This window comes from Piliocolobus tephrosceles, chromosome 1 (genome assembly GCF_002776525.5).
Source record: "Piliocolobus tephrosceles isolate RC106 chromosome 1, ASM277652v3, whole genome shotgun sequence".
NCBI lineage: Eukaryota > Metazoa > Chordata > Mammalia > Primates > Cercopithecidae > Piliocolobus > Piliocolobus tephrosceles.
In genome coordinates this window covers 3,443,174-3,510,158 of record NC_045434.1, presented here as the reverse complement: position 1 = coordinate 3,510,158, position 66,985 = coordinate 3,443,174, and the positions used below count along the sequence as shown (strand labels likewise).

The window sequence follows — 66,985 nt, the reverse complement described above, 5'->3', positions numbered from 1 at the left end:
TTACGGCCACACGAACACCTGCACACGGATGCTCACAGCAGCTTCATTCATAATTGGCAAAACTTGGAAGCAACCAGATGTCCTTTAGTAGGTGAATGAATAAATCAGCTGTGGTACATCCAGACAATGGAAAATTATTCAGCACTAAAATGAGTCATCAAGCCATGAAAATACATGGAAGAAACCTTTTTTATTTCTTTTTTGAGACAGGGTCTCACTCTGTCACCTAGGCTGGAGTGCCAGTTCTCCCACCTCAGCTTTCCAAGTAGCTGGGGTTACAGGCACATGCCATGCCCAGCTAATTTTTTAAATTTTTGTAGAGATGGGCTTTTGCCATGTTGCCAAGCTGATCTCAAACTCCTGGCCTCAAGTGAGCCTCCCATCTTGGCCTCCCAAAGCACTGGGATTACAAGCATGAGCCCCCACAGCTGGCCTCAGAGGAGTTTGAGGGCAGTGAAACTCCTTTGTGTGATACCATCATGGTGGAGACTTGTTGTTATGCATTTGTCCAAACCCATTGAATGTACAACACCAAGAGTGATATGGTTTGAATATTTGCCCCTGCCCAAATCTCATGTTAAAATGTAATCCTCAGTGTCAGAGATGGGACCTGGTGGGAGGTGTTTGAATCACGGGCGAAGATCCCTCATGTATGGCTTGGGTCATCCCCTTGGTGATAAATGACTTCACATAAGCTCTGAGTTCACACAAGCTCTGGTCATTTAAAACTGCGTGGCTCCTCCCTCCGCACTCTCTCTCTCGCTCCTGTTCTGGCCTTGTGATGTGCCTGTTGTCCCTTCACCTTCCACCGTGACTGGAAGCTTCCTGAGGCCTCCCAAGAAACCAAGCAGATGCCAGCACCATGCTTCCTGTACAGCCTGCACAACTGTGAGCCAATTAAACCTCTTTTCTTTATAAATTACCCAGTTTCAAGTGTTCATAGCAATACAAGAATAGCCTAATACAAAGAATGAAGCCTAATGTAAACTATGAACTTTGGGTAATAAAGAGATATCAATGTAGTTTTATTTATTTATTTATTTTTGAGACAGAATCTCACTCTGTTGCCCAGGCTGGAGTGTAGTGGCGTGATCTTGGTTCACTGCAACCTCTGCCTCCCAGGTTCAAATGTTCCTCCTGTCTCAGCCTCCCGAGTAGCTGGGATTACAGGCATGCACAACCACACCCAGCTAATTTTTGTACTTTTAGTAGAGATGTGGTTTCACCATGTTGGCCAGGCTGGTCTCAAACTGCTGGCCTCAGGTAATCTGACCACCTCGGCCTCCCAAAGTGCTGGGATTACAGGCCTGAGCTACTGCACCTGGCCAGCTTCATTAATTTTTAACATATATGCCACTGTGGTGGGGATGCTGATTGTAGGGGAGGCTGGGCATGGGGAGAGCAACCCAGGGGAGGGGGTGTGGTATGTGGGAACTGTCTGGACATTCTACTCAATTTTCCTGTGAACCTAAAACTGCTCTTACCAATCTCAAGTTTGTTAATTAAAAAAAAAGACTAATGGCTTGATAAGATGTTCACAGTGTGTTAAGTAAAAAAAATAAAATAAATAAATAAAAAGAGGCTAGAATTCTATTTCTTGCTAAAAAATATATATACGTTATATATAATACATACACAAATATAATATGTGGATATAGCATTGTATTAATAAACATAAAACTAAAACACAGCTCTCCAGCACTGTATATACAGAAGGGATCTATACATGACAGGATCAAATCCCAGAGTGATTTGTATTCTTTGTGCTCTTCTGTGTTTTTCACTGTTCCACAAAGAACATGTATTATTATTATCTCTGTAACAAGAACAAGAAGAAAAGAAAACTGCATTGTATCATTCAAAAAGTTGTCTAGTGGTCACAAAGACACTATTGAAGATGCATGTGGAAAGTTTGAATGAAGTTGGTTTTTGCAATGTAAAAATAAAGAGCGATATTTTTAAATTAACGTTGTTACATACGTGATCTTAAATATGTCTGTGGACGTGTAAAGTTTATATATTTAACTTGACCAAAACTCCTTTAGGGGATTTTCTCATTAAGGAAAGGAGGCTCACTTTTTTTCATCACTATATTCAGATATTTACTGTGTTAACCACTGCTCCTTTGCTTAAATTAATTGCAACCCAGAATAAAGCTTTTCCTCCAATTATATCGCAACACAGCTTTCCATCATTGTTTTTGGTCTGAGTGGGGTTGAAGAGTACATTAGTGAGGTGACTGTTCCAACACCTGCTGCCTTATCAAATACAAAAAAACTCTACTTGGCGTGGGGAGCGTCACTCACAGTTCAGTAGAGAAACTGGAGCTGAAGAGGATGAAACAATTAGTGTAGCTGGCGCCCCTGAAGCCCCACCCTCAGAGGATTCAAACAGGGAAATTAATGGCCTGACAGGCACTGATGCAACCTTTCCCCGTCTCTTCAAATTGGAGAAACTCTCAGTTGGAAGGGACCTTACTAAGTACCGGATTTAGCCACCTGTTGATTCTTAGAATCTCTGATGATTCATCTATTTTTAACACTTGCACTGAAATAGGCAAGGAATTTATAACCCAGAAGGCGCGTGTAGTCTCATGGTTGCACAACAGCCTCTGGAATCTTTAGAATAAATAATTTTTCCAAAGTAAGTGGCTTTAAAATTTTTTCTTTGTAAATACAACATTTTTGGTAAATGCCAATTTTTGTGATTTTATTTTATTCAAGGTAAAGAAATATTTCCTAAATTGTGTTTATGTTTTGGTTTTGAAACATAGTTTATGTCAAAATTTGTATATATACTATTTAGAGCCTAATGTGAACTATCTCATGGTTTTTATATTTTTTACTACAAATAGTTTTTAAAAATTCGCATGTATATCTCATTTGGTGACCTAGAGCTAGTTGAACTGTAGATGCTTTATAAACCATCTTAACTACTGACATTATCTTGTTTTTTGTGAAGCATGAAATAGTTCAGTTTATTGACTGATTGTTGTGTCACTGGGGAAAAATGAATTTTCACGGTGTGTTTTATTATATTGTGCCTATTCAGTGGGTTCAGCATTAAAATAAATAATGCTGTTCTGAGAAAAGAGATGGCCTGATGATTTCTTGATGGAAATGGAAGAACTCCAGGCTGTGATCCCATCAAAACACCTGACTGACTCTGACGCCCTCAGATAGGCACTTAACCTCTCCGTGCCTGTATTTCCTCAAATCCAAAATGGATTAAGAAAATTGATTTAGACCAAAGTAGAGTGAGAAGCACAGTATTTGCCACATGCTTTGAGGCTGAGATAAATGTTCATACTATTAAAAAGTCCCCCCATATTTATTGAGATTGCTCCATACTGGGGAAGAGGGAGCGGAGAGACGGCGGCGTGCCCGAAGGCACTGTGTTAGCCTCCAGCATTTGGGCCCCTTTGTGTGGCAATGAAGGCAGTATATTTTCTTCAGGTCACCTACTCCACCTTAGTTCTTTGGAGAGGAGAAGCCAGGTGTATCAGGGCCTTGGTTTTCCAGGTGAGCATCTGCTGGCACACTATGAAGATGAATTCCCTGCACATGGTACTTTTAGCAGGCTACACTTGAGGGGTCTTCCGGCGGAGACATTTTTCCTTTACATTCATAAATGCTGCCTGGGTTACTTTTAAATTACTGCTCCACATTGGCCCTTCTCTTAGAAGAAACAAACTAGATTTAACTTACTTTGTCTCATTCATGTTTGCAGTAACAGGATGGATGTATTTTGTGAGTTTCTTCTGTCTTTTGAAGGGAGGGATGTGGAGTTTGGTGGATATTTGTTACTCTCGCCTTTTTTTCAGTCCAAAGAGGCCATGTGGGGAAACAGCAGAGGTGGAAGCATCACTGCTAACCCACATACCCTGTCCTCTAGACATGGGATGAGGCAACAAGGGGTGAGGGAGAAGGTATTAAATGTGCCTAGCAATTCCATACATTATCATATTGAATTGCCACATTCCATGTGGCGTTTTACGGATAGGTGACAGAGGCAAACGTCTGTATAAACAGGTGGGTCTACATGGTGGGTCAGTGAGGATGTGCCTGAAATTTCAGCACCGGTGATTGAGTCTTTTAGGAAAAAGTGTCATTACATGTCATAGAACCAGAAGTGTGTACACTGCTGGTAGAAATCATCATCATCATCGATCATCATCATCGACTCTCACAGTTCACAGAGCACCTTCGTATCTCATGGAACATCATCATCATCATCGACTCTCAGTTCACAAAGCACCTTCATATCTCATGGAGCATCATCATCATCATCGACTCTCACAGTTCACAAAGCACCTTCATATCTCATGGAACATTGTCATCATCGTCATCATCATCTACTCTCACAGTTCACAAAGCACCTTTGTATCTCATGGAACCTTCACAACCATCCTGTAGGTTACTGTTCCCCCTGTATTAGACATGAGCATGCTGAAGCTAGAGGATGAATTTTAATAACATTCTTAACTATTATTGGTTTAACATGGGGAATATATTGTGATTTTTCTCTATAAGAAAGGTAATGTCTTTTTAAATTATTTATCTATATATTTGCTTTTCATACCTAGTCCTGTAGAATCTATTTTTTAAAAAAGATTCTGACCAATACAGAAAGAAGTCAAGTGAATTTTCCCAACACGACTTTGATTTAAGTGAAGAAATGCAATGACTTTGTAGTCTTTTCATACATGTCTGATATAATATACGGAATCTTTCTTGAATTCATTTCAGTATAATTGAGTTTTCTCCTGGAGAAAATAGGTTCAGATTGCACCATTTTTTTCTGCACTTCTGCATCAACTCTGTGAGATACAGTTTTTTTTTTTTTTCTTGAGACAGAATTTTGCTCTGAAGTGGAGTCGTGTGATCTAGGCTCACTGCACCCTCCATCTCCTGGGTTCAAGAGATCCTCCTGCCTTAGCCTCCTGAGTAGCGGGGACCACAGGTGTGCACCACCATGCCCAGCTAATTTTTGTGTTTTTAGTATAGATGGGATTTTGCCATGTTGGCCAGGATGGTCTCAAACTCCTGACCTCAGGAGATCCACCCACCTTGGCTTCCCGAAGTGCTGGGATTACAGGTGTGAAATACAGTTCTGAATTCTCAGTATCTACTCTGCTTGATGATAGTGATTCAAACTTGATCAGACTTCTGCTTGATGATAGTGATTCAAAGTCTTTGGATAAAAATATATCATATATATTTAGAATATATGTTAGTTATAATGTTTGCCAGAGCCGCTTTGATAGTGTACCACACAGAGTGGCTTAAACAATAGAAATGTATTGTCTCACAGTTCTCAAGGCTGAAAGTTTAAGATCAAGGTATCAGCATGATTAAACATCTACCCTATACTTCTTGTTCTTTTTTATGACATTGGAATATACCATATTTGAAAAATGCAGTTTAGAAAAACTAATGGAATCCAAAAAAGTTTGGAGTTTAGTGACTAATAATAAATTAATACTGATTCATTAGTTATGACAAGTGTGCCATAATGTAAGAGTTAATGATAGATGAATTATATCACAAATGAAATTACAAATTATGTTACAAAGCAATAGTAGTCAAAACAGTGTGGTACTGGCATAAAAACAGTCATATAGACTGTTGGAACAGAATAGAAAGCCTATAAATGAAGCCATGCATAAATGGTCAGCTAATCCTCAGCAAGAGTGCCAAGAATACACCATAGGGAAAGGATAATGTCTTCAGTAAATGGTGATAGGAAAACTGTTATTTACATGAAGAAGAATGAAATTGGATCCTTATCTCACACCATACACAAAAATCAACTCAAGCTGTATCAAAGATTTAAATGTAAGACTTGGAGCCATAAAACTAGAAGAAAACATAGGGAAAATGCTCTTTGACATTGGTCTGGGCAATGATTTTTTGGATATGATACCAAAAGCACAGGCAACAAAAGCAAAAATAAACAAGTGGGACTACGTCAAACTAAAAAGTTCCTGCATGCAAAAGAAACAAGCAGCAAAATGTAAAGGCAACCTATGGAATGGGAGAAAATATTGCAAACCATACATTTGATAAGGGGTTAATATTCCAACACATATAAGGAACTCAGACAACTCAGTTGCAAAAACAAAAACGACCTAATTTTTAAAAAAAATGGAAAAAAGGACCTGACATTTTTTCAAAGGAGACATACAAATGTCCAACAGGTATATGAACATCATTGTTCATCAAGGAAATGCAAACCAAAATCACAATGAGATATCACCTCGCACCTGTTATAATGGCTACTGTCAAAAAGACAAAAGTGTTGATGAGGGTGTGGAGAAAAAGGAACCTCTTGGTGGGAATGTAAATTGGCACAGACACTATGGAAAACACTATGGAGGTTTCTCAAGAAACTAAAAATAGAATTACCATATCATCCAACAATCCCACTTCTGGGTATAAATCCCAAAAGAAATAAAATCAGAATCTCTAAGAGCTAGCTGTATTGCCATGTTTATTGCAGCATTATTCACAGTAACTAAGATATGGAAACAACATATCTGTAGACAAATGAGTGGATAAACAAAAGGTGTGTATATATGTACATATGTAACGGAATATTATTCAGCCTTAAAAAAGGAGGTCCTGCTATTTGCAACAACATGGATAAACTTGGAGGACATTATGCTAAGTGAAATAAGCTAGACACAGAAAGACAAATACTGCATGATCTCTGTTACATTTTCAAAAGTCAAGCTCATGGAAACAGAATAGATGGATAGTTAACCAGACGTGAGGGTAGGGGAGATGGGAAAATGTTGGTCAAAGGGTACAAGCTTTCAGTGATAAGAAAAACAATTTCTGATGTACAGCGTGGTGACTGTGGTTAATAATTATTCTATACTTGAAATTTACTAAGAGAGTAGATCGCAAGTGTTCTCCCCACACATACAAAAAAGGTAACTAGTGAGTCGATGGATATGTTAATAAGCCTGTGTGGTAATCATTTCACAAAGTGTATGTATGTCAAAACGTCGTGTGGTACACCTTCAATATATGCAATTTTTATTTGTCCATCATACCTCAATAAGACTGGAAAAAAAATAGAGGAAACTGAGTGACAGGTATATGGGAACTCTGTATTGTATTTGGAACTTTTCTGTATATCTAAAGCTATTCTAAAATCAAAAGATTATTCAAATATAAACATCCTTTTATAATATAAAATAGTGTCTATATTAAACATTCCATGAATGCTGTACTTGGAATTATTATGTAATTATATTGTTTTTAATGCCATTGCTTATACATGTTTTTGTGCTGAAGAACAAATTGGATATGGCCTCTAGAGGACAGTGTTGGGTCATAGAAAGATGTTAATTTCTGCCCAAGTTGAAGATGGTCATAACCATTTTTCTTCTTATTTTCTAACCACAAGGCCTGTTTATTCATTGTCCCTCTTTAAAAACAACAATAACAAAGAACATTTATGACTTGTCTGCTATTCTGACTAGTTGGCTGTTTTGTTTTAACTTATTTTCGTGTAATTTTGGTTCCACAAAGATCTATTAGGCAAGAAAGAATCTGCGGAGTTTGCACCATAATGTTCACATCCCTGAGGGTTTGTGAAAGTCGTGAGGGAACCTGGGGAAGCGATATGAGGCATGTATTATGTGTCATTTGTGAGTTCTTCCCTGATGGAGATGGAATTATAGAGTTGAACTTCCTTTGGAACAACAAACAACAGTTTGTAGCTTGATCAGGGTGCATGTAAGCTAAAAAGGGGTTTTGATCTTTTGAAGGTTAAGACCGCTGCTCTACAGTGGTTTGTTGGTGGTGGGAGGAAATGAAGAAAACCATTGCTCTCGCTTCTGGAGCACATTTCTGGAGTAACCAGAATAGCAGCTCAACATTTTAATTTTAAAATTCCCCTTTGGAGATAACCTCATGAGATTGGCATTGTATTTGTCTGCGGCTCCTGAGTAGGGAGTTGCAGAGTGCTACTCAAGCGCATCAGAGCCATGTGAACGTTAATTTGCAAAATGCTCGCCTTGGACCTAGAGGCAACTGATGACAATTGTTCATGAATAGATGGACTCAGAAATCCTGAAACACACAATTCTGTCACTGAATGCATTGCATTTTCTGTTGAGAGTGGAGTCTGATGGTTCCACCATGCTAGGTGTGAATCTAGTATAAACATGAAAAAATAGGAGTCATTTGGATGATGATGTGTTCCACTGAGCAGGAACCTATAGTTTTTCGTTTGCTTGTTTGTTTTTGCTCAAAGAATAAATCTGTCCTAAGCTCATCTGCTGAATTGGGATCTATGAGCCTTTTAATAGGATTTTTGAAAGGGAGTGGAAAATTTACAGCTCCTTATAGATAGCCTGACATCAAAGTTAAGGTCAATGGTGTTTTGTTCAGCCACTCCATCTAAGTTGAACCCACGGGCAGGGATCTGTTTCGTTCTCATTTAATAGTGCTAAGTGCCAAACATTCTCTTTCTCAGGTATAGTCTTCTAACCTCGTGGTGGTGTGACAAAGTTCTATTTACCATGTAGGTACTTAATACATATGATGATGATTTAAGATGTAGTTGGTCCTTGAGATGGTGATTGGTCCCCTAACCTGGTGCCTCATTCAGGGTTCCTTATCTCAGGGAAAAGCATGACCTTATCTCAGTGGTATAAGTCAGAATCTTGGGAGTCATCCTTGAATCCTCTGTTTTTTCCATCCTTATTCATAATGAATGCAGGACCAGGTCCTATCAATTTCACTTCTTAAAATATTTTTTGAAGCCATCCATTTCCTTCTCGATGGCCGTCACTCCAATCTACGCCTTTGTCATATCTGCTTGAACTACCAAAGAAGCTGCCTCACCCTCAACCAGTGTCTTCTTTCAAAACCTGCATCTATGAGACCGTCACTGATTTCCCATTGTTCTTAGGCTAGCAACCTTATCACTGTCATGGACAAGAAGGCCCTGCCGTCTTGCCCCTGTCTCTCTTCCTAGCCTTGTCTTGAAGCCTTCTCCCTGCCCCTTGTACTCCAGCCTCCTAGCCTCCAATGTGTCGGCGCGGAGTCTCAGCATATTCAGTTTCCTCTAGGTGACTGTCTCTCCCCTGCTGTCTCTGTCTCATCACCTTCTACTCATCCTTTCTAAGTCAGCTGGAGTGTTATTTCCTCATGGATGACTTCCCTGGTCTCCTGGTCTAAGAAGTGTCCTTCCCTCCCTCCCTCCCTCCCTCCCTTCCTTTCTTTATTTTTTGAGATGGAGTCTCGCTCTGTTGCCCAGACTGGAGTACAGTGGTGCGATCTCGGCTCACTGCAACCTCCACCTCCCGTGTTCAAGTGGTTTTCCTGCCTCAGCCTCCCGTGTAGCTGGGATTACAGGTGTGCACCACTACGTCCATATAATTTGTGTATTTTTAGAAGAGATGGGGTTTCACCATGTTGGCCAGGATGGTCTCGAACTCCTGACCTCAAGTGATCCACCTGCCTTGGCCTCCCCAAGTGCTGGAGTTACAGGCGTGAGCCACAACGCCCGGCCAAGTGTTCTTTATTGACTATTCTTACAGACCCATGCTCCTTCCCCTCATTGTGCTTACATCAGTTCACAGTGGATTTGTGTTGCGTTTCTTGATTAATGTCTGTCTCCCTTATCAGAGTATCAGCTGTGTTCAAGTTGAATGATGAAGAGAAATCTTAAAGAACTAAAGTACCAGCTCTGTGAGCAGGGGTCATGCCCAGCGTGCTCACCATCCAGGGTCTCCAGCACTTGTTACAGTGCTTGGAAAAAGTGGTTGCTGAATACATTTGTTGAATGAATAAATGGCTGTTTACTTATTGAATGTTTAGGTAGAAGAAGAAGAACCCACTGGATACATTCGATTTGAAAAATTTCTTCCGGTGATGACGGAAATACTACTAGAAAGGAGGTAAGTAAGTAAATGCGATTGTTAAGGCAAAGTAATGATCTGAATTATGAATCCATTCATTTCAGGACGCTTGACTTTTTCACTTTGTATATTACACTCAACCGGTGTATCTTAAGGTGGCCTCCCTCTAACCTTTCAAGATACTTCTGAACTGCCAGTTGGTACATGCTTAGAAATATCAACCACATTAGTGTTATCCTAAGCAAAGCATAATTAGAGGGTAAATAAGCTACAAAAATCGTAAATCAACATTCTTATTATATTCTGTTTTGAATTATCAGTGATAAATAAGAATCCTAATATTTTGCTAGCAAAAATATAGCATTAGCTTATGATAGTTCATTCATCGTAGAAGTCTTATGCCCAGATAAATTGATTTCCAAAAAGCGAATAGATAACTTCAAACATGTCAGTGATTTGGCCCTAAGTATTTCCTGTGGGGCTGAGGTATTTCAACTTTCATATCCAGAAATCCAAAAAGATTTCAGTGAGGCGAGTATTCTCATCCCAATATATCAGCAGCTTTTATTTTATTTTATTTTTTTGAGAGAGAGTTTCACTCTTGTCACCCAGGCTGGAGTGCAGTGGCACCATCTTGGCTCACTGCAACCTCTGCCTCCTGGGTTCAAGCGATTCTCCTGCCTCAGCCTCCCGAGTAGCTGAGATTACAGGCGCATGTACGCCACCACGCCTGGCTAATTTTTGTATTTTTAGTAGGGACAGGGTTTCATTATGTTGGCCAGTCTGGTCTCGAACTCCTGACCTCAGGTGATCTGCCCACCTTGGCCTCCCAAAGTGCTGGGATTACAGGCGTGAGCCACTGCGCCCAGCCCTGTTTTGTTTTATGTGGTCATTTATTACAGGGGTCCCCAACCACCAGGCCAGGGACTGGTTGCACGCTTCTTAAGAGAATCTAATGCCTGATGATCTGAGATGGAGCAGTTTCATCCACAACCCATCCCTCCCCCTCCCTGGTCTGTGGAAGAATTGTCTTTGGTGAAACTGGTCCCTGGTGCCAAAAAGGTTGGAGACTGCTGATTTATTATATAGAGACTGCAGTAAATACTGTGGCATTTACTCATTTTATTGCATAATTATAGATACAGACCAATTCCAGAAGATGTCCTTCTTCGAGCTTTTGAGGTATGTAAACTCCAGCTTATATACATATACATATATAAATACATATATTTATATACACGTGTATATGAAAAATTCATCATGTAGAACTTAATTCACCAAATGAAAAAATATGTATCTATCTTTTCTTTTCCCCTAGGTTTTAGATTCAGCTAAACGTGGGTTTCTTACTAAGGACGAACTGATCAAGTATATGACTGAAGAAGGTAAGCATGATTCATGACTTATCACAATGACTTATGTGAGGAATTAATAATTTGTTAACAGTTATGCGAAAGTTATAGGGGATACTTTAAAATCAGTTGTTCTGGTTAAAAAGTTATTTACTGTTCCTACTATTTTGGCTTGGGGATGGTTTCTGTTCTGTGGGGGTTAAGAAGACAAAGAGTAGGGAAAGGGGAGATCGGTTGTTGTCTCGTAGGATTTTGTGAAGCATAGTGATTACTTCTATCATTTCAGGCATAATTTCAGAGCATTTCCAGAATAAAAGATATGCCATCTGGAAAACATGAACTATCAATCACTGTAAATGAAGGCCTCCTCCTAGATTGAAGATTTGAATAGAAGTATATAAAAATTCCCTGTTTTTTTTTTTTGAGACAGAGTCTCACTCTCTTGCCTAGGCTGGAGTGCAGTGGCGCGATCTCAGCTCATTGCAACCTCTGCCTCCTGGGTTCAAGTGATTCTCCTGCCTCAGCCTCCTGAGTAGCTGGGATTACAAGCACGGGCCACCATGCCCAGCTAATTACAAGCACGGGCCACCATGCCCATGCTCTACTAATAACCCAGTAGACATGGGTTTCACCATGTTGGCCATGCTGGTCTCGAACTCCTGACCTCAGGTGATCCATCCATCTTGGCCTCCCACAGTGCTGGTAAAATTTCCTTTTTAAAGAGCTTTTCTGTCGGTGAAGTTACAGCTAATGTAACCTCAACTGAATACTGAGGTCATTTTTTAACACTAAACATTTCCTTTTTTAATGTTAATTGAACCATATATATTTGTTTCGATCATGGCCCATCATACATATATGCATACGCACACACGTAAAACCTGCACACTCACATATATGCCAACGTATTTCCTTTAGGAATTCTCTCTGCTAGGCTGATGTGTAACGTTGTTTACCCTGAAGGTCAGTAGCCTGATGGACAGTCTCCTGAAGCCAGCCTCATATTGGTCACCTTGCCTTCTCCCATACAGAGCTAGAGCTCCCTGGTTCACACATTGAGTCCTGAATGACTCAGTTGCTAATCACTTGTGACAGAATCAAAAGTGCAAGTAATTTGGAGTAGGGAAGACTAAGACTGCATCTACACGCATGACTGGTTTGACCATCCCAACTTGATCCACCTTTAGACGGAGTACAGGGAGTGAGGGTAAGAATGCCACGACCATCAGAGCTGCCACCCAAGAACTCTTATGCTGTTGTTAAAATTATCTTAGGGATTAATTGTGATGGGGATGTTACAACTTTCAAAGCAGCAGCTTCTTAATCCTAAGGATTAGTTTAAAGAAAGTAAATCCTAGGTTATGTATTAGGCAACATGAGTTTAGTCAAAATGGCCCAAACAGTTAGCTTTTCCTACTGTTGTGTGCCTACTGTACGTTTAGGATTTAGTCAGTGTAGTAAGGTATAATGATACTGAAATCTACTTCCTCTCTCAAGGATATTACAATCTTATTGGGGAGATAAAACTAACATAAAATAATTCACAATACAAGACAACAGAAAAATCAATATCAGAAGATCAACCAGGGCCGGACCAGCCTGGAAAGCTTGGTCTGGGAAGACTTAAAGAAAAAATAGTTTTTTTGAGAGGGTAGAATGTATATGGTTAAGTTGAGGGCAGAGGTAAACTCTGGTGCGTTTTAATTCCCTCACACACGGTAGATCTCAACAAATGTTTGTTGAATGAATGAGTGAATGAGTAGATGATAAAGACCAGGTGAAGGGGCTAATGTATGTAAAACAGTCTGAACAAAAATTGGGAGGTAGGAATGAACATGCTATTTCAGAGAGAAAATAAGCCTAGCTGGCCCAGAGGGTAATGTTGGCAAACAGCAGGAAATTAACTTCAGTAGATTTACTGGGACTAAATTGTGGAGTCCCAGGCTCAGGAGTTTGGAATTCACCTGTGGGCACTGGAGAAGTATTATAGGCTTTTAAGCAGATGAGTCACATGGTGTATGAGTGATTGTGAGAAGGTTTTTCTGGTGCTGGTTGGTTTGTTAGATGCATGAGAAAGAGGTTGGACTAGGGAGGCCAGTTAAAAGGTTATTTCGGCATTCTGAAGGCACCCAAATAAAGGCCTGACCTGGCAGCAGAAATGGCAATGGGGAGAAGGGATTGGTACAGTAGGACTGTCTACGGCAGGATCCAGGGGTCACGGTGAGTAACAGAGTGTAGGTGACAAGGATGAGAGCCGAATCAAAAGTAACATCAAGGCTCTGCCCTCAATGACAAGTATTATGGTAACACTACTGACTAAAACAGAAAAATCAGAACAGACTGCAGTGTAGACAGAGATGGTGCAATCACGTGGTTTACTTGGAGGTACTGTGTGATAATTTCAAAAATGATATGTTTACAGAGAGTTCATGGTACTTAAAGATCAACTATTGAGTATCTCAGTGGACCAAGCATAGGACAGGTATTTGCAAGTAAGAATATATATGGTTTCAATTATTCATTCAAAAAGTGTTATTACAAACCTTCTACATATATGAACCAATATGTTTGGAAGTAATATGTAAGATGTAAATTACTATACAAATCTAAGTTATGATTTAATATAACGGACCTATCAGCTAAGTGTAATAGCAGTTGACTAGTTTGGTAAAATAGGTGCTTAAGAATTGCTACTTTGAGAGTCTCAGAATTCTACAAATTGTTTTTAAGTAAATTTGTGCTACATAGCAATATAGATTCAAGTTACTTGCACGCTCTTCACAATATCCACAAAGTATCAGCTAGTTTGAGAATATGCATTCTTACAGCCCAGGATGTCATATGATAAACAAAATAAATCACATTGAATCAAGTTCCTACAAGATAGAAGTCCCTAAGTGTCCAGGAATGTGTATTGCATCAGACAGTGTTTAGCAGGAGGGAAGAGCTCAGAACAGTTTTTTAAACAAACACTTACATGTTGCTGCTCATATGCCAGGTACTGTTGTACATCCCATTCAAATCATAACCCATTTCATCCTCATGACATCCCTGTGATAGGTAGTGTCATTATCACCTCCATTTTATAGACAGGTAAACTAAGGTGTGGGGCAGTTAAGTGACTTGCTCAAGACCTTAGAGCGAGTAAGAGGCAGCCAGCATGTGAATCCAAACTTGTGCTTTAACCATCGGCTATTTTCCTTCCATCTTTCATCAAATACTGGGGCGTCAAGTTGATCCTCTGGTAATTTCAAAAGTTTTCATCTAAATAAATAACCTTGTTCGTGATATCTGTGTGTCTTCCTACTGTTTTGCCTGAAATGACGCGTTCTGGAGGTTGCTTGATCTATGACGTCTGCAGGCTAAAAGAAGTCCAGAATCTGCCAGGGTGTACAATAGCCTTCTCTTTGAACCTCTGGACTGTCGTGATATCCTGGCTCTGCAGCTCCAGGGAGCGTAACTAGTGACATTGTGGGAGTTTGTGGGGCTCCATGGCTGTTAAGCTGACTAGTGGAAAGAGAAAGGAAAAAATCAGATGATCATAAATGATAAATTTTCCTTTTTGTCTCTCTGAGGTGAGCCTTTTTCTCAAGAGGAAATGGAAGAAATGTTGTCTGCTGCAATTGATCCAGAATCAAATTCAATTCATTACAAGGACTATATAACAATGATGGTGATAGATGAAAATTAAATGTTCTAAAGATAATTTCTAGTTGAAAGGACAATTTTAGAAATTGTTTCTCCTTGTTAATTTCACATCTAAGATAAGAGAATCTAAGGAATCTTAGGATTCCTGTATGTGATATTTAATACCTTGTGACATAACTATTTTAAGATACTTTGTTTTTAAAGATGATCATAACACTTTAAAACAAATTTAGTATATCTAGCCTTACAGAATGATAAATTACTATTTATTTAAAAACTATTCTTAAAACATTTTAACATTAGAATTGCTATTTTATGTAATAAAACTCAAGTAACCTTCAAATTAATTAAGCTGACAAAATGAAAATGACTGTAATGACCCAAGGTTTGGCATATAAAGATCTTAAGAGGGGGCAGAATGACCAACGATTGACAGTGAGTAGCAATATAATGAAGGCTTCCTTTTTCAACAATAACAAACGCTTCATCAATCTGAGTGTGGAAGGAGATTTATCAAAATAAATATTAATTGATTTTTTATGAGTGCCAATTACGAACGTTATTTGGGATTGTAATAACTGAGTGTAAACATTTATATTTGCTGAGCCAGCATGTCACCATTTATGGAGTAGCTAAAGGAGTTGAGATCATTGAAACTAAAGAAAAGAAGGCTGAGTGGAAATTGATAGTGTAAGGTAGTGGCAGTTCTCTCTGTCTTTAGAATTGTCACCTACTCGATGTATCTGTCATGGGAATATTGTCCTGAATACTGAGTAAGAATGCTGAGAAGTGTTACGGTGTGCAGATGTGCAGCTCCTGAAAGAGCAGAACGGAGTGACAGGGACGCCTCTGAGCACAAGCAGCCACAAAGAAAAAATGGTCACTATATGGCAACTTACAAGCAAAGGGGAAGATAAGGTAAAGGAGAATGAACAATTTTCCCAACTTAGATATTGTTTTATAACAACACACACACACACACACACAGATCTCTATTAAAGATGGCTTTACCACTGTATGTGTGTATCTACATAGATGTAAACACTTCAAGCTGCTGGGAGCCTTCCCCAGGCATGCTGTCTTGCCCCCGAAAGACGTGGCCACTACCAAGAGACTGTCCCTGTTCGTTCATTCATGACACATTGAATGAGTATCATGAGATGATGTGCTAGGAACCAGAGTCCCTACTGAGTCCAGGCCACAGTTCAGTGCAGGAAGCCTGCAAGTCCATCGGCAGCCACCTTTCAGACAGGCGCACGTTCAGGGTACCGTGTGGAAGCACAGAAGAGGGGCAGCTACTCGGCCTTGCAGGGAGGCAGCTTTCTGGGAGATGAAAGGTGCTAGTGAGCAGAGAAGGCTCTCCAGGACAGGAAGCACCTGAGTTTAAAATGAGAAGTTAGTAAGTGGGCGGCGGGGCACAGGGCATTTCAGCAGGTGAGCGGCAAGTCCAAAAACCCTAGAGGTGTCATGAAACATGGAACCACCTGGGAATTGAAAGCAGCTCAGTAGGTTTGGAAGGTAGGAGATTTGGGGGGTCACGATGAGAGGTGAAACTGGAGCGGTAACCAGGAGCTGTGTCATTAAGAATATCGGGTTAGGTGCTGAGTTAAGGTTTCAGGGTGAGAGTTTGGACTGTATTCTGAAGATCACAGAGAAAGATCATTTGTAAGCAGCAGGGAAAATAGATTTGATAGCTCAAGACTAGAAGTGAGAGCAGTTTGTAGGCTATTTGGTTGGTGGGAGGGGATAGACTGAGAAAAGTCAAGGATGAATCCCAGGTTTCTGGCTCAGACGATGGGTAAAAGTGCCATTCATTCAGATAAGAAATCCAAGGAGCAAGTGGGGCATTGGTGGGCAAAATGGTGAGGCTGGGTACAGACACCTTTGGAGCTCAGCATGTAAGTAGCTTGAAAGGAAAAGAAGAGAGTCCAGAACAAAACCATGGGGAACATCAGCTTGTCCGGGAAGGCAGAGGAAGAGGAGCCGACGAGAGACTGGGGAGGAGAAGCCTGAGGAGAGGGAAAGCTGGAAAGAAGCATCTTGGATGCCGAGATCAGAGAGAATCGCAAGGAGGAGGCAGTGGCCATGCCAGATGTAGTGGAGAGGAGAGGGAAATTAAAGACAGAAAAAACGTCCATTGGTGTTAGCCATGAAGAGTTCACTGAGGGCCTCTCCCAGAGCAGATGTGGGGAAGCAACAGGGTATGGAGTTGAGTGGACTGAGGAAGGAATGGATGTGAGAAGGTTGCAGCCTGGAGGACAAGCTACTCGGCAGTGAAGAGAAGGAAACAGCAGGCTGGGGGAGTGATTTTTGGAAGATGGGCAGATGTAGCAAGTTCATTTCTAGTCCGAGGGCTGAGAGCCCGCAGACGGGGTGAAGGGAGGGGCCGGCTTCCAGAGCAATACAGAGATTTAGGAACAATGAACCAACGCTTGTGGTCCCTACCTCGTGGCCTCTACTGCCTTTTGGAGAGGAAGGTAGTAGGTTATAGAGCTTGAAGAGAATGGTGTAACTTTAGAGTATCTCTTGTGGGAAATGGGAAAAAGAGTTGAGACAGCCCATGTAAGGATTTTCAAGAAACCCTGGAAGATTTTGTGCTCAGGAGCAAAAAAGAAAAGAAAACAGGTAGATTGTTGTACCAGGGTTAAGGCTTTGTCACGTGGGTGAGGTGGAAGGAGCCAAAGGGCGAGGAATCTGCAAGAAAGCAGTTCCGAGGGTGCCCGTGGCTACCATTAGGGAAGGACCCAGGTAGGAGGACTGGCTAACAGATGGGAGGGGTTAGAGGGCTCGGGGCTCTAAAAGGGCAAGTGGCTGGTGTTGGTAGCACGGGGTGGTCTTTCCTACCATTGCTGAGTGATAATACGTTTCCTTTGAAATTTGACTTCACTGCGTTCTTAGCGTGTTTCTTTTCTTCTCCTGTGTTATTATATGAATAAATAGTAAGAGTGGCTGACGTTTGTTGACTGTTCTCTGTGTTGCAGGCACTGTCCTAAGTGCTTGACTTACATGAACTCATTTCATCCTCACATCTACCCACTGGTGTAGGTGCTATTAAGTCATCCCCATTTTGCAGAGGTGGCAATCAAGAAGTTACACAGCGGTAAGGGGCTGTATCAGCTTTTTCTAGGTTATGTTGTGATAACAAAACTCCCAAAGTCAGAGGTTTACAAGAATAAAACTTATTTCTGTTTATGTTCTTTTGTCAGCTGGGGTCGTCTGGGACTCTGCCCTACATGTCTTTGTTCTCCTCATGGCCTGGAGAAGTAGGATGTCCTGCTGGACGTCTGCCCTGCTTTGCCTGGGGTAGTCTCAGACTAACCCATCCCAGTGTCATTATTAACAGGTCTCCTTTGTACTCTTAGAAATGTTCCAGTTTAGATGATTAATATGTGGTCATCCCATTCAAAAAATAGCGAGTGAAAACGATGGCGAGGAATCGTCACTTCTGGAAGGCTTTCTGACAAATAATTCCAGCAGTGGTAACAGTGGAAGACATTTCTTCCTTCTCTAGTTTGCCAAGATCATTTCCCCCCCACCCAGGATTACCTGAGATTTTCCCAAGGTAAAATCCAGATGAGAACTGACGTGCCACTGGCTTGACCGCGCATGTCAGAATCCCCAGCCAGAGATGAGGACGAGCCACATGCCTTCAGGACAGGGCGGGGATGGAGGAGGAGAGGTGTGTGGTGACCCTCAGAACATCAACAGACAGGCTGTTTATGATAGGAACACGCTGCAGCTGGGAAGGTGGGTGGCCGAGATATGAAATACCCTTCAAGGTGGACGCATACCCAGGGGCATATCATTCGGTGGCAGGGGCCGGCACGGACATGCAGCATTGAAGCGAGTGCGAGAGCCTAATGCGCCAACCCAGGCACAGACTTGTTTGGAGCACACAGAACAGCTCTGAGTTAAGTCCTGTAAGCCATTAAAGAAGTACAGCCTGGTGAATGAACCCTAATCTCTTGATGATCCAGTGATGACATCATATTCTCTCTCCGAGGAGACGCTGTCGTGTGCAGAAGGCAGTAGAGGAAGGTTGCATCGAGATTGCTGCCTCCCCAGGCCCCATCTTCGAGGATTCTTTCAGAAGTTCTGACTGATGTTCAGTTTCACATCTTGTCTCAAGGGAATCTTCTCTGTTTAGTGTCATAGAGTTGGCTTTATGGAATGTAATTCATTTTTATCTTTAGCACAAATTTGTCGGTTTCTTTTAAGGCCACCAGAAAGCGCAACATAGACTCCCCACAGAAATCTCATTTTATCTCCTAAGTTGCAGAATAAACGTACCTTGTTTGCAAAGGGAACATTTTTCTTTACACTGAAATCACTTCAATGTGTATTTTGCCTCTTCAGCTCACCGACCTTGCCCTCAGCATCTGATGTAAATCGCCATGCCATTTCCTGACTAGGAGAGTGCTTAGCCTCTTGTGTGGGAAGTTTGCTTACCCTCATGATTCCTGGCTTCTGCAGAGCCTGTCATACCCCACAGCTTCGCCGGGCCCTGTGGAAAGCCATTCTGTTCTCACACTGCTGGGGAAGGTGCGTGACTCAGGGCCCGACACACAGGCCTGAGAGTCTGGCAATCTTGCGCTCTGCTCCCAGTTCCATGTGTGACTCACTCTGCTGCAGGCGCTTCCGCTCCTGTGCACCTCTGTCTGTAAAATAGAGAGCTCAGCTCTATCCTTCTCCCTCCTGAGAAGAAGCGCAGAGATTGGGTCCCCTTGGCGGTCACCCAGTGTCTAAGTGCCAGATGCCTAAAAGACACAACAAAGAGAGTCTAAGATAGCAGACTAGTTGGGATGACGACTGTTCGGTAAGGGCAGGAGTATTTTCTGTGGGATGGAATGTGTTTAGATCTTTCTCTCCTACCTTCCCATCTTCCTTCCTTTCCATTTTCTAAATCCTTCCATATAAGAAAGTACCATGTTTATACAGGCAGTTCCTTGAAGATCAAGGGTTACTACCTTACCCTCCTGGGCTGCTTAAATGAACAGAGAGCCTCATGGTGACGCATGGTCCCCTCGTGCCAGGCATGGTGGCTGCCTCCTAGGCCCGCGTATTTCTGAAAGCGTGGTTGCCAGTCATCTGCTTCAGGAGCATCCGGAAGGAGGGTGTTAGAACTCGGGGGTGTGCCCCATTCCAGACCCCTAAAACAGAATCTCTGGAGATAGGGTCCAAGAAACTTTAACGTTCTCAGGGGACCTTATGCACGCTTGTGTGTAGAAAGCACTACCTGGGGCTCTGATATTGAATGAAAGTGTGGGATTTGGAGTTAGGCTCTGCTCCTTACTGATTACGTGATTGGCCCAGACATTTAACATCGCTGAGCTTCCCTGGAAGTCGAGACTGTGGTGAGCCACGATTGCGCCACTGCACTCAGCCTGGGTGACAGAGAGAGACCTTGTCTCAAAAAAATCAAAAAATAGTGCTGAGTTTCTTCATCTTAATTTGTATAGTGGAAAAATCACTTTTCGGGGCTGGTGTGAAGATTAAATGAAATAATAAAGGTGAAAATGTTTAAAAAGCTGTAGGCTATGACACAAATTATTATTTACAGAAAGCCAGCTAGGCAGAGAGGGAGAGAGAAAAAGAGAGAGGTAGGGGCAGGGATGGAGATCTGCTGCCTGGGTATGGACAGAAAGGTGGGGAAGTAGGTAGATAATAGAAAACTAATTGGAGAGAATGTGAGAATGTGCGCATACCTGGGCTGCTGGTGGGGCGATACCCGACGTGTGCTTTCATGGTGCTATTAATTATAAGGCGTTAGGTTTCTTTCTAGAATGTGAAAATAGGAGGCTTTAAGAGGTTTCTTTTTTTCTTCTGCTTTTAAAAATGTGCTATCTGTCATGGTACTTTTAGAGCAGCAGGAATTATTTACCTCATCTAGTGGAGAAAACACTCCTAATCATTTGAAGAAACTGCTATTTTTCTTAAAAAAGAAAAATCAGACCAAGCACAGTAGCTCATGCCTGTAATCTCAGCACTTTGGGAGGCCGAGGCGGGATCATGAGGTCAGGAGATGGAGACCATCCTGGCTAACACGGGGAAACCCCGTCTCTACTAAAAATACAAAAAATTAGCCAGGCATGGTGGTGGGCACCTGTAGTCCCAGCTGCTTGGGAGGCTGAGGCAGGAGAATGGTGTGAACCCGGGAGGCGGAGCTTGCAGTGAGCCGAGATCGTGCCACTGCACTCCAGCCTGGGCGACAGAGCGAGACTCTGTCTCAAAAAAAAAAAAAAAAGAAATCTCAGAAGAGGCTTCTAAGCATTTATCACCTAACTCAGGAAATGTCCTGAAGTATGGTTGAGTATTGCATGACTTTAAATATGGCTTTTAAGCATGTCAAGATGTGTTTCCATGCTCTAAATGCCTAGTTTAAAATGTCTCGCTGGCTGGTAACATTCCTGGTTACCAACTCAAGGCATGACCCGTACTTAGGCAGAGCTCGTTGTTAATGGGAACAGAGGTAAGTCTACTTTCCAACTAGTCTTGATAATGTTTAGTTTTTTGGTTCTTCTTCATCAAACCTGATAAGCCTGTCTTTGTTCGTACACAACACGATGCAGAGCCTATCCTGGTGGAATTGTTGCCCCCGCCATTCTCAGGAAACCCCCCTGTGTTGGGATTATCTTTAATTCAAGGTTACTTTTTAGGAAACTTTTTAAGTCTCTTATCAATTTTTGAGGGCTGATGTCATTACAACCAAATCACATCTGTAAATCCCCCACTCAGCTGGCCGCCTGTATGGTTAGTGATTGCACGGAAATAAACAAGATGGAATCAGTGCACGAGCGAAGGTTCCCCGAGCTTCCTTCACGACGGCCGCCTGCCTTCCTGATACGTGCATGCCTGCCGTGTGGACCCAGGGAGGATGTCAGTGAGGTTTAACCAACACAGAACCTAAATGTAAATTAAATCCTGGTTTTCTTCCTGCCGCCTAAGGAGTCATCTTGCATTCCCTGCAGGGGCACCTCACTCTGAGATGGCTACTTTAGAAAATCTTCCCAGAAAAGACCCTTTGGGAAAAACGATGTAAGGTATAAAATACTCTAACAATTACTAGAGTGGCTCCCAAGCAATAGATATTAAAGAGAAATTAGAAAATGCCAGTGAACAAAAAAGAAGAGGAAAACACCTTAATTCCACAAAAGTTACCCACCATTACTAGTGCTTTGCTTCATCTCTTCTGAAAGCTTTTTCCAGGGATGTGTCTCTCTGTAGAACTTCTTTAAAATACCACCGTGGAACCTATCAGTTAGGGTCCTTGACCATGAGGACAGAAAGCAGGACTCACTGGAAGGCAGCTGGGCTGAGGAAGGGGTGCTTACAGAGCCTACTGGAGACTGGGGCACCAGGCTCAGGCTTACAGGAGCCAAGGGGGCATCTGAGGGCAAAGAAGCATGGTGTAAGAGGATAGCAAACATCACATAACCGGAACAGCCCGTCCAGGGCCTCTGCTGCAGGGGATGGCTTTGCACTGCTTCAGGTTCAAGGCCTGCAAGACACAGCCCGCTGAGCTGAGCTCAGTCTGGCCTGGGCAGGTAAGGACGGACCTTGCTTCTAGGCAGCCATGTGGAAGGCAGGAATCCTCCAACCACCAGCTACACCTCACTGGAGGGAGAAAATACTCTGGTAAGAAATCGGGGTACTATTGGGAAAGAGAAATAAATAAATAACAAACATGACAATACTACAGGAACAGACCATATATGCTATTATGTAATCTGCTATTTTAAGTGAATACATAATGAACACTCTTTCCATGATAATGTATATTCACCTAAAACATAACTTTGAGTGACTGGATAGTATCTAATTGTTTGGCTATACCTTAATTAATTAATTAATTCATTTAGAGACAGGTCTCGCCGTGTCACCCCAGCTGGAGTGCAGAGGCATGGTCATAGCTCACTCCAGCCTCGAACTCCTGGCCTCAAGCAATCCTCCCACCTTGGCCTCCCAAAGAGCTGGGATTAGAGCCACCACATCTGGCCTATTAGTTCCTCATTCTTAGTAATTTAAATAATTTTCAATTTTCACTATTGTAATAAATTAAGATCAACATCCTGCTAGTTAAGTCTTAATTGTTTGCTTAGAATACATTCCAAAAAGCAGAACTGTTGGGCCACCTTTAAAGTAATGGGGGATCTATTTTTAAGTCTTTTGCGAACGTGTTTTCAATCTGTCCTGCAGAAAGATTGTTCCCATATTCTAAACCCTCCCCAGCATATTTTTGCTTTTTATTTTGCAATTAGTTGGGGAAAAATAGTATCTTATTGATCTTTTAAAAATTTGCATTCCATTGATAACCGGAAGTTTCTCAAGGCCCACAGCAATGTACTGACGGCTTCTGTTGGATTAGCTCCAGGAAGCACCAAATCCGAGCCTCACAGATGGTTTCTTCAGATAGAAACAAACCCCTCGGCTGCTATGAAATGGAGCCCACAAAGCACAACGTTACAGGCAGAATCTGAATTCCAGAGACACAGTTTCTTTCAGAACAAGTATTATTTGCAGGAGGCAATTAGAATGAGCTACTATTGCACAGAAGACTTAGCAGGAAATGTCACAGATATTCAAGCAATAAAACAGGAACTGGGGAAATAAGCCTGCAAAAGAAGTGGAGAATGACCAACAGAGGCAGAGCGAGGGGCCAACTGGCCGCCTGCGCCCATGCCATAATGCCAGCTTCTAAGGCTGTGGAAGTGTTTCCTAATGCAACTCATTTGCTCATTCAGTCAGCATTCATTGAATTCCCACCATGTGCCAGACACTGTGCTGGGCACCAGCGATGCCAAAATGAGTGTGAGACATAGCCCTTGTCTTTGAGAGGTTTCAGCCTCATGGGAGAGACAGGAAGACCAATCATGACACTGAGCAAGAGTTGTTCAGCAATGTTAGCCAAGTGCATTGGGGTCAATGGCAGCAGCTGGCTCTGCCTGTGGGACTCATGGAGGACTTGATAGAGGAAGTGACAGGATGAACTGCAAATGTTTTATGGGCTCACATTGGCAATTTTGCTGCCAGTACTGGGTGGGTGAGAACGTTCTAGAACGAGATGGCTTGAGGCTAATGCTGAAATAGCTTTTTAATAGCATGGCTTAGGGAAAAGAGGCCTGAATTCCAGCTGTAGCAGGCATAGGATATGTGACCCGGGGAAGTCACGTGATGTGTCTGTCCTCTGTTGCCCATCTGTAAAGTGGCAGAAATCATAGCTACCTTGTAGGATTACTCTGAGCATGATGGGCTCTGTGCACATCGGGCTTAGTAAGTGGTATCTACCATTACAAAGTGTTGAGTAAATATCTGCTGAATGAATGAATATAAATATTTTCTCCATATAGTAAATATCTTCAGTTATGTAAGAAGGTTGGGCACAGGTGTTTATAGGATGTCTGGGAGTAAGGAAGTCCATTTTCCTAAACTTGTGACCTCAGGGACTTCATGGAAAGGGTGTACATGTCATTTTAACTTCATTCATTCAATAAAATATTTAATTAGTGATATTCTATGCCAGAAACAGTTCTAGTAAACTGGTCAGGTGTGGTAGCTCATGCCTGTAATCCTAGCACTTTGGGAGGCCAAGGCAGGTGGATCACTTGAGGTCAGGAGTTCGAGACCAGCCTGGGCAACATGGCAAAACCCTCTCTCTACTGAAAATGCAAAAATTAGCTGGGCATGGTGGCGGGCGCCTGTAGTCCCAGCTACTTGGAAGGCTGAGGCAGAAGAATTGCTTCAACCCAGGAGGCAGAGGCTGCAGTGAGCCGAGATTATGCCACTGCACTCCAGCCTGGGTGACAAAGCAAGATTCCACCTCAAAGAAAAAAAGAAAAAAAGAAAAGAAACAGTGCTAGTCAGCAAAACAAAGTCCCCGTCCTTAAGGAACTTGAATTCTGACTGTGAGGTTGACCATAGGAGGCAGATAATACATCAGTAAACATATGTCATGGCAGGATTTACACTATGAAGAAAAATGAAGCGGGATAAGGGGTGAGAGTGACGAGGTGCTGTCCTGTCCAGAATGACACGGAACGCGCCTCTGGGGAGGGGATCTTGGGCAGTGGCCTGGAGGGAATGAAGGGGCGTGGGGAAAGGGCATTCCCTGTAGAGGAACATCAAGCACCGAGGGTCTGGCCGCCAGAAGGATCAGCAAGGAGCCCCGGGCCGTGGTCGCCTGAGTGAACAGAGAGAAGCAGATGAGGTGGGACAGGTGAGCAGCCCCCGAGCATGAAGGGCCTTGCGGGCCAGGAAAGGATTTGGAGGCTAAACGTGAGGAGAAGAGGAGACGCCATTGAATGGTGCTGAGCTGGTTAGGGGACGTTACAAGGGAGATGGCATCTCAGGCCAGGGTGATAATGGTGGGTAGTGAAAGGTGGTTGGATTTGGGATCTATTCGGAAGGTAGAAGCAACAGGATTTCCCAGTGGATGGGTTAGAAGTAGAGGAAAAGACTCCAAGGATGATCACAAGGTTTCGGCCTCAGCAACTAGATACTATTCTGTTAAGGTTTGGGGGAAGATCAAGAGTGTGGTTGGTGACGTGTTCCCAACGGAGAAGCCAACCAGACATCCAGGCTGTCTGTATAAGTCTGGAGCTCCGGAGAGCCCGGGGTGGAGTGGTCCGTGTACAGAAGATGTTTAAAGATCCCATCCAGGGGCTGGATGGGATCACCTGAGGAGGGAGGGTGAGTAGGGAAGAGAAGGGCTCTGAGGGCTGAACCTGCGGGCAACCCAAAGTTAGAGATAGGGAAGGAGAAAGATCAGCAAAAGATACAAGGCAAACATAATACCAGGGCAATCCCAGGTCCTATTCTGTCCCCCATCCTGTGTCCCCAGGACCATTTGAGGGCCTCCATCACCCAGTTGTTTCTTTTCAATGGTCCTTCAGAGTCCCTGAGGCAAGCCGCACTCACATAGACTCGAAAATACTGCATGTATTTTGTGTGCAACTCTGTGGTAGTGCCGTGGTTTTCAGTTGCTTGTGAAATCTACGAATATCCCTTCTCATCACATTCTGAGTGAACTGTCCTGATCCCACGGTTTCTCAGTGTCTCTGAAATTCTTGTGACCTTCAGTCCTGAGGACCATTCTTCTCTGAGTAGGGAGGCCGGGGGTCGAGGCTGGGCCTCACTGCCATTGTTTCTGGCTGCATTACCAATTAAAGGAGTTCGATCCAGCTGAGCTAGTGTGGCGGCTGCCAAAAATAAGCCCTTCACAAAAATGGTGTGCTTCAAGATAACTGCAGAGACATTGGGGGTTCTTAATTTTAAACTATCAGAAAAGAATTAACGGGCAATATATGATTCTCAGGTGTGAAATGCAACCATCACACGCTTGTCCCAGAAACACAGTTTCATTTTTTCTAAATCAAGTGTGACTCCAATCCCTTACTGGCCAATCATAGTAAGAGGAGGCCTGGGGGTTTACATGGTACCTCTAAAACCTAACAATACGGACCAAGAACTTGACAATTGTTGAACACCAAAACTGGCTCAGTCACCTGCGTCATCACCTGAGCAGCCCTGTCCCCTCCCCAGTCCACTGCTCCGGAAACTGGAATGACCCTGTGAGGAAACCAGTGAGAACCTTGAGCAGTTCTCTCAAGGTGGGGCTTTTTCAACAGATTGTTAAAAGGACTATATTGACATGACGTTTGTCAAGCCCATAGTGAGACAAGAGGAGAGGAAGCTGTGTGTAAAGCCATACCCTAGAACAAAGGAGGTTCTTCCCTCCGGTTTGCCCACCACCCAACAGCACAGCCACCAGCCCTGGTCACCCTCCTGGTGCTGGGACGTAGCCCCGCCCTGCCCCGACACCAGGCCACAGGCCACGGGCCCTGCCAACAGCCTTCCCGTTCCCGGCCCAGAGACCGGGAGACCACCTGCTCTCTCCAGACGGCTGAGCTGTTTGTTCCTGCGAAGGCTTTCTGAAAACAAAGGCCTATGAATTCCGTCCTGTTTGCAAGCGAAGCCCAGTTCTCTGGTACTCAGAGCACACGCTGCTCTCTCGAGGGGGTGGTGAGAAGAGGATGTGAGGAAGGATGACTTTTTGTTTTTTTCTCTTTTAACAGCAGAAAGAACAAAACAAAAAATAGTAACTTCATACATCATCCTGCCAGGCAGAGAGGAATCTCCCATTTTCAAGCTACAATAAATGTGCTTTTGTAAAATGTTTTACTGTAGACAGTAGGTAGACAATGGTACAGTGAATCTCCATGTAACATCACCCTCCCCACCGGCCACCAACTCGAGGCCAATCCTGTCCCCATCTGCAGAGGTCACCTCCGTCATAATTTTGAAGCAAATGTAAAGCATCATTTTATTTTATTCATGATTTTTTTCAGTAGGTATATTTAAAAGATACTTAAAAGATAAAGACTCTTAAAAATTACCTATAATACTATAATCATCCCTTTAAAATAATAATGGTTTGGCCGGGCACGGTGGCTCATGCCTGTAATCCCAGTACTTTGGGAGGCCGAGGCGGGTGGATCACCTGAGGTCAGGAGTTCGAGACCAGCCTGACCAATATGGTGAAACCCCATCTCTACTAAAAATACAAAAATTAGCTGGGCATAGTAGTGTGTGCCTGTAGTCCCAGCTACTTGGGATGCTGAGACAGGAGAATTGCTTGAACCCAGGAGGTGGAGGTTGCAGTGAGCTGAGATCACGCCACTGCACTCCAGCCTGAGCGACAGAATGATACTCCCATCTCAAAAACAATAATAATAATAGTTTAATGTTATCATATATCTAGTGTTGAAAAGATCAGTTTTCCCATAAATGAATAAATGACTCAAAAAAATACTGTACAGAGGCCTGGCGCAGTGGCTCATGCCTGTAATCTCAGCACTTTGGGAGGCTGAGGCTGGTGGATTGCCTCAGGTCAGGAGTTCGAGATCAGCCTGGGCAACATGGTGAAACCCTGTCTCTACCAAAAATACAAAAATTAGCCAGGTGTGGTGGTGCACGCCTGTAGTCCCAGCTACTCAGGGGGCTGAGGCAGGAGGATCACCTGAGCCTTGGGAGGTTCAGGAGAACCGTGATTGGTCTGCTGCACTCCAGCCTGGGCAATAGAGTAAGACCCTGTCTCAACAAAATAAATAATAATAATAAATGCCTCACAGTTTGAATTAGGAGTCAAGATTCAAACTGTGAATCTTGTGATTGGTTACTATGGGTTTTTTGTTTGTTTGTTTGTTTTTTGAGATGGAATTTTGCTCTGTTACCCAGGCTGGAGTGCAGTGGCGTGATCTCGGCTCATTGCAACCTCCACCTCCTGGGTTCAAGCGATTCTCCTGCCTCAGCATCCCAAGTCGCTGGGATTACAGGCACCCACCACTATGCCCTGCTAATTTTTGTATTTTTAGCAGAGGAGGGGTTTCACCATGTTGGCTAGGCTGGTCTCGAACTCCTGACCTCAGGTGATCCACCCACCTTGGCCTCCCAAAGTGCTGGGATTACAAGCATGAGCCACTGCACCTGGCTACTTTTAAATCCCAGTGGCATGAGTACTTATAGATTTGCCTTTAATTCCCATTTGTTGGTAGAACAAAAAACATACAAAACAGAGTAGGAGGCAGGCCCATTACAGACTTTCAAAAAGTGGTAAACTGTGATAAAAGCAGAGCTTCACACGTCCAATCAGATGTCTTCCTCAATACGGGAAGGAACAAGTAAGCAGCCAGAGAGGCCAAGCATTGTTGATGTCAGTCCTCCACCCTGTGAGGCTCAGGAGGGTCAGAGGTGGTCCTCTGTGGTCAGGATGGGGGACACTCAGAGCTTCCTATTGCCCGGAGCTGGATCCACTAAAGAAAAGGTGCGGAGAGGAAGAGTGGCAGCTTGTGGAGTGGGCTATGGCTGGAAACCGGGGAGAAGGTGATGACAGAAGAAGGCCCATTCTCGGTCTAAAATCTGTAAACATGATCCTAAGAAGGGAGAGTGGGCTTAGGGATACGACAGAGTAAAAAGAGGCGGGAAGTTGCCGACTGAATACGCAGAGCCAGAGACAATGACTGGTTGGTTCAAACTTTCTTTTCTGGGACGGTGGAAATAAGAAGAGGTACTCACTGTGGTGGGGATGTGATGGGGCACAACCTAACTTAAGTTATTGTGCAGCTGGTTTTGCAAGACACTGATCACCAGCCTAGGTGGTTAAAAAGGGACTTTCTATTCAGAAATGTTAACCCGTAAGAATAGGATAAATGGGCCAGGTACGGGGGCTCAGGCCTGTCATCCCAGCACCTTGGGAGGCCCAGGAGGGCGGATCACCTGAGGTTAGGAGTTTGAGAACAGCCTGACCAACATGACAGAACCTCCTCTCTACTAAAAAGACAGAGATCAGCCAGGTGTGGGGGTGCGTGCCTGTAATCCCAGCTACTCAGGCGGCTGAGGCAGGAGAATCACTTGAACCTGGGAGGTGGAGGTTCCAGTGAGTGGAGATTGTGCCACTGCACTCCAGCCTGTGGGACAGTGCGAGACTCCGTCACAGAAAAAAAAAAAAAAAAAAAAAAAAAGAATAGGATAAATGGACCCCCATGTATTTATTAGGCATTGCCATTAACATATGTCCAATCTCCTGCACCTCTTCCCCCTCAACAGTTTCCCACACCTCCATCCTCAGCCCTGCTGGTTATTTCAAAACAAATTCTAGACATCACATCATTTCATCTGTAAATGCTTTGATGTTATCTTTACCAGATAAGGTAGAGATAAGGACCTCCTTCCCCTTTTCCCACACAACCATTAAACCATGATCATATCTTAAAAAGCTAACAATAATTCTGTAGTATCTGATATGCAATATTTTCAGATTTCCGCTTTTGTCTCATAAATATGCTTTTATCATTGGTTTATTCCGGTCAGGATCCAAACAAAGTCCTCTTGTTGCATTTGGTTGAAGTGTCTTTAAATCTTTAACATTCCCTCCCCTTTTGTTCTTGTCTTTCATTTGTTGAAGAGCCTGGTCTTTGGTCCTGTAGAATTGTCCACATGTTGGACTTGTCTGATTGCGTTTCTGTGGTTGTGTTTAACCTGTCCCTCTATTCCCTGTATTTCCCACCAGTTTTTATATCTAGCGGCTCAATCGATGACAAGGTCAGTTTTGTTTTTTTTTCTTTTATTGCAAGTCAGCTTCATTGGGAGTGGTGAATTTTTATTGCCTTCCTTCAGGAGGTAACATAATGTCTGGATTGTCTCTTTTTGTCGCTCCTCAGACCCAGCTGTCAGCCTGATCTAGGCTGTAAGAAGCTCTCCATCAACCTGCCACCTAATGGTTGCCATTGACATTATTTTAGTAGGAGTTGCAAAATGGTGATTTTTTTAAAAAAAAAAAACGATTCTATCATTCCTTCTTCATTTATGCAATGGAATTCCTCTATTAAAGATAATTTTCTGAAGACCAGCCTGGGCAACATGGAGAAAGCCCATCTCTACTAAACACAGACAAATTAGCCAGGCATGGTGGTGTGTGCCTGTAGTCCCAGCTACTCAGGGGGCTCAGGGAGTATAACCTGAGCCCGGGACACGGAGGCTGCAGTGAGCCGTGATCACACCACTGCACTCCACTGGGCCACAGAGCAAGACCCCGTCTCAAAAAGCAAAAAAAACAAAAACCCAAGATAATGTTCTGCCATCAACTATTTGGCTTCTTTCAAATACTGTTTGCTCAGAAAAGGCACAGCAGTTTGCTTCTTTTCTTTAATTTTTCAAGCAAAATATTTCTTGATTTCTCTTGAAAACATGCATTTTTGGCTGGATGCTCAAAATGCCTTGGGAGGCCAAGGCAGGAAGTTCACTTGAGGCCAGGAGTTTGAGAGATGCCTGGGCAACAAAGTGAGACCTCATCTCTACAAAAATTTTTTAAAAAATTAGCTGGGTATGGTGGCACATGCCTGTAGTCCCAGCTACTGAGGAGGCTGAGGCAGGAAGATCACTTGAGCCCAGGAGTTTGAGGCTGCAGTATTGCACTCCAGCCTGGACAACAGAGCAAGACCCTGTCTCTGGAAAACAAACAGAAGCATGCTTTTTACCTTCATAAGTGTGTGTGTGTGTCACAGGTGGACCTTAAAATTGCCTGTGTCCCTTATGAGACATCTAAGCCTCCCTTTGGCTTGTGCGCTAGCCAAACCACACTTGGTAACATTCTTCTTACCTTATTAGTTTCTGGTGATTTACAGTGTTTGCATTAGCAGTTACACTGCTATTTCTGTCACAGTGAATCTCTCTGGGTAGAAGTGAAGTGTTTGGACTTGATTTAATAAAGCTATTGCAGACTGATAAAACAGGTTTCAAATATCATAGGGTCATAAGGAAAAAGATGATTTAGAAGAATTATGTAGATAAATGATGACACTACACCATGAATTCCATAATAATTCTGAATATAACTCTTCCCTAACTATGTTAAATAACTAACACCAACCATTTAAATATATTTCAATATTTAATATATTTAAATTGCATATTTAAAATAATGTATATTTAAAAATAAGAAAAATGTTCACACAACCCAAACTTGCACCTTGTTATATCTATGTTTCTTCCATTTTAAATGTTGTCATTCATCAATATGAATTGGTTACCAATAAATTTGGATTTGGAAGCTAGGTAGAAAGTTGGGGAAAATTTCTACAGGAATAACCAGGATTGACCAGATAATTTCAAGATTTTCTTGATCTAGGAATTAAGAATTAATATGATATGGCAGCCAGGTGCGGTGGTTCACGCCTGTAATCTCAGCACTTGGGGAGACTGAGGCTGGCGGATCACCTGAGGTGTTTGAGACCAGCCCGGCCAACATGGCAAAACCCCATCTCTACTAAAAATGCAAAAATTAGCTGGGCGTGGTGGCATGCACCTGTAATCCCAGCTACTCAGGAGGCTGCAGCAGGAGAATCGCTTGAACCTGGGAGGTGGAGGTTGCACTGAGCCAAGATTGAGTCACTGCACTCCAGCCTGGGCGACAAGAGTGAAACTCCGTCTCAACACAAACAAAACAAAAATAAACAAAAAAGAATTCATATGACATGGAAACTAGAACTGTTTCCAAACAGTTATAATCCAATTCCAAAGAAACATTGCACTTCTGGTTTCCTGATGATGTCACCCACATATATGGGCTTCCTCAAGGAGTCGGGTCCTGAGAGCAGTGAGGCAGGAGCCAGGCCGAGTGGGCAGGCGTGAGAGCCAAGCACAGAGGCGGAAATGAAGACTCTGCACCCAGAACGCAGAAAGGAGGCAAGTGGGGTCACCGGCCCAGGCACTAGGGGACTGCACACCGCACCCAACACTAGCTTCCCTTAATAGACACTAAGTTAATCTTACAACTCTTCAGCAAGGCTGCGCCACCCTGGTCCTTCTGTTCTGATCGGAGGACCTTGCCTCTCATTCAGCAGAGAGCATAGAACCTTTGGCCTCTAACACCACCAAATGACCCTTTCACAGAGGAAATGGCATCTAAGAGCTCTAGGGGCAGAAGTGCCGCTGCAGGGCCCTGAAGGGGCAGGCTCTGTGGCGCAGGTCACCTCCTGCCTTTACTCTCTGACACGGGCTCCCAGGGCTGCTTGCATTTGGCAGGGCTCCTCCTCCACGCTGCCCTCTCCTGGTTCTCAGTCCTGCTCGGTTTCCAGGTGCCCAGAGCCCTCTCTGCACCACCCCAGGCACCGGGCTCAGCCCCTTTTTCAGAGCTACCCTTTAGTTGGTGACACTCTCCACTACCAATCCCAGCCCAGCCCAGATTCCCTCCAAGCACAATTGTGCTGAGCACAGTAGCCACCATCTCTAAGCTTACCTGTGATTTCCTCCATCCTCAGCTCCTCACCTCCACTCTCAGGCGCCCCCGCGTCCTCCTGAACGCAGACTCCGCCTCTGCTGTTGTTCCCGCTCGGGGCTGCCTCTTCACTGACCTTCCTCCACCAGAGATTCCCTCCGTGCTCCCCCCTGGACTTTGTCTTCACCCCTGTGCGTATCGCTTTCGGACCACAATCTTAGTCAAGTCCACCCCATCTTTTCAAAGAACGTCTTCCCCGCCTTTAGACTTCTCTCCCTGTCACCCATAGTCTCTCTTTCCCTCCCTCCACCCCAAGCATTCTGAAGAAATGTTCCCCTTGCCCTGAGCTCGTCTGTCCCTCCCATTCCCCGCCTCCTACAGTCTCACTGCTGTTTCCATCACTACCTGAGACGGCCGAGGTCCTAGTGGCATGCCCATTGCCAATCCCAGCAGCCTGTCTCCAGTTCTTCACGTTTTTTGAATGCACTGCAACATTTAATGCTTGCTGGTGACCCTTCCTTGCTGAAATTCTTCCTTGGATGAAAAGACGCATTCTTTCCAGGTTATCCCTTTTCTCTTTGACTATTGCTTCTGTGTCTTACTGAGGCCTCTTTCTGTTTCCACCCTTAACTGTGTTTCCAGGATTCTAGTTTCAGCTCAACCTCTTTCACCTCTCCCAGTGGCCTCATTCATCCCCATGACCCCAGCTACACTTGCCAGAACTCCCAGATCCAAACCTTTGATCCAGCCTTTCACTGAGACATTCTCCAGCTGAATGTTCTGCTGGTCTCTCATATGCAGCAAAATCTGTTCCTCCTCCTCTCAGCTATCTTTTCTGTCCAACCTAGACCACAGGCATCAGTCACTAGGACTTGCCTTAGTGTCTCTGGGGTCCCTCCTTCCACTCTGCTCCTATGATACAAGATGATTCCAGCCCTCATCCCCTCCTTCCCTGGCAATTGCCATAGTCTCCTAACTCGGCCTCTAGACTCTACCCAGTCCGATCCATTATTCGTCTGCTTGTAGAAGTATTTTTCTAAATAGATATGGTCATGGCTCGTACCTCAGTATGGGTTTTGTCGAAAGCAGACCCTGAAACGAGGATTCTGGTGTAGATGACGTATTTGGGAGGAAACAATAGTATGTGAGTAGGGAAGGAAGATAGGAAAGGGAAGCCAGCCAGTAAGGGGTGTGTTGTCAAGCCAGTTACCACTGCAGGTAACTGGAACTGAATCTTGCTGGGCACCTCTAGGAGTCCGTAGACTATGTGCCTCGGAGGTGTCCCACCTGAGGGGCGAGAGAGCTGGGTTGTTTTTTTTTTTTTTGAGACGGAGTCTCGCTCTGTCGCCCAGGCTGGAGTGCAGTGGCCGGATCTCAGTTCACTGCAAGCTCCGCCTCCCGGGTTTACGCCATTCTCCTGCCTCAGCCTCCCGAGTAGCTGGGACTACAGGCGCCCGCCACCTCGCCTGGCTAGTTTTTTGTATTTTTTAGTAGAGACGGGGTTTCACGGTGTTAGCCAGGATGGTCTTGATCTCCTGACCTCGTGATCTGCCCGTCTCGGCCTCCCAAAGTGCTGGGATTACAGGCTTGAGCCACCACGCCCGGCCTCTGAGAGCTGGGTTATTTATATTCCAACTCTCATCAGGCAATGAGAAGTGTCTGTAGCAGTTCATTTCCCTCCTGCAGTGCTTGGAGTCAGGGGGCTCATGAAACCCTTAGGCAGTAGAAGTCAAGCCAGCTATTACAGTGGAAAGGCTCAAGGGGCTAGAGAGGGGCACAGATGGAAGGACAGGAGCAGTATCTGTCTCATTCCCCTCCTGCTTAGTAATCCCCAGAGATCCTCGCTGCCCACAGCTGGCCTTTCTGACCTCCCCCCCAGCACTGCTTCCCTCCACTTACACAAGGGTTCTGAGGTCTTTCCTGAAGAAGACAAGCACCCTCACGCCTCCGCGCCTGGGTGTGCATTGCTCTTTCCTCCACATCACCCTTCTCCTTTAGGTTAACTGATAATCCTGGCTGCATGTACTGGGCACGTGCTACCTGCAGAGTCATTTATGTAGGTTAGTTGATTTAATGTAACCCCTATGATAGTATATGAGTTGACTAGCTAAAAAGAATGATCACCTCCATTCTACAGGTAAGGAAATCACAGCTCAGAGAGGTTAACTAAATGCCTCTGGCACAAAGCTAGCAAGTGGCAGGGCCATGTTGGGAGACCCGGGTCTCTGCTCCAAAGCCTGTGTGAGGCACTAACCACGGGGCTGAGCTACCTCAGACTTCCTGCCTCAGCTTGGCGGTGGCCCGTCCTTGCTCCTTCCCACCTAAATAGATGTGCTGTCTGCTCTGTCTTCCCATAGCCTATGGTAGTTTTTTATGTGGATGCCTTTATTAAATGTGTGTTATCTTGTAGTGTATTTATTCATCTGACTTCCCTTTTGAACCATAAGTCCCTCCCATTTTAATCTTCAGTGCTTGGCCAATTCTGCAACTCAGGTAAGGCCTCCATTAACTTTTAAAACAGCATTATGTTGAATTCTGCCGGGCACAGTGGCTCACACTTGTAATCCCAGCACTTTGGGAGGCTGAGGCAGGCGGATCACTTGAGGTCAGGAGGTTGAGACCAACCTGGCCAACATGGTGAAACCTCATCTCTATTAAAAATACAAAAAATTGGCCAGGCGTGGTGATGCATGCCTGTAGTCCCAGCTACTCAGAGGGCTGAGGCAGGAGAATCGCTTAAACCCAGGAGGTGGAGGTTGCTGTGAGCCGAGATCACGCCACTGCACTCCAGCCTGGGCGCGAGAGTGAGGTTCCTTCTCAAGAAACAAAACAAAACAAAACAAAACAAAACAAAACAAAACAAAACAAAACAAATAATTAAGTTGAGTGAATATTGACTTTGTTTCAATACCATGCACACAAATACTGAGGAATGAGACTTCTTAAATAAGACAGGACCCAGTTTTGACTTTTCTGGGCATATTCTGCTGGGCAGGAAAGAAAGAAGAATATTAACTCTAACGGACACAGACAGACGGCCTGCCAGCCAGACAGCGCCGCGCTGAAGGCCAGATGGGGCCTTTGCCCAAATCAAGGAGGAGCCTGTTGTTTCTTCCAGTTTGTGTATGGAAGGCAAAAACAGACAAACAAAAATTCTTTGAAAGCTCTTCAGGCTCTGCGACTTGGGACATGTTTGTAGGGCATGCGTGAGTCACAGTGGTCAGTGGCTCTGCGGCCACAGCAGGCGTTAAGAGGAAGTGTTAGTGGCCTCCTCGCCCTTTGTTCCTTAAAGGGTTTTTTCATTGACACCAGCAGCCAGAGGGCTTGCTAGGTTTTAGTGCGGTTCTAGTGTGGACTGAGCCACTATAAAATGGGAGGAAAGAAAGCTGCTTTTTGGGAAGAAACTTCTACCTATGTCAGCTATAGTATACCAGCTCACAGAGTGCTAAGAAAAAATAATTTTTTTAAAATAAAAAAAACTACATGTGCATGCTTATGAAAACCTGGTTTCACAATCAGAATAGTGAACCTGCTAATAAATTTATACCAGAAAAGCAAAGACCAAAAACCATGCATGCTTTGCTGCTAAAAATTAACTTCATAATTTACTTTTTGGCAATAGGGGATAATGAGAAAGAGCAGCAAAGACACCTTTAAAAGGCAGCAGGGAGTCAGACCTCCTCCCCCTTTCTTCACCCAGGTCTGAGCTCGCGTGCACTGAGTCGAGACCACAAAATGCATGTGGGTGGGTCTGATACCCGGTGACCTGCAGGGACAGCAGCACCCCCAGCCTCTGCCCACCTGCTGACCACAGGACAAAGTGTCTGGTTGTAGAAGGAAAGTATGGCTCCTTCTCCCCTCAACCCGGCCCAATCTTCCAGTCATTTGCAAAATATTGACTGCACAGAGTAAAGAACACTTCGTTTACAGTGCAGTCGGTGCAAAAATGAACAGACTAATGAAGGTGTCGTGAATGTCTGTGACTCATATTTATGGCTTTTGTCTTTGTTTCCTCTTGAACATATTCCCAGGGCCTCCTTTCTTTGTCTGTCTTCTCTTCACTTTCATCAAAGGCAGCCTATTCCTTCTGACCTTGAAATTTCCTGTGTAAACAACATCAGGCCTTAAGGGGTCCAGGGGTAAGGGGACTTTTGGAAAGCCCTGCTGTCCTATGGCCAACATCAGATAACTGGGGCCGGGCACAGTAGCTCATGCCTGTAATCCCTGCACTTTGGGAGGCTGAGGCTGGAGGATGACTTGAGCCTAGGAGTTTAAGACTAGCCTGGGAAATGTAGTGAGACTCCGTGTCTATAAAAATTAAAATAAAATTAGCTGGGTGTGACACGCACCTGTGGTCCCAGCTACTCTGCAGGCTGAGGCCAGAGGACTGCTTGAGCCTAGGAGGTCTGGGCAGTGTTTGAGCCACTGCACTCCAGCCTGGGTGACAGAGCAAGATCCTGTCTCAGAAAAAAAGATAATCTGGAAGACGTTGTTATTTGTTTTTGTTTGTTTTGCTTTGTGTTTTTTTTTTTTTTTGAGACAGTGTCTCACTCTGTCGCCCAGGCTGGAGTGCAGTGGCCGGATCTCAGTTCACTGCAAGCTCCGCCTCCCGGGTTCCCGCCATTCTCCTGCCTCAGCCTCCGGAGTAGCTGGGACTACAGGCACCCTCCACTTCGCCCAGCTAGTTTTTTTGTATTTTTTAGTAGAGATGAGGTTTCACCGTGTTAGCCAGGATGGTCTCGATCTCCTGACCTCGTGATCTGCCCGTCTCGGCCTCCCAAAGTGCTGGGATTACAGGCTTGAGCCACTGCACCCGGCCTGTTTGTTTTTTTAGACGGAGTTTCGCTCTTATTGCCCAGGCTGGAGTGCAATGATGCAATTTCTGCTCACCACAGCCTCCGCCTCCCGGGTTCAAGCGATTCTCCTGCCTCAGCCTCCTGAGTGGCTGGGATTACAGGCATGCGCCGCCACACCCAGCTAATTTTATATTTTTGGGGTTTCTTCATGTTGGTTAGGCTGGTCTCGAACTGCCGACCTCAGGTAATCCACCTGCCTTGGCCTCCCAAAGTGCTGGGATTACAGGCATGAACTACCGCGTCCAGCCTTATTATTTGTTTTTTATGGATGATCCTTATTCCTTTACTTATTTCATTTAAGGTTACCTTTAAGATTATTGGAGCTTAAAAAAGAAATATACAGCTGATTGAGAAAAGATTATTGAAAATTTTACTATATATATGTGTTCATATGCTCAGAGAGATGTGTGAAAGCAGGTAACTTTTAAACTTCTTTATACTTTTATTTAACTGTGGTGGAATATACATAACATCAAATTTACCATTTTAACCACTTTTATGCGTATAGTCTAGCAGGATTAAGTCAATTCACCTTGTCATGCAGCCATCACCCTGATCCATCGCTAGAACTTTCTCATTCCAAATGGAAAGTCCATACCCCTCAAACAGTGACTCCCATTCTTCCTTCGTACTATTTTTTTTTTTTTTTTTTTTTTTGAGATGGAGTCTCTCTCTGTCACCCAGGCTGGAGTGCAGTGGCATGGTCTTGGCTCACTGCAGCCTCTGCCTCCTGGGTTCAAGCAATTCTCCTGCCTCAGCCTCCCAAGTAGCTGGGATTACAGGTGCCCGCCACCACACCCAGCTACTTTTTGTAATTTTAGTAGGGACAGGATTTCACCATGTTGGCCAGGCTGGTCTCAAACTCCTGAACTCAAGTGATCCACCTGCCTCAGCCTCCCAAAGTGTTGGGATTACAGGCATGAGCCACTGCACCCGGCCCCTCATACTATTTTGAGTGTGATTCTTATAATAATATCTTATATTTTTAAAAAACGGGATACACCTTACCTTGGTCCTTAAAGAATATGTTTGCTTATTCTGCTGTGTTTCCAGGATTATTTTTTTCTATAAAGTTTTTCCCCCTTAAGAGCTTATCACAGTGTCTTTTAGGTGAGTCAGCCAAATAAGACATGATTAAAATGCAAGTTTTATGAGGTTTCCAGGTACTCCTTCATAAAGATTCTAAGAAAATCTATTAACAGTGTATCTAAGAGTTGCTTTCAGGGATCTTAACTCAATTAGTGGAGGCTGCTGACCACAGGCCATGTCTAGAGTACAGACGATATTGTCACATTAGTCTGTTGTCTTCTCATTATTCAGTTCAGCAGCATTTTATCAGGTCTACTGTTTGTTCTGCACTGTGCTAAGTACTGTGGGAAACAGAAAAGTTGAAGATATGGCTATTGCCTGAAACAGCAGCTCCTGGGAAAAAATGCAGTAGAAGGAGGAGCTGGCTATAGAAAATATGGTAATTTCTAATCTAAAATTAATATGCCACTTATGATCATACAGTATGAACATTAACCTGTTCAAATAGGAGAACAAGAATAAATGCTGGAAATATATTAGAGTAATAACAATAATAATGTAACACCTAACAGTCAGTAAGCATCTGGCATGTACCAAACACCACACTCGACACTTTACTCCCATTATCTCATTTAATCCCCACAAGAACAAGAACCTTACAATGACGGCTCTTGTCCCCAGTTGAGTTGGAAAAGCTGACACACTCAGAGATTAAGGGCATGGTGCCAGCAAGTGATGACGTGGGGCTCCCAACTCAGACCTGCCTGACTATCGGTCCAAGGCTGGCGTTTGTCACTGCTGGGACAGCCATTGGTACACCGTGATGTCTAGTCTGGAAATAAAAGAGAGTTGATTTTGTTCCGTTACATTTTATTTTTCACAGAAGCGAAAAGGAAAAGGAAGCAATTCATTTTAAAAGTATCCAAGGCCGGGCGCGGTGGCGCACACCTGTAATCCCAGCACTTTGGGAGGCTGAGACGGGCGGATTACGAGGTCAGGAGATGGAGACCATCCTGGCTGACATAGTGAAACCCCGTCTCTACTAAAAATACCAAAACTTAGCCGGGCGAGGTGGCAGCGCCTGTAGTCCCAGCTACTTGGGAGGCTGAGGCAGGAGAATGGCGTAAACCCGGGAGGCGGAGCTTGCAATGAGCCGAGATCGCACCGCTGCACTCCAGCCCGGGTGACAGAGCGAGACTCTGGCTCAAAAAAAAAAAAAGGATCCAAAAGGAGGATGTTGTTTCTATCACGCCATTGCTTAGGGTCTGCTACCAAGTCCCTTACTGGTAGCTTAGGCCTCACTGGTTGGGATTCTTTTTTAAAAAATTGTCTGACTGGGCCGAGTGTGGTGGCTCGCGCCAGTAATCCTAGCACTTTGGGAGGCCAAGGCAGGCGGATCACAAGGTCAGGAGTTCAAGACCAGCCTGGCCAATATGGTGAAACCCTGTCTCTACTAAAAATACAAAAAAGCCGGGTGTGGTGCTGGGCGCCTATAATCCCAGCTGCTTGGCAGGCTGAGGCAGGAGGATTGCTTGAACCCGGGAGGCAGAGGTTGCAATGAGCTGAGGTCATACCACTACATTCCAGCCTGGGCAACGGAGTGAGACTCCATCTAAAAAAAAAAAAAAAAAATTGTCTTCCTAAGTTGTCCCTAGATTCCGTCATGTACGACATCCCTGGGGACACCACCATGCAAAGCCAAGCGGTTGGCCAGCAGCCGGTTCCTGGCAGTCTTCATGTCGGGCTGAGGACTCATTCAAGAGGACATTCACCCATGCGCGAACAGCCTGCCTGTTCGTTTGGTGAAATATGGCAGATTTTTATTTCTTAAAAGTGAAAAGGGAGATGCTATTAATCAAGGGATTTAAATTATTATTATTATTTTTTATTTATTTTTTTGAGACAGAGTCTTGCTCTGTTGCCCAAGCTGGAGGGCAGTGGCATGATCTTGGCTCACTGCAACCTCTGCCTCCCAGGTTTAAGCGATTCTCCTGCCTCAGCCTCCCGAGTAGCTGGGACTACAGGCACATGCCACCATGCCCAGCTAATTTTTGGTATTTTTAGTAGAGACGGGGTTCTGCCATGTTAGCCAGGATGGTCTCGATCTCGTGACCTCGTGATCTGCCCGCCTCAGCCTCCCAAAGTGCTGGGATTACAGGCGTGAACCACTGAGCCCAGTCGGGATTTAAATTATTTATTTTATTATGTATTCATTTATTTATTTTGAGACAGGGTCTTGCTCTGTCATCCAGGCTGGAGTGCAGTGGCACGATCTCGGCTCATGCAGCCTCGACCTCCCCAGTTCAAGCAGTCCTCCTGCCTCAGCCTCCCGAGTAGCTAGGACTATAGGCACGCCATTATGCCTGGCTAATTTTTGTAATTTTTTATAGAGATGGGGTTTCACCATGTTGCCCAGACTGGTCTCAAACTCCTGAGTTCAAGCGATCTGCCTGCCTCGGCCTCCCAAAGTGCTGGGATTACAGGCGTGAGCCACCTCGCCCGGCTTTAAGTTATTTATTTTAAAAAAAATTATTGCCCACTCTTTAGCAATGGGGAAGGAAAAGTGTTTCTTCCTGGATCCTCAGGAGTGGCTGTCCCTTCCGGAAAGGTGCACATTTCAGTTGAGAAGTGAAGTTCAGGGAACCTGGTGACAGTAGATTAATAGTTTCTCAACTCAGCTCAGTTTGCCAACCCTGACATGTAGGACTCATTCATTCTTTCAATCACTGTCATTCATTTATTTATTCATCAGTAAGTGCCTTCCTTGAGCATGGCACACCAAACTATATAGCAGGGCTCAAAGAGCCGTCGTGCACAGTGCCTGCCCTCATGGGGCTGCCTGTCTAGTGAGGGAGGTGGGCGTGTGAACAGGCAAATCACACACCAATGGCCACCACCAGGGCAGAGTGATGACAAAGCACTGCTGGTGGGCAAAGAGCACAGGAAACAAAACGACGACCCAGGGCCTGGTGCTGAGGCTCACACTTGTAATTCCAGTGCTTTGAGAGGCTGAGTCTGGAGGGTTCTTTGAGGCCGGGAGTTTGAGAGCAGCCTGGGCAGCAGAGTGAGACCCTATCTCTCTCTCTCTCTCTTTTTTTTTTTTTTTTTTTTGAGACAGGGTCTCACTCTGTCGCGTAGGCTGGAGTGCAGTGGCATGATCTCGGGTCACTGCAGCCTCTGCCTGCCGGGTTCAAGCGATTCTCTTGCCTCAGCCTCCTGAGTAGCTGGGATTACAGGCACCATCACCATGCCTGGCTAGTGTTTTTGTATTTTTAGTAGAGACGGGATTTCACCATGTTGGCCAGGCTGGTCTTGAACTCCTGGCCTCAAGTGATCCACCTGCCTCAACCTCCGAAAGTGCTAGGATTATAGATGTGAGCCACTACACCTGACTTCAAGATCCTATCTTTGTCAAAAAAAAAAAAAAGAAAGAAAAAAAATTAGCCAGGTGTGGTTACTCACACCTATATCCCAACTACATGGGAGCTGAAGTGCAGGCTACGTGGGAGGATCGCTTAAGCCAAAGAGTTAGAGGCTGCAGTGAGCCTTGACGAGTCACTGCACTCCAGCCTGGGCAATGGAGTGAGACCTTGCCTCTTAAACAAACAAACAAACAAACAAACAAACAAACAAACAAACAAACAAAACTCTGGCTTCAGGAGTCTAGAAATTAGGAGGTGACATCTGAGCTGTGTCTTAACACAAACAAATAAAACTCTGGCTTGAGGAGACTAGCCGAGATCGCGCCACTGCACTCCAGCCTGGGAGGCAGAGCGAGACCCTGTCTCAAAATAATAAACAAACAAACAAATAAAAAAAATAAATAAAAGAGTAGGGACGTGAACCCAGTGGATATACTGGGGCACCAGATACAGGCTGTTGGCCATTTAGTTAAAATAAGATGGATGACCATAATCCAAAAGATGTAAAAAAAGAAACTTACTTACTTTATTTTTTTGAATGAGTAAAACGTATGTGGTACAAAACTCAAAAGGTATAAAGGCTCATAGAGTAAAAACTAATTTTTCTGTATAAATGTGTCCCACAACCACTCGGACGCCTCCCTCCTGAGCACACCGAATCCAGGGAGTCCTTGCGTGAACAGGCAGGTGGCGTCCTTACGCGCCCTTCATGCTTCTCTGCACACCACACTTTTCTCACGAAGCAACAGGTCCCATACGCTCAGTTCCTAGTTGTATAAATACCCACCTCGTCGATTTCAATGGCTGCGTAGTATTCTGTTGCATGAATGTGCCATATTTTATTTAACCAGTTTCCTTCTCAAGAATATGGAGGCAGTTTTCCTTCTTTCAGAAACTCTGATTTATTTATGTATTTATTATTTATATTTTTTTGTTCCTGACAAAAATGCTGTTGAGAACAGAAATTCGGGTTTAAATTGCAGTGGCTGTTCTGGTTGATATAGAACTAGATTTTAGCCTTTTCCTCATTTTCTTTTGCCTGGTAGATTTTTGCTTATCCTTTTCTTTGCAGCATGTTTCAAACATTTTATTTTGGGTGTGTCTCTCAGATACCCAATCAGTGACTGTGACATTTTCAGCAACTGCTATAATTTCCACTTTAGATATAGAGACACCTGTCACTTAGCACCTTCAATGAAGAGCTTCTGAGCGAATTTATCCAATGGGAAGGCACCTCGGGGGTGACACATGGATAACGTGGAATCATGCATTTGGGCAGATTACCAGTTAAGAGCAACATTAGGTTTGGCCCACTTTGACTTGCAGGCCACTAAAGCCTCAAACAATACGACACCTGGCCTTTTACCAAAACCGGACAGCGGAGGTGTTGATAGGAATGGTGTTAAGCCAGGTTCATCTGCATTTGTCAGGCATAGACTTCTTTTTTTTAAAATATTTAGGGCAAACATAGTTCAAAATTAATTTGGTCAACTACATTTTTCTTTAGTTTCTTTAGTTTTGAAACTTTTGTATATTTTTATTAATTATGAAACTCATACAAATGTTATATAGGCAGAATTTTCAGGAAGTTTTATGCCCCTTTGTATAAACCTGTGACAAAGAAATAAGTGATATAATAGGGAAATACTGCGGTGTATTTGCAAAGTCTTTGTATTTTACAAAATTATCATCTGACCATAGATGTGATCATTGCTGTTCCAAGTAACAGAAAGCTCAACCCATAAAAGGAATTAACTGGCTTATATGTAACAGAAGAGTCTAAAAGCAGACATAGCTTCAGATGCAGCTTGATCCAGGGCTCAGATGCCATCATCAGAAGCCAACTCTTGGATCTGTTTATTTGGGTTGGCTTCATTTTCAGGCAGCCCCTTTCCTCATATCCTCAGGATGGCAGAGGCAGCCCATGGCCTTTCCCTTGCAGAGACAGGTTACCAGGAAAGAATACTTCTAACCCTAGACATGAAACCACAGTCTTGAACTTCATTCTGACTTGATCAGCCAAGTTCCTGTTGGAACCATCACTGCCTGGCTTAGGCCTGAGACAGTGCTGACCCTCTACTACCAAAGGCAGGGCTGGCCTTCCCTAAAGTATGTGTTCTGGGTGGGGGAGAGGAATGGATCCGAACCAAAACGAGGGCTGTCCAGCATCAGCAAATATCCCCCGCGGTCCCCATGCCTCTAACAGGAGGCAAACCATCAACCCCTCCCTCTGGCTCCCCTACTGAAGATACCCCCAGGAGCCTCACAGGTCTTAGGCTTCTCCTAGCTACTTCTTCATCTACTTTTTTGCTTCCTTAATTATTTTTTATTTTTATTTTTATTTTTTTGAGATGGAGTCTCGCTCTGTCACCCAGGCTGGAGTGCAGTGGCGCAGTCTCGGCTCGCTGCAACCTCCACCTCCCAGGTTCAAGTGATTCTCCTGTCTCAGCCTCCTGAGCAGCTGGGATGACAGGCACACACCACCACACCTGGCTAATTTCTGTATTTTTAGTAGAGATGGGGTTTCACCATGTTGGCCAGGCTGGTCTCGAACTCCTGATCTCAAGTGATCCACCTGCCTCAGCCTCCCAAAGTGCTGGGATTATAGGCATGAGCCACCATGCCCGGTTGCTTCCTTAACTCTTGATCTTCTCTCTGTATCTTGCTTTGTCTAGCTGTTCTCTTCTCTCCATATTCATCCAAATATAGGACATGACCCTTCTCTAATTTGCTTAGAAGTACCCGGATGCATGGCATTGTATGTGGTACACCTTGAATGAAGGGTGAAGAAACGAGGGGGAGTGACTTAGTAGCACGTGACAGCACACAATTTAAATTGTAGTATTAGCTCGTTTACTAAAAACAGCTTATATAATAGTCACTCACATACCTCAACACTCACCATCCCCTCCCCACTTTTTTTCTGGAGACAGAGTTTCACTGTTGCCCCGGCTGGAGTGCAGGTGGCGTGATCACGGCTCACTGTAGCATCGACCTCGTGGACTCAAGGGGTCCTCCTGTCTCAGCCTCCTGAGTAGCTGGGACCACAGGTGCATGCCACCACGCCCAGCTAATTTGTTTTGTTTTTTGTAGAGACAGGATCTGGCTGTGTTGCTCAGGCGGGCCTAAACTCCTGGGTTCAAGCGATCCTCCCACCTCACCCTCCCAAAGTGTTGGGATTACAGGTGTGAGCCACCGTGCCCAGCCAACATTCACCCCTTTCAAGTGTGCAATTCAGTGGATTCTAGTATCGTCACAGTGCTGTGCAACTATCACTCCTGTCTACTTACAGAGCATTTCCATCATCTGAAAAAGAATCCCCATGTCCAATAGCACTTCCCCTTCCCCACCCTCATCCTCCAGCAACCACTAATCCTCCTGTGTGTCTGTGGATTTGCCTCTTCAGGGCATTTCATAGAAACACAATCATACAATATGTGGCCTTTCGTGTCTGGCTTCTTTCATTTAGTGTAAGGCTTTTGAGGTTCATCCATGTTGTAATATACAGCCTTAGTTCATTCCTTTTTGTTAAGCTCACAAAAGCACTTTTTATTTGAGGCAAGGAGACTGGCTGCAGGGATTACAGTCCAGCAGTCAAAACGCACCTCCAGGTGGCACTACTTGGACCGTAGATTTTGCTTCATTTTGACTGGAAAAGGGTGTTCAGGATGTACTTCTCCCAGCTGGACGAGAAAAAGGGCAGAGAAAACTGGAAGAGACGTCTCATCTACACAAACTGCTCTTTGGACTCAGCATCAACCTGACCACACTCTTGCTGGTCAGTCGGCAGGTCGCTGACCCACTGTTAAGGGACACAGGCCATACTACACTTGCTAGAAAAACTGAGGCAGGAAAAAGAGGTGCAAGGCACGTGGGGAAGAGCAGGTACCTACAGCTTTAAAGCTCAGTGTTGAAGGGGTAATGCTTGCAGGAGGCACAGCTCACCAAGACGCAGACCTCCTGTCCCCGCTGCAGCTGACTACAGTGGTCACATCAGGCTGCAAGGCAAAGACCTCCAAGTTTTCAGCAACGCGTTCCAGCGTCACCACGAAATGATAGGAATTTCCACCAAGTTCCTCTGCGTGGAAAACCAGATCAGAACCTGGGCTGCGTTTTTATTTGTTTATTTTTATTTTTTACTGTGCTTGGCCGTGATTGCTTTGGTGCAGGGATCCCCCAGGCCTGTCACGAGAGCTGAGGGGACTATAGGTAGTCACCACCTTGCCTTTGGATTGGCAGCCCTGGATTAACTTCTGCTGAGGTGGGTGCAGGGGGCACTCACTCTGGTTAACCACTGTTTTTAAGCCAGGTTTCTTTTTTTCTGTCTGTCTTATACATATATTTTTAGAGACAGGGTCTCACTCTGTCACTCAGTCTGGAGTGTAGTGGCATGATCATAGCTCACTGCAGCCTCGAGTTCCTGGGCTCCAGTGATCCTCCCGCCTTGGCCTCCCAAAGTGCTGGGATTACAGGCCGAGCCACCACACCTGGTCTTAAGCCAGGTTTCTTTACCAGCTCCTGGAGATGGCTGCAGTTGGAGATACCAAAAGCTTTCATAGCCCTTCATCTAGCAGCTCCTCCATGTGGCCACCCACGTGTCCGTGAAGTTGGTGTCACTAGGTACCTACCACATTGTCTGTCCCATCCAACAGGAAAAATAGCCTGTTGGCCAGTGAATAAGGGAGAGCTCCAGGTGGTCCCCTGAGGGTCTTCTGGCAGGCTCCTTTCCCAGGCTGTTCTCATGGTATGAGCACCGCAGCTTGCTGACAGTGGCAACGTTCTCAAGCTTCACAGACTCCGTCACGTGGCCTGGAGGGGACTTCTAGGTGTCCAGCCCCAGGACGGGCATTTTGGCACCATGATCGAGCACTGTATGGTGAAGCCATCCTCACGGGGTTAAGAATAACTCTGTTAAGAACAGAAATAGAGTTGTAATTAAGCATCAGTCAGCCTGCACTTTGTCCCACTTCCTTGTAACCGACAGTGAAGTAGCACTAGATACCATTTGCACGCCCGTTGTTCCTGTAGATAGGATATCTGACCTGAGAATCCTAAGGCTTTTGTTTAAAATAGATGGGATCTCTGACGTTAGAATCATAAGGCTTTTGTTTAAGAATTGCATAAGGTGTTTTTCAGATCCTGGATTCCAGCAAAACAGCCGACACCAACCGGTTTGAAGAGCCCCACAGAGGAATGTGATCTGCATGAAAACACAGCTTCATCTCCCTCTCCCATGGCTCCACCCTGCACACTTTGACCGGTCGACCATCTCCACCCTCCAGTCTCCACTCTCCAGCCCTTAAAAACCCCAGCCCCAAACTCCTCAGGGCGATGCTTTTGAGGTTTCCTCCCATGTCCTCCTTCAGTGACCCTCCGCTGAAACCTCCTTCTCTGCTACAACCCTGTGCCTCGGCGTATTCACTTGCCGACCAGTCCCATCCAGCAGTGGACCCATCGTGGCTACCGTGGCTGGCCAAGCCTGCTGTGCTTCACAGACCCCACTCAGGATCACACCACTTCGTTCCATGGTTTGGAGATGCCATGTTCGCTTATCCCTTCATCAGCTGATGAGCATTTGTGCTGTTTTCACTTTTTGGCTATAATGAAAATGTTGCTATGAGCATCCGTGATATTCGCCCATTTAAAAAGGTGTTTTTCACCATAGCTGCTGTGGGAAATTTCTCCCTGGCTCTGTCCTTTCTTTGTAGCCCAGCCTTCCCCCAGGTTTTGACTCTCCCTCTCTGGCTCGAGGTCAGCTCCTTGCCTCACCTCTCAGGGCAGTTCCACTCTCCCACCTCCTCCTGCGGCATTTCCAAAGCCTCTGCTTAGCAAGGGACCACCCATCCTGCGCCTCTCCCTCAGGGCTGCGAGCACCTGCACACGCTTGGTGGTTATCGTATGCTTCAGCGCAATCAAATGCTCTCAGTTTCACATCACCAAGCTGTTTAAGCCAAAGGGAAGGCAAGGAGTTGATCTTCACATCACATGAATCATGACACCTACCTTAGAAGGCAGAAGCAACTATAGTTGGAATGCAATTTTTTTTTCAATATGTGGAACGATATCAAGGCTCTTTCCTCTGTGTAGGTCCTGCCCTGTTAATGGCTGGGGCTGAGGGTTTTCCCAGAAAGCCAGATTGTCCTCACAAGTTCAGCAGGACCCTGCGGCTTCCACAGATAGTAGGACTGTTACCAGAAAGAAGTCTCGATCCAGACGCCAAGAGAGGGTTCTTGGATCTCGCCCAAGAAAGAATTCGGGGGAGTCCGTAGAGTGAAGCGAAAGCAAGTTCGTTAAGAAAACAAAGGAATAAACAATGGCTACTCCATAGGCAGAGCAGCTCCGAGGGCCGCTGGTTGCGCATTTTTATGATTATTTCTTGATTATATGCTAAACAAGGGGTGGATTATTCATGAGGGAAAGGGGTGGGCAGTTCCTGGAACTGAGGGTTCATCCCCCTTTTACACCATATGGGGTAACTTCTTGACATTGCCGTGGCATTTGTGACGGTCATGGCGCTGGTGGGAGTGTCTGTGAGCATGCTGATGCATTATAATTAGCATCTAACGAGCAGTGAGGACGGCCAGAGGTCACTGTCATCACCATTTTGGGTTTGGTGGGTTCTGTCCGGCTTCTTTACTGCAACCTGTTTTATCAGTGAGGTCTTTATGACCTGTATCTCGTGGGGACCCCCTACCTCATCCTGTGACAGGATGCCTGACAGGCTGGGGATGCAGCCCAGCGGACCTCAGCCTTATTTTACCAGCCCCTAGTCGCTCTGATTCAAATGCCTCTGACAGGACCATGCAGACTTGAGAAACAGGCCCCCAGCCAACCAGACTCTGGCTCTAGGACACACTTAATACTGTGAAAAGAACGTTACGGGGCACAGTTACAAATACCGGGGTGCAAACCTTCAGATTAGAAGACACTTGTCAGACTCAGAGGATCACCCAGCTCCATGGAGATCATTATCACCACAAGCTCTTCAGACAGTGATGGAGGTTTTCTAAGGGATATTTTTATTTTCTGGATTGCAGTTTTGTTTGGAAGACATGAAAGTGAGGATCAACTACTTCGAGGATTGTACAGCTTTGTAAATTGCACAAATATGACTGCATATTTGTATCTGCATTTGTGCAAACACACTTGTCAAGAAGCTTATTTCTGGAAAGAGCCAGTGGTTCTGGGGGGAAAAAAAGATAAATACGAGACCCTTCAGTAGAAAGGAAGTTACTTTGGGAAGATTTTGATTTTTAAAGAAGCAGTGTTCACCCATGTTTTTAAAAAGGAACATGGATTTCAACAATAATATAACGAGCAAAGCATGTTTCATTTATGAAATTACACCTACTAAAACACAGAGTCAGTGAGGGTTAAGGTAGGATGACAGTGACAGGGAAAGAAAATGGAAGGAAGGCATGGTGGCTCACACCTGTAAGCCCGGCACTTTGGGAGGGCAAGGCGGGTGGATCACCTGAGGTCAGGAGTTCAAGACCAGCCTGGCCAACATGGTGAAACCACATCTCTACTAAAAATACAGTATTTAGCCTGGCATGGTGGCAGGTGCCTGTAATCCCAGCTACTCGGAAAGCTGAGGCAGGAGAATCCCTTGAACCCAGGAGGCAGAAGTTGCAGTGAGCCAAGATCACGCCACTGCACTCCAGCCTGGGCAACAAGAGCACACCTCTGTCTCAAAAAGAAAAAAAAAAAAAAAAAAAAAAAAAAGAAAAGAAAATGGAGAGGAAAACAAAGACTGAGGCGCACGCAGGTCTTTGGAAAGTGAGGCTGTGACCCCTGTGCAAGCGAGAGCCCTGTGTGTCTCCCACAGTGCCCGCCACGTACTAGCTGCTCAATAAATGGCTGTGAAATAAATGCTGATCACAAAGGACAGAATGGGAAAGATTAAGAGAGAGAAAAGGAAGTGTGGAGGAGTACAAGGAGAAATAATAACAGGCTGGGCACGGTGGCTCATGCCTGTAATCCCAGCACTTTGGGAGGCTGAGGTGAAAAGATCATTGAGGCCAGGAGTTTGAGACCGCCTGGGTAACAAAGCAAGACATTGTCTCTACCAAAAATTAGCCAGGGTAGTGACATGCCTGTAGTCTGTAGTCTCTACTTGGGAGGATGAGGTGGGAGGATCACTTGAGCCCAGGAGTTCGAGGCTGCAGTGAGCTATGATCGCAGTGCTGCACTCCAGCTTTGGGCTATAGAGCAAAACCACGTCTTGAAAATAAAATAAAAAATAAAAAGAAATAATAACAACCAGTTCCACTAATGTAAGGCTTTTCCACTTACAAAACCCTCGCCATGACTTGATTCTTACAGTCAATCTATGGAGTAAGAAAGAGCATTTGTACAGAGAAAGCATAGCGTTTATGGTGGAGAAGTGAAGTCAGTCACCAGAGCCACACTCCTGGGAGGTGGCAGGACCAGTTCTAGACGAGGACTTCCATCTGCCAGCCCCGTCCTGACTGCGGACACCTCGCTGCTTCTGTCTTCTGAAGGCACAGCCTCAAAATTGGGCCAGTGTTGAGGGGCCTGGGGTCAGGGCTGGAGACAGGCCATGGGAGGCGTCAGCACAGGGAGGATATTCGGAACCATGAGACTGCTGAGACCACTGAGGAGTGGCGGGGAGCACAGACGGAGAAGAGAGGCCGAAGGACCGAGCCTGGGGTGCCCATCCTTCGGAGGGCGTGGAGAAGGGACAGACCTGGACCCGTGAAGGTGACTCGGTGGAAGGAACCAGAGGGAGGGAGTGGGGAGCCCTGGAAGCCACGTGGAGAGTGCATCAGGGAGGGAAGGGGGCCACCCTGTCAGAATATAGCAGTGCCTGATACCTAGTGAGAGCCCCAGAAATAAGAGCTCGTTCCTATTTTCATTCATGTCTTGTTGGGAGGAGGAGCGAGCCTCGGGTGTGGTAAGAGCTGAATTGTCATGCACCCCACAGCATGGAGTCAAGAGCTGATGTCCCAGATGGAGAAATCAGGAAACAGCAGAGCCAGCACATTGAGAAAAGCAGAGGCGAATACCTCAAAAACCTCAAACTGGTCACCTGAGAGCGGAGGAGGACAGGTGTGGAGGGAAGGGGCAGCCAGGACAGGGGATTTTTAAAGATAAGCCTTGTGATATTATTTGCACATGTAGTTCTTTGATAACGAATTTTTAAATTTTTAAATTTTTGTAGATGGGCCCTCAGTCTGTCACCCAGGCTGGAGTATAGTGCCTTGATCATAGCTCATTGCAGCCTCGACCTCCTGGGCTCAAGTGATTCTCCCGCCTTGGCCTCCCAAAGTGCTGGGATTATAGGCATGAGCCATGCACCCAGCCTGATTAAAAAAAAAAAAAAGCTTCAAAGGACACAAAAAGAGAGCTTTTGCACATGCAGCTGTCTAAGGTGACTGATGAATGGCAGAGCCCACCAGGCTGCAGGGCCCCTGCAGGGCCGGGATGGATGTTCTCCTGCAGGGCTGGCGTGGACGTTCTCCCGCAGGGCCAGGGTGGACGTTCTCCCGCAGGGCCGTGGTGGACGTTCTCCCGCAGGGCTGGCGTGGACGTTCTCCCGCAGGGCCGTGGTGGACGTTCTCCTGCAGGGCTTGCGTGCTCATTCTCCAGGACCCCTCGTTCACACTTACTGTCATGGACATCGTCCCTGCACTGCTAGGACAACTCGTTCTTTATTCACTAAGCTCTTTCCTGGCTCAGTGAGAGAAAACTCAGAGGCCCCCGCAGCAGAGGAATAACAGGCTCCAGTGGAGAAGGGACCGGGAAGGAAGTAATTGGAAATCTCTTCTTCCTCCCAGGTTCTATCTCCTCTGCTCACTCCCCACTGTGGAGGGTGGGTAGAAAGGGGGGTGACACACCCCCACCCCGTCCTTGTCACACTGGGATCTCTCCCAATGCATCAGAGCCTGCACCTTCCAGGCTCCGGAAAGACGATGTGCCTTTTCTACTTTGGAAAATCACAATTCTCAGAAGACCAACAGAAATGCATGTAGAAAATGATGGAAATTACTGGGTATCAGAGGACACGACGACCTGAACGAGCAGGAAGATGGTGGGGGCGGGGGGGGGGGTGGAAGCCGGCTAGGACTCCGTAGTGACAAATGCGTAACTATTTGCTTATTTTCAGTGCCTTTTGCTTCAAATGAGATGTTTCTGCTGTCCCTCGGTGAAGTGTGAGGCATGAATCCTGCTTCATTATGGGGGACTTCTAGGGGGGTGGCACGGAGCCCAGGAGTCCCCCTGGCATGATGAGGGGAAGTTGGGAAAGAGAAGCGAAAGAAAATGGAAGGGGGCCAAACGCAGGAGGTGTGAGGAGGAAAGCCAGGGAGACGAGGGGAGAGGGAATGATAAAAGGAGGGAGAGGCCGGGCGCAGGGGCTCACACCTGTAATCCCGGCACTTCGGGAGGCTGGTGCAGGAGGATCGCTTGAGCCCAGGAGTTTGAGACCAGCATGGGCAACATGGTAAAACCCCGTCTTTACCAAAAAAAAAAAAAAAAAAAAAATACAAAAAGTAGCTGGGCAGGGTGGCATGTACCTGTAGTTCAAACTACTTGGGAAGCCGAGGTGGGAGGGTCGCTTAAGCCCAGGAGGTCAAGGCTGTAGTGAGCCATGATCATGCCACTGCACCTCTAGGCTGAGCTGCCTCAAAAAAACAGTAACAACAAAAAAAGGGAATGAGAGGTAGGGTCTAATAGGTAGGAGGCAGGAGGCTGGCCCAGGAAATGAGTCGGGGTGTTATTTTGTGCACTGATGCAATGAGTTAACACATTAGTTTCCTAAGGCTGCCAGGATGAGTTGCCACAAACTTGGTGGCTCAAAACAGAAAATCCAAAATCCAGGTGGCAGCAGGGCCATGCTCTCCCACCTAGGTCCTAGGGGAGGATCCCCCTCGCCCTTGCCTCTCCAGCTACTGCTGGCCCCATGCGTTCTTCGTCCTGCAGCTGCGTCACTCCCATCCCTGCCTCTCTGCCTTCACAGGACCTTTTCTCCTGCGTTTCTCCACGGTGTCTGTGTGTCTCCAGTCTCCCTCTTCTTTCTCTTATAAGGACACTAGTCACTGGATTTAGGGTCCACCCTGAGTCCAGGATGATCTTATCTCAAGATCCTTAACTTAATTTCACCTACACAACCCTGTTTCCAAATAAGATCACATTCACGTGTACAGGGGGCCATGGACTGACTGTGTCCCCAGAGCACCTCTGTTGACATCGTAATTCCAGTGTGGCAGTATTTGGAGGCGGGGCCTGTGGGAGGTGATGACGCTGTGAGAGTGGAGCCTTCATGAGTGGGATTAGCGCCTTTATGAGAAGAGGCTGGAGACCCACCGTGTGAGGATGTGGGGGGAAGGTAGGGCTCTCGAGCCCAGAAGCAGGTCCTCGCCAGAACTGACCATGCTAGCACCTTGATCTTGGATTTGCAGCCTCCAGATGGTGAGAGACGAATGTTTGCTGTTTAAGCCACCCAGTCTTGGCATTTCTTATAACAGCCCTCAGTGGTAACTGATTTGCGTGCCCCTATTCAACCCTTGATTTGACTTACATGACATTCTCTACAGGGAAAATTTCGTAGGAGTATTGGACAAAATGCTTGCTTTTCTGGTGTTTTGTTTAGCAAAAAAAAAAAAGAAAGATGAATGGGTCAGTGAGAACATCTGAAAAGTCTGGAGTATCCCTGAGGAAACAGGGTGATTGAGAACCGAAAAGTGAATGGAAACCTACGATAGAAGTGAGATACGCTTTTCCGTTGTTCCCTCATCGGACTGTGTGTGATGGCACAATGCTAATAGCCGGCAAGCAGCGAGGAAACGAACGTGATCCTGACAGCCTCAGGAGTGCCCACGCTGAATGATTTGTAAGTTGAATATCTGACTAAAATAAATCATTGTCTCATTTCTTTGTTGATTTAACCAACTCTGAAGCCTAAAAGACACGTGTCAGGCCCTGTGAGGGGAACCAATAGGAGTGTGGCTGAATGGCGTCCTTGGAGAGTTCGTGGTCTGATAGGAGAGAAGGATTTATAGGAAATCACGGCCACAAGAAAGGAGCGCACACGACATGCCTGTGGGGGTCTGGGGAAGAAGCTAGTGCACCCAGTTGGAGATATCAGAGAGGGCTTCCTGGAGGAGGTAGCCCTGGAGCTGGGCATGGTAGGAGGAAGGATCTGAATGAATATGTGGTGACAGGAGGAAGGCCATTCTAGGCAAAGGCAAAACAGAGGTGGGAGGGGGAGCTCGTCAGGGAGTAGTTAACAGTTCAGTTTGGCCGTACCTGAGAGTCTGTGGACGAGAGGAGTGGAGATGAAGCACAGTGGGGTTATGCTGGGGCTGGCTCCAGGAGGGCCTTGAAGGCCATGCAGAGTTGATGCTGCAGACCCAGCATTCCGAGGTTGGGAGAGAAGGTCCAGCTCACAGAGAAGCTGCGGGGGCTGGAGACAGTGGGAGAGAGCTCCTCCAAAACGCCTGATGTGCCCTGGGGCATCCCTCCTACCCTAGAACTGATGCCCTGGACAATGAGAACCGCTAAGGCTCTGAGCAGGGAGTAGCACTGCGAAGCTGCGCTCCAGGAAAGATTCATCTGCAGCTCCTGTTAAGACTTAACAGGAGGCTGGGCGCGGTGGCTCACGCCTGGAATCCCAGCACTTTGGGAAGCCAAGGCGGGCAGGTCACCTGAGATCAGGAGTTCGAGACCAGCCTGACCAATGTGGCCATACCCTGTCTCTACGGAGAATACAAAAATTAGCCGGGTGCGGTGGTAAGCACCCGTAATCTCAGCCATTCAGGAGGCTGAGGCAGAAGAATCGCTTGAACCCGGGAGGCGGAGCCTGCAGTGAGCTGGGATCACGCCACTGCACTCTCCAGCGTCGGTGACAGAGCGAGACTCCATCTCAAAAACAAACAAAAAAGCTGCATAATGGGGATGCGACAAATTTCATGGGTCTCTACTGCCATCTCCCCAGTTACGTGGAACTGACGGCTGACCGAGGGGGATGGCTGTGGGAAGAGGAAAGAAGCAAGTCGTGGGCTCAATGCTTGCTTGTGAAGCAGGGACTGAGCTGTCTGGTGCCGGTGGGCTGGGCACAGGGAAAAGCTTTTCTGGCTGGATGTTCACTCCTTGTTTGGGTGAAGATAATGTGTGTGCAACTGTCTCAGCTTCCCATCTCACAGGAGTTCCTAGTGCACTGCTGATCCCGAGGCTGTGCAGATCCGTGCTTGAGACACTCGTCTGTTTTCTGACACTCCTCCCTCATCTGTTCTCTGTTTTGCTTACACTGGCGGAAGGAGGATGACTATCCATGGCCCCTCATCTCCTTCATGTGGAGGATGGAAAGATGGAAACGGTTCCGCATCCCTTGTTGACACGTGAGCTGCAGCAAGGCCTAGAGAATCCTCTGCCCACCGAGAGCTGGGGCAGTGTGTGGGGCGTGGTGGAGACAGAAGAGGTGGAAGAGATGGGGGAACACCCCACGGACTCGTGCAGCAGCTCAACTTCCACCAAGCATTCCAGTCCCCTGCTCAGGCCCCACGTCTCAGAATCATCCTTGCCTCCCTTCTTTCTCCCTCTCCCTCCTCATCCAATCTGCCAAATCCTGTCTTCACAATACGACCAGTCAACATACTGAGGACATTATGCTAAGGGAATAAGGCAGTCCCCAAAGGACTGACACTGTAGAATTCCACTTCTCTGAAGTCCCTGGGAGATTCAGATTCCTAGAGACAGAGAGTAGAATGTGGATGCCAGGGGCCCTGGGGAGGAGAACATGGGGGGTTACTGCTTAATGGGTACAAAGTTTCATTCTGCAAGATGAAATGAGCCCTGGAGATGGATGGGGGTGGTGGGTGTGCAACAATGTGAATGTGTGTAATACCACTCAGTGTACACTCAGAAATGCTGAAGATGCTAAATTTTATGTTATATGCATTTTTTATAATAAATAAATCACACACTAAAGACCACCGACATCAAGTTATGATCTCTCACTGGACAAAGAGTGACCCAGGGGAAGCATGAATGAAGTCCCCCATACCGCAAACTATGCGGCTGAGTTTCCTGCATTTGGAGAAATCGCAGGGGTCAGCATACCTGGAGTGCAGTGGGCGAGCCTCGCTCTGGGAAAACCGTCTTCATGGTCATGGTGTCTCCCCCGCCAGGTAAGGATATTGTATGTCCTTTATCACAGTTTTAAAAATACACCCACATATACATTTATCTATATCATCCATATCTATCTCTATCATCGATACCTATCATCAATATCTATCTATATCATCTGTATCTACATCTATATCCTATATCATCTATCTCTAGCGCTCCTCCTCCATGGCTACCGGCGGGGTCTAGGCTGCCTTTATCTGTCATCCAGATGATTGCAGTGACGTCCTTCCTGGTCTTTGCCTCTGTAACTATGTTCCCAACATGTAGTCATAGTGATCTGAAGAAAACATAAATCAGATGTGTCACTGTTCTGCTCAGAAGCCTCCATCTGGCCTCTTTCTTGGAGTAAAAGCCAAAGCACTTACCATGACCCCTTGGGGCTGGCCAGGCCGGCTGTCGATATCCCTCTGGCATCAGCTCTTACTGCTCTCCTCTGGCTCTGCAGCCGCAGCGGCCTGTTGACTTTGCCCTTCCTCACGTAGACCACGCCCAGCGCACTCCTGCCTCGGGGCCTTTGTTCCTGGCATCCCCTCGGCTCTAAATGCTCTTCCACACAGCCTCCTGCCCAGGGCTCTCACTTCCGGCAGGTCCCAGCTCAGATTTCCTCTTAGCAATGAACCTTCCCCCAAATACCCTAGGAAATAAGGATGCCCCTTGCCCCAGCCCACACTCTGTCCTACCTGCCCTGCCCTTATCAATTCCTATCTACTTCTGCTAGAATGTAAGTTCCAGGAGGGCAGGTCTCTTTCCGTTTGGTCGGCTGCTGTATTTCTGACACCCAGAGCAGGGCCTTGCTCGTAGGCACTCCATAGAGAGTGGTTGAATGAGTATATTGAGACTTCCGTTCCTTCAGGCAATAAATCGATCAGAAAGACAGAGGCCACTCTAGGTATTTCAAGCGAGAAGAGATTTTTCTCTTTTTCTTGTGAATTTTTGTGGGTGCGTCACATGTGTGTGTATTTGTGGAGTCCAGGAGATGTTTGGTTCAGGCACGCCCTGTGAAAGGAGCACATCACGGAGAATGGGGTGTCCATCCGCTTAGGCATTTGTCCTTTGAGTTACAAACAACCCAGTTACACTCTTTAAGTTATTTTAAAATGTACAGTTAAGTTATTATTGACTATAGTCACCCTGTTGTGCTATCAAATAGTAGGACTTCTTCATTCTTTTTTTTTTTTTAATTTTTTTTTACCCATTACCATCCCCACCCCCCTACTCCCCTTCCCAGCCTCTGGTAACCATCCTCCTACTCTCTATGTCCATGAGTTCTATGATTTTAATTTTGAGAACATGTGATGATTGTCTTTCTGTGCCTGGCTTATTTCACTATATGTAATGATCTCCAGCTCCATTCATGTTGTGGCAAATGACTGGATCTCATTGTTTTTGATGGCTGAATAGTACTCCATTGTGCATATCTACCACGTTTTCTTCATCCATTCATCTGTTCATGAATACTTACGTTACTTCCAAATCTTGGCTATTGTAGATAGTGCTGCAACAAACACAGCAGTGCAGACATCTCTTCAATATACTGAGTTCTTTTCTTTCGGGTATATACCCAGCCATGGGATTGCTGGATCACATGGTAGCTCAACTATTAGTTTTCTGAGGAACCTCCTGTTCTCTACAGTGGTTGTGCTAATTTGCATTCCCACCCACAGTGTACCAGGGTTCCCTTTTCTCCACATCCTCACCAGCATTTGTTACTGCCTGTCTTTTGGATGTAAGCCATTTTAACTGGGGTGACATGATATCTCATTGTAGTTTTTGCCCAGGCTGGAGTGCAGTGGTGCAATCTCAGCTCATTGCAACCTCTGCCCCTGGGTTCAAGTGATTCTCCTGTCTCAGCCTCCTGAGTGGCTGGGATTACAAGCACATGCTGCCACACCCAGCTAATATTTTTGTATTTTAGTAGAGACCGGGTTTCACTGTGTTACCCAGGCTGGTTTGGAACTCCTGAGCTCAGGCAATCCACCTGCCTCGGCCTCCCAAAGTGCTGGGATTTACAGGCATGAGCCACCACGCCCAGCCCTCATTACAGTTTTGATTTGCATTTATCTGATGGTCATGGTGTTGAGCACCTTTTCATGTGCCTGTTTGCCATTTGTATGTCTTCTTCTGAGAAATGACTCTTCAAATCTTTTGCCCATATTTTGATCAGATTATTAGACTTTTTCCTATAGAGTTGTTTGAGCTCCTTATATATTCTGGTTATTAGTCCCTTGTCAGATGGGTAGTTTGTAAATATTTTCTCCCATTCTGTGAGTTGTCTCATCTCTTTGTTGATTTTATCCTTTGCTATGCAGAAGCTTTTTTACTTGATGTGATCCCATTTGTCCATTTTTGTTTTGGTTGCCTGTGCTTGCAAAGTATTGCTCAAGAAATTTTTGCCCAGACCAATGTCCTGGAGATTTTCCCCAATGTTTTCTTGTAGCAATTTCACAGTTTTGTCAGAGGCATTTGAATCAGAGCAACTCCATCTTGAATAGGAGCTGGGTAAAATGAGGCTGAGACCCACTGGGCTGCATTCCCAGACGGTTAAGGCGTTCTAAGTCACAGGATGAGACTCAAGTCGGCACACGATACAGGTCATAGAGACCATGCTGATAAAACAGGTAAACAGGTTGCAGTAAAGAAGCCGGCCAAAATCCACCAAAACCAAGATGGCGACGACAGTGACCTCTGGTCATCCTCACTGCTACACTCCCACCAGCGCCGTGATAGTTTACAAATGCCGTGGCAATGTCTGGAAGTTACCCTATGTGGTCTAAAAAGGGGAGGCATGAATAATCCACCCCTTGTTTAGCATATCATCAAGAAATAACCATCAAAATGGGCAACCAGCAGCCCTCGGGCGGCTCTGTCTGTGGAGTAGCCATTCTTTTATTTCTTCACTTTCTTAATAAACTTGCCTCCACTTTACTCTCTGGACTGTCCCTGAATTCTTTCTTGCACGAAATCCAAGAACCCTCTCTTAGAGTCTGGATCAAGACTCCTTTCTTGTAACAGTCCGAGGTCTTAGATTTAAGTCTTTAATCCATTTTGATTTGAATTTTGCATATGGTGGGAGATAGGCGTGTAGTTTCATTCTTCTGTGTATGGATATCCAGTTTTCCCAGCACCATCTATTGAGACTGCCTTTTCCCCAATGTATGTTCTTGGCACCTTTGTCAAACGTGAGTTCACTGTAGGTGTGTGGATTTGCTTCTGGGTTCTCCATTCTGTTCCATTCGTCTGTGTCCTTTTTTATGCCAGTATCATGCTGTTTTGGTTACTATAGCTCTGTAGTATAATTTGAAGTCAGGTAATGTGACTTCTCTAGTTTTCTCCTTTTATCAAGCAAGGAGAGATTTAGGGATCTAGGAATTAGGGTTTGCAAAATCACTAGAAGGGTAGAGGTGCAAAGGTTCAGGAAAGCCATTCATTGCTCTCAGGTCAACCAACAGTTACAAGAAAAACAAGTTTCAGAACCTGCAGAAATCATTGCCAGGGTCACATTTGCCTGCAGTACCAAGGTGAGATTCAGTGGGAAAATGCTCAAATGCCAGGGCAAACTCATGCTTGCCATGTTTGCCACCTGTTGAAGGGGCAGCAGCAAGCCGGCTTGCCTCTCTTCTATCTTCCAAATATCACTCGAGTGCCTCTCAGTGGCCCAATCTAAGTTGGAATGCTCCTAGTTGTTATACTGGGACATGTAGTCCCCAGGCTTTCCACTCCCCAGTACAGAGGTGGCACACCAGAGTGGAGAACCAGCCGACGACCCAACAGAGGCAGAAAATGCCACCCTGTGTTCTCTTCTTGCTTTCCCCGCAGTTATCCTTTCTGGTGGAAAGAGACTCTCCAATGCAGATGAATTTCAAGGATTGAGGTCTGTCAGATTTCAGAGTCCACATGTGGAGGGAATGTCTACCTCAGATTACCAAAAGGTAATGATTATAGCTTAAGTGTATTGAACTGTACTATGTGTCCAGTACTATTCTAAGCCTTTCATATAAATTACCTAATTTAGTCCTCACGAGGCAAGCATTATTATTCATCCTCATTTTATTTTATTTTATTTCTTTTTTTTTTTGAGACAGTCTTACTCTGTCAGGCTGGAGTGCAGTGGTGCAATCTTGGCTCACTGCAACCTCTGCCTCCTGGGTTCAAGCAATTCTTGCGCCTCAGCCTCCCAAGTAGCTGAGACTACAGGTGCCCACCACCATACCCAGTTAATTTTTGTATTTTTAGTAGAGATGGGGTTTCGCCATGTTGTCCAGGCTGTTCTCGAACTCCCGACCTCAGGTGATCCACCTGCCTCGGCCTCCCAAAGTGCTGGGATTATAGGCGTGAGCCACTGTGCCCAGCCTTCATCCTCATTTCATAGATGAGGAAAGAGAAAGCGGAGGCTAGGTGTCTTGCCCAAGGTTGCATAGCTAGAAAGCTGTGGGTGGGGGGGGTGGGGCACAGTTTCAACCCAGTTTTCTGACTTTGGAGCCTGAGCTTCTAAACAGTAGATGACATTCCCCCTCCCCCACAAAGGAGTGGAAACACCAGTTCTGGGCACCTCAGCTACATGAGCATACATGAAGGAAAGGTTTTAAACGTCAATGTAAATTTGTCAATAACGTGAAAATAAAGATGACCTGAATGTAGTACTTGGGAGGTCAAAACAGAAGCCATGAGTAGGTCTCAGAAGTATGTCGCTCTGGGTCAGGGAGTCCTGCAACAGCAAAGTCGCTTGCTCACTGTGGCCTGGAGCGGGGTAAGTAGAGAGAAGCGTGGCTTGCAACTTGGAATTCTAACCCTTTCCTTGCCACACTCACTTCTTTGGTGGTGCTGGGCATATCATTTAGGCTTTTTGTACTTCGGGGCTTCTCATAGTTCTAAGTGAAATAACGATGTTAACTTTATCCAGAGAAGAATATGGCGGAAGTCCTAATCACTTAGTGTAAATTATTCTGAAAACCAAACTGCTAAAGCGGAATGCTCTCCGTTGGCAGAGAAGTGAATATTGCACTAGAGAACCTTCCAGGTGTCATTTCAAAGTCAACAGTGACAGGCTTGCCTCCAGTAACTAAGGAAGATGACTTCACAGTCTGCTAGATTTTACAGTCATTGCTTTTACCTTGAAAGCTTGCCTACACTTTCTTCATTTTAATTTAAATCCATCACTCCTTCGAAACCTCCTAAACTAGGTATGTTTCTGTCTTTGTTCTCACCCCTAGACATGGACTTCCTGAAAACAGTCTTGTTTTACCAGTTATTTCTAGATTGTATACATATGCTAGTTGTTTCAATCTTCACTTTGAGGCCATCCCTTCTAAGTTCTTTAATTACTGTGATCATACACTACATTTATCTTTCAGGCAATAAGATGTTCAGAACAGAGTGCAATATTTTAGATTAAGTTTCGGGCTGGGTGCAGTGTGTAATCCCAGCACTTTGGGAGGCCGAGGTGGATGGATCATGTGAGGTCAGGAGTTTAAGACTAGCCTGGCCAACATGGCAAAACCTCATCTCTTCTGAAAATAACAAAAATTAGCCGGGCGTGGTGGCGCATGCCTGTAGCCCCAGCTACTTGGGAGGCTGAGGCAGGAGAATCACTTGAATCTGGGTGGCAGAGGTTACAGTGAGCTGAGATTGTGCCACTGCACTCCAGCCTGGGCAACAGAGTGAGACTCTGTCTCAAAAAAAAAAAAAAAAGTTTCAACTGAGCTATTTCACATAAAAGCAACACACTAGATTCGTGATACATATTGAGTTCCTCCATATACCTGTAACCAGAGCCACACCCAGTGCTGTGCTGAGTGTTAGGGACACAAAGATTAAGGACCTAGCTACTGGCCTCAAGGAACTTATAGTCGAATGGTTATAATACACAGATTTTTGAACCCTTAAATGGATGTCTCAAATCTTGAGTCAGAGCTCTGCAATTAACAATCATTTTGAACCTTAGCTTTGCACAGTGGGTTTAGAACTCTTCAGGAGTCATCAATTTAATAGAGAAAAGAGGGCAAATAAAAACACATACGGATAGCACATGCATGGCTATATTGTTAGTGATTAGGGAAGATCAGATTGCAGTCCCGGAGGAACTGTGAAGATTGTCATGGATAAGTGGGACTAACTGAGAGATGCTTGCTGTAGGAAGTGGGCCTGCCTTAATGTAGCAAAAGTTTACATTATTTCTGAGCATTAATTATGTAATTAATTTCATTAATAATGTAAATTATTCATTTACATAACTAAATTGAAGTTTACATTAACTACATGTAATTAATGTAAATTAAAGTTTACATTAATTCTATTATCTCTTGCCTGTCTTTAGGGAGAACTGCTTTATGTATTTATTAAAATTTTATTTCAAATTAAGGGTTACACGGGCATGCTTGTTGCATGGGTCTATTGTATACTGGGCTTCTGGTGTACCCATTACCCAGAGAGTGAACACAGTACCTGATGGGTAAATTTTCAACCCTTGCTCCCTTCAAATCCCTGCCCACCCCCTTTGGAGGCCCCCGTGTCCACTGTTTCCATCTTTATGTCCCTGTGGAGTCCCTGTTTCGCCTCCACTTACAAGTGAGAACATGCGGTTTTGATTTTCTGTCTCTGAGTTAGTTCCTTAGGATAATGGCCTCCAGCTCGAACCATGTCACTGCGAAGGACATGATCTCATGCTCATGCTTTTTTATGGCTTTTTTTTTTTTAAGAGACAGTCTCACTCTGTTGATCAGGATGAAGTGCAGTGGCACGATCATAGCTCACTGCAGCCTCGAATTCCTGGGCTCAAGAGATCATCGCACCTTAGCCTCCTGAGTAGCTGGGATGACAGATGTACACCATAACTGGCTAATTAAAAAAAAAAAAAATTGGTCGGGCGCCGTGGCTCATGCTGTAATCCCAGCACTTTGGGAGGCCAAGGCGAGCAGATCACGAGGTTGGAGATCGAGACCATCCTGGCTAACATGGTGAAACCCTGTCTCTACTAAAAATACAAAAATTAGCTGGGTGTGATGGCAGGCACCTGTAGTCCCAGCGACTCAGGAGGCTGAGGCAAGAGAATCGCTTGAACCCTAGAGGCAGAGGTTGCAGTGAGCTGAGATTGCTCCACTGCACTCCAGCCTGGGTGACAGACCAAGACTCTGTCTCAAAAAAAAAAAAAGAAAGAAAGAAAGCAATGGGGTCTTACTATGCTGCCCAGGCTGGTCTCAAATTCCTGGCCTCAAGCAATCCTCCTGCTTCGGCCTCCCAAAGTGTTGGGATTACAGGTGTGATACACTGCACCCACTGCTTTCTAAATGTCTACCATGCAAAGGGGTCATTGTCTTCTTCAGTAGGAAGTTTGATGTTTTTGGCTTGCCTTTGTGCCTTTGATTTTCTCATACTCTTGAGACTCTGTATTTTCATACTTTATTTTCCCTTCTGCAGGAGTGTTGGCGACACCTCTCAATTTAGCTCATCCCTGCATTTTATCTGTTGCTTTTTATTCCCCCTTAGAGAACATTAAGATGAGCACTAAGGCCAGAGCCAGTGCTGGCCTCAGGCCTCCCTTCCCGGGGACTGTGGGCCACATGTCACAATCTGTGGTCCAGAGCCTTTGGTTGTGTTTTCAATCCTTGCGCCTGTGTTCTTCTGGGAGATGAGATTTGCTAAGATTCGCTATAGTGAAAGTTTTATCTAACTAAACATCTCTCTGGGGCCTTTTCATCTGTCGAATAAGTGAAACGGTCCAAAGGTAATCAAGTATGCAAAACAGCTTCCTCTCTCTAGCATCTGGCTCTTCCTTGCTCCTCATTCTCCTAAACTATTAGTGGGTTTTCTTCCTTCTTTCTTTTAGGACATGGTCACAGCTGTCTGCAGCAGTGAAGCTGGATGTAAGAGAGCACAGCTGAACCCGAGCTGTGGGGTGTTTCCTCTCACCTGTTCTTCACCTGTTCTTGCCCACTCAGAGCACTGAGGCCCTTGGTTTTTATTACTGCTTCTTTAGTTGCCTGAGACGCAGTCTTTATTGGGAGGGGCTTGAAAAGAACTCACTGGCAGGACCTGGTGCACAGCAGCATTTCATAATGATTGGTCTTTGTCTCTCTGCAACCTTGCGAGTGGCATTGCACTCTGCAGCCTGCTGTTACATGCAGAGTCAGATTAGCTATGGCTAGTCACGGCTAGTCACGACTAGTCACAGCTAGTCATGGCCAGTCACGGCTAGTCACAGCTAGTCACGGCCAGTTGTGACTAGTCACGCTAGTCACAGCTAGTCATGGCTAGTCACGGCTAGTTACAGTTAGTTGAGGCTAGTCACGGCTAGTCAAAGCTAGTCATGGCTAGTCATGGCTAGTCACAGCTAGTTATGGCTAGTTACCTAGTCACGGCTAGTCCCACAACGGGATTCTCTGGGCACATCATTCTTCTCCTGGGACTTGGTGTCCTCATCCCTCCTGTGGGGCGAGGCGGCTGTGAGAAATTATAAACCAATGAAGTGACTGCTTAGCAAATGGCTGAATGTCAGGGGCAATAGAAATGCTTCATTTCGTTTATTTGATAGTAATTGGGTGGCCACGTGAATGTTGCTGTGGAAACCGTAACTCTTGAATTCCCTGACACGTACCTATGCTGTTGTTTTTAAATGAAGCTTTACACTTAAATCTTGTGATTTTTTTTTAATGTTAGAAAAGTAGCAGGAAGGATCACAGCTTGATCTCCGCCTTTCCATAGGAAACTGTGAGCTGCTACTGTCCCCACCCAGAAGCATCTACTGACCAGTTACTCTCACCTGATCCCTCTCTTTCTTCACCTAAGGTCATGTGTCTTCCATCTGTCCGTCCACCAGTCCACCCATCCATCCATCTGCCCACCTGTCTGTCCATCCACCTGTCCACCTGTCTGTCCATCCACCTGTCCACCTGTCTGTCCATCTGTCCACCTGTCTGTCCATCTGTCCACCTGTCTGTTCACCCATCCACCTGTCCATCCATCCATCTGTCCACCTGTCTGTTCACCCATGCATCCATCCATCCATCCATCCATCCATCCATCCATCCATCCATCCATCATCCGTCCAGATACACTGCATTTCCAACTCATGAGTTGAATGGGCCCCATGTGAGTAGATCAGAACTGTCGATTTTCTAGTGAAACTTTAGAATTGAAAGGACTTCCTTGTGTGATGGAGACATGATGGCAGATCCTGTGCAGCTGATGAGATGAAGGGGGAAGTGGCAAAGGGAGCATTTGCAGCAGGGATGGTGGAGGCTTTAGCAATTCCCTGCTGGTGCCCAGCCTCAGGCAGCACACAGCTGTGAGACGACAGTCAAGACTAGAGGGCAACAGCAGCACTGCTTAGAAAAATGGGTCTTGATTCTAAGCCCTCACTGGAGGAATCCTGGAATCCCACACCCCAGCAAGTCCCTCTCTCCCCTGAGCAGGTCCTCGGGTTGCTTCTGTAGTCTCTACCATGGTCTTTGAAGCCCTTCTCTCGGCTGTGTGTGCTTTTCTGCCCACCACCCTTACAGCTGACTCTGGTGGCCATCACTCCTGCAGCTGCTCCCATTCCCCCTGCACCTGCTGCGGCTCATATGGCTTAGGTGGAGACAGCCCGTGCCTTTCTCCTAGCCACAGCGACTTTGTTCTGGCAGTTCTTTACAGAGTTCTGAATATCACAACTCTTTTTTTTTTTTTTTTTTTTTTTTTTTTAAATTAAGCACACATTCTCAGTTCATTTTCTTTAATGGCTCTTCTATTCCCAACAGCCATCAGCCAGTGTCTTTTTCTTTAATGGCTCTTCTATTTCAACAGCAATCAGCCAGTGTCTTTTCAGGGTCCTCCCAGTGCTGGGGTTCCCTCTCCCAAGATGACATGCAGCTAGACCCCATGGGGACCCCAGCTGGACATGCTGGGACTCCTGAAATGGGCACACAGGCTAACTCTCCCTCTGGAACTTTTGCTTCAGACGGAAAAGACAATTGGATTATTGTGGCCACATCTTTTCTTTTTTAAATGTAAGTTCTGGGGCACATGCGCAGAACGTGCAGGTTTGTTACATAGGTATACATGCGCCATGGTGGTTTGCTGCACCCATCAACCTGTTATCTGGGTTTGAAGGCCCACATGCATTCAGTATCTGTCCTAATGCTCTCCCTTACCTTGCCCCCACCTCCCAGCAGGCCTTGGTGTGTGATGTTCCCCTCCTTGTGTCCAGGTGTTCTCATTGTTCAACTTCCCACTTATGAGTGAGGACATGCGGTGTTTGATTTTCTGTTCCTGTGTTAGTTTGCTGAGAATGATGGCATCCAGCTTCATCCATGTCCCTTCAAAAGACATGAGCTCATTCTTCTTTATGGCTGCATAGTATTCCATGGTGTATATGTGTATTGTGGCCATATCTTTTCTAAATCAAATGCATCATCTACCTCCCACTTTTCTTGTTGTTGGGAATAGAATTTCATCTCTCTTGCCCAGCTTATGCCTGAAAAATCATCCTTGCCTTCTCTGCACATCCGTTTAGTCTCCAAGCCTCGCCGACTGAGTGCCGAGAGCTCTGAAATCGATCCCTGATTTCCAACCCCTCCTTTACCTCTCCCATCACTTTCTAAAAACAGCATTATTGACGTATTTTGCATATGATAAAACCCACCCTATTCAAGTGCACAGTTCAATATTTTTTGGTAAATTTACTGAGTGGTGCAGCCATCACCATAAATCAGTTTCAGAACATTTTCATCATCCCAGTGAAGATCCCATTTACCATTAATCCCTGTTCCTATCCCCAGTTCCAGGCAACCACCAAGCTACTTTCTGTCTCCACAGATTTGCCTTCTGAACATTTCTTATAGATGAAATCACACATTACGTGGTCTCTGAACATTTCTTATAGATGAAATCACACGTTACGT

The 66,985-nt window shown here is 45.4% G+C and overlaps 1 protein-coding gene and 1 non-coding gene across 2 annotated transcripts in view; one reads left to right on the top strand and one right to left on the bottom strand.

Annotated features, from left to right (window-relative positions):
• EFCAB2 (EF-hand calcium binding domain 2) overlaps positions 1-15,418 on the top strand; it is a 134,621-nt gene extending 119,203 nt beyond the window's left edge. The window contains exons 5-8 of the mRNA XM_026455123.2: positions 9,840-9,919; positions 11,020-11,062; positions 11,199-11,265; positions 14,808-15,418. Coding sequence (XP_026310908.1) covers positions 9,840-9,919; positions 11,020-11,062; positions 11,199-11,265; positions 14,808-14,923 — 306 coding nt within the window. The 3' untranslated portion in view covers positions 14,924-15,418. The remainder of the gene's footprint in view (positions 1-9,839; positions 9,920-11,019; positions 11,063-11,198; positions 11,266-14,807) is intronic.
• A 40,535-nt stretch (positions 15,419-55,953) lies between these two features.
• LOC111545343 lies at positions 55,954-56,115 on the bottom strand. The gene has a single exon (XR_002732410.1). It is a non-coding gene; the product is annotated as a U1 spliceosomal RNA (small nuclear RNA).
• Between the last annotated feature and the right edge of the window lie 10,870 nt (positions 56,116-66,985).